At 38.5% G+C, this 72,089-nt stretch overlaps 1 protein-coding gene across 1 annotated transcript; it reads left to right on the forward strand.

Annotated features, from left to right (window-relative positions):
* Positions 1 to 26,719: 26,719 nt before the first annotated feature.
* On the forward strand, positions 26,720 to 56,904 carry LOC311077837 (adhesion G protein-coupled receptor E3-like). Its single transcript, XM_084106478.1, has 13 exons — positions 26,720 to 27,154; positions 27,234 to 27,265; positions 27,363 to 27,440; positions 27,582 to 27,801; positions 30,025 to 30,138; positions 30,284 to 30,465; positions 36,304 to 36,465; positions 36,536 to 36,742; positions 36,818 to 37,050; positions 51,799 to 51,865; positions 54,073 to 54,164; positions 54,324 to 54,486; positions 56,299 to 56,904. The coding sequence occupies exons 1-13, from the start codon at positions 26,929 to 26,931 to the stop codon at positions 56,353 to 56,355; spliced, it is 1,833 nt and encodes a 610-aa protein (XP_083962604.1). The 5' UTR covers positions 26,720 to 26,928; the 3' UTR covers positions 56,356 to 56,904.
* Positions 56,905 to 72,089: the final 15,185 nt, after the last annotated feature.

Here is a 72,089-nt window from a genome sequence, read left to right on the forward strand (position 1 = left end):
ACTATGGACCTTCCATTCTGAGTCCTGAATAAAGACATTATTATTATTATTATTATTTACTGATGAGATGCGCATAACATCGCCCAGCCCTAGCTGCAAGTAAAAAAAGATAGGGAGAAATAGAGCATCCCTGTCGAATTCCACGTCTGATTTCAAATCTGGGTGAGGACCCATTTTTAAGCTTAATTGAGCCATTTGCATTACTATACAAGGTTTTGATTGCATCACAGAAGAAATCACCAAAGCCAAACTTCTTGAGTGAATGATAAAGAAAATTGTTCGACAGTATCAAAAGCTTTGAAAAAGTCTAAGAAAAATATGAATCTGTCATCTGAAATTAAATATGAATAGTCAATTAAATCTAAGACTAATCTAATATTGTTGGAGATATGCCTCTTAGGCATAAAACCTGATTAATATATCAATAATAGAATCTAATACTTTTTTTATTCTTCTAGCAAAAATCAAGGCCAAAATTTTGTAATCATTATTCACTAGGCTAATTGGACGCCAATTATCAATATAAAGTAAATCTTTGCGTGGTTTAGGGAGTAAAGTAATCAAACCTTGAGTCATACTCCATGGTATGGTTTTGGCTATTATACTTTCATTAAAAACCTGCAGTAAAAAGGGCGCCATCTGCTGGGAAAATAATTTATAAAACTCAGAAGACAGACCATCTGTCCCAGGTGACTTGTTGTCTTTTAACAGCTCTAAACACTGACTGACTTCTGCCAAGGATAAGGGGAGGTCACAAAAATCCCTTTCTGAGTTGTCGAGCTTAGGGGTATTATGTAGAGAATTAAGAAATATCGAAGAATCATTGTCAGCATATTCTGATGTATAAAGCTTTTTATAAAATGAAGAACAAAAATCTGAAATTAAATGTTGATCATCACTTATAGAGTTGCCAATTTGTAGTTCATTAATAGTATTCATCTTTACGCAATACTTTTCCAGTTTGAAGAAGTATGAGGAATTTTGTTCCCCTTCTTCTAACCACTGTATCCGAGACCTTATAAAAGCTCCTTCAGCCTTCCTTTTATATATTTTATCAAGGCTCTCTTGTAAGTTAAGCATTTCTATTTTTTCCTCCTCTGTTAAGACGTCTGGCGAAATTTGAGACATTACCGAAATGCCTGTGATAACTCTCTGTTCCTCCAATTTTCTAAGTTTAGCAAGTTTACTACCAAGCTTCCTAAAGTATTTTGCTGATTCATATTTAAATAACTCCCAATTAAGACTAAAATAATTTTCCACCACAGCTTTGTTAAAAAAAAATGTTTAATCAACTGTGGGATTCTCCTCCTCCACTTTAAGAAGAGAATTATTAAGTTTCCAGTAATTGTCTTTGTAAACATTATCTGAAAATAACTTAATGGAAATGAATACTGCTTTATGATCGCTTAACGGACAGGAAAGAATATTAACTGAGATATCCTGCTCTTTAATACTTTTTGAAACTAACCAGGGCCCAGTTTTTCAAAAGTAATCCAGTGGGATTTCGGATCACGGATCGGATAAAATCTTGGAAATGGGTTTTTCAAAAGCAAAAGAGGGATTCTGAACTAAGATCAGATCAAGTAATCCGATCTTAAATTTGATCTGGATCAAACCTGCCCTTTGGGTTTTTCAGAACTTTGAACTCGGTTTGGGATCTATTTGATCCAAAAAAACAGGATTATCCTGATCCCATCAGAAGGTTGGATTCAGTTGTGATTTTTCGAACCAAATAAAACCAGAGAGGTTTTTTTTTTAAGTGAATGATCACAAAATCAATGTTTACTGATGATATACATTTCTTCATATTTGAAGCATATATGAAGCATGTCACATCTAATGAGATATGGTAAAACAACAAAATCTACAATTTAACATTATAACAAAATAAGGAAAGTAAAATGTTTCTGTTTATTACAGTGTTTCTGTTTCTTAAAATTAAAATAAACAATGGTTATTTGTGGCCACCGGTATTTTGCCAACTGTTGTTCTTTGCTAAGCCAGTAGGCTACACTGTTGGTTCCATTTAAGGCTCTAGTAAACAGGATTTGGTAATCTTGAAATTTGGTATTTGGATCACAGTGATCCAATCCAAGGTTCCTTTAAAAAACTGGCATAAAAGTAAAATGGATCAGGTGATCCTGGATAGCAAAACATGGGATTTCCAAATCCGGATCAATTTGATCCAGATTACATTTTTTGAAAAACTGGGCCCTGAAGTCTATTCGAGAAAGCCTAGTGTTGTCTTTATTACTCCAAGTAAATTAAACTACATCTGGGAATTTAACTCTCCATATGTCATTTAAATCATACCTGTCCATGAAAAGCTTAAAATATTCATTTCTATTATTATCACGTGTAGGTGGCCATCTGTCAATCTCAGAATTTAGAGTTATATTAAAGTCTCCTGCAAGTAAAATGAGAGAATTTGGAAATTTTGTTAGCCAATACTTGAGTCTATTTTCTATATTAGCAAATAATTGGATGTTTTCTAACTTGGAATTGTACCCATAAATGTTGAAAATGATTAAAATAATCTTGTTGTACACTGTTAGACCTTACCGGGTTTTTTTACAGTAAAATACTGGCAACACTGTTGCCAGTAAAATACTGTTAATTGTACAGTTCTTTACTGTAATCTAGTTTGTTTCTGCAAAAATGCACTAAATTATAGTTAACTAATTACACTTGCAGAAACCGACTGCCTTAAATTGACCAACTGTCATTTAAATGTATTAACTAAAATGTATAATGCATTAATAATGTGAGTAAAGTATTACTGTGAACTTCTTTCATTTGAGGCCACTAAAAAACTATTGTACATAAAAAGATTTCCACTGGATCAGCAACTACACAATCACCGCCTGTTAAATAAAGCAACATGCAGCATATCATCAATGTTTGTAGATCTTCTCCTGGACTGAAGCACAGGCTCTACTCTTCTGCACAATGGTGACCCAAAAAATAAATTTTACAGTAAACTACTGGCAACAGTGTTGCCAGTATAAACCTGTTTTATAACTTACAGTTTATTACTGTTAAAATACATTTTGTGGGTGTGTCTTTTTTATCTTACACAGTTAACCCTTTCAACCCCACAGGGAAATCCACACTACGAGTAAAAAGTAACGATGCAGTGAGATAATTAAGGGAATATGTAAGTGATTGTTGAGCATTAGTGATGAACACCTGCTGTTAATAAGCAGAAACACTGAAGAAAAGAGAAACACAAGAACAGAAAATAGAGAAACACAATAACTACGACTGACTTCCAGCCATTGCACATTATTACACTTATTATTAACCAGTATGACTTTATTTCTGTCATACAGAAGATGTTATTGAGAGGTTTAATTGAAAATGTTTGGTTTGAAGTTACCATTATAGAGATCAGTGCTTGCTTTAGTTGGGATGCTGATGCTAAAACATTAGTTTTTCTTTTGCTGCTTGAGCTGTGTTGTTGCAAGTCACACTTGTGCACACACAGTTTATGAATGACTGCAGTTATAATGATTATGATGACAAAATCATCATATTGCCTGTTCATTAACTAAGGAATTCATTCTCACTTATTCAGAGTTTAATCCTCAATCAAAAGTGTTACATTACCACCACTGTGAAAACGCAGCAGTAAGATACAATGACTTTTTTTTTAACACATGATGCATAACCAGAGAAACAGAGCTACACTGTGTTTTAGAAAGAGATCCGAGATATCACAATTTAGCACATGAATCTCAACAATGGTGGCAATATTTCTTTTTTATTATTATTTTTATTCATGCAGCAGTGCATGCTGGGAGTTTTATATTATCCTGGAACCCAGCATGCATTGCAACATGAAACTTTTCACCATTGTTGAGATTCATATGCTGATTGTTGATGTCTGTGTGTGTCTGAGCCAAGCAGGGGTAAAATAAAATTGAATGCACTATATGATTGTTATTTTTCAGAAGACCTGATTACAGAAATATTGATTTCATTTTGTAGATTCACAGATATATGCTAAATATGAGATAACTATAATTTCAATGACAATATACAGGAAAAATCTGAAAATCAGGCATGTCCAGGATGATTGTGACATCATCACAAAAAAATAAAAACACCTGATCATCTTCCTCTTGACTTTTTCTTGCCATAACAAATGTGTTTTATAAACTCACCGCTACAGCAGCCAGAGAGAGATGAAAGGTAAGAAGTCCAGGGACAAGAGACCAACTAAAGCAAATACTGATCTCCATCATGGTGACAACAAATTTTATTATTAACTAAATCTCTGTTAATTCTCAACAAGAACTTTTGTACATGTATGAAAGAAATAATCGTAAACTGGTTTGTAAACTGGTTTCACACTCAGTGTTACTGGAAGTCAGTTGTAGTTTTTGTGTTTCTCTTTTTTCTGTTCTTGTTTGTCTCTCTCCTTCAGTGATTCTGCTTATCAGGTGTTCATCAGTGTCTCAATTCACTCACTTCTTTTCATTCAAGTGGACTTTATTGGTGAACTAATGTAGAGAATAGTGAATGAGGGTATAGGGTGTGATTTGGAAAACAGCCTCTGAGTGTCGACTTTGAGCACTGTTAATTCACAGTATATTCCTGTAGGCGACTTTTATTTTATACGGTATATTACTGTTTTAATGGAAAATGGTATAATATTGTCAGAATTTTACAGCAAGGGTTAACAGTGTAACCAACCACTTGGCAGATAAAATGCCCTTTTGGGTCTGTATCTGTGTGCAAAATGTCACCATTATATTTGTGCTTTAATGTTAAGACTCCAGCTGATCTTTCTGAACAGTGAGAAAACCATAACTCGTTCCCCCACTGAGATCTCCAAAAATTCTCGTCATTTGAGTTTGAGTGAGATTCCTGACAAAATGAAAAATCTGTGTTCAGCTGTTTAACAAATAAAAATAAAGCTTTACGTTTAGTTATATCTCTTAACCCCCTGGCATTTAAAGAAGCTATAGACAATGAAATATTCAAGAATAGAAAAGGCTTATGTTACTACGGCTTAAGTACTTCAGAACAATCAACAAACAATGTTATACTGAGCACCAATTGCACCTTAAAATAAAAAAAGTATTATATGGTGGAAACTTAAGACCATATTTATTGTGTCCCAGAAAAAATAAAGACCACCAACGTATTAATCAAAAAAGAATAACAGTCTTTTAAATTGCTGGTCAGTAATTTGGCCTTTCAGGGAATATATTAGCTACATCCCACATAAACGATCTTCAATAATCAAAACTAAGGATCAGGCTTCAGAACAAAATAGTAAAAAAAAAGCCAAGAGCCTGGAAAAACACTTGGGTTATGTGTCAAAAAATAAAGAAACATTTTACCCAAAAATGTGGGCATCTAGAGGGTCGTCTCATGTACATTATTCTGGAGAATATGGACCATTGTCAGTTCAGCTCTTCACGTGATTTCCTTCCCATCGACAAAAGCCTGTGCTCCAACCAAGTAAGCGGATTTACCTTCACTACGTGCCTTACTCACCAAAGGCCACATCTTCAGCCTGGCCTCCTTGACAGGTTGAGGGAGGTCTTCAACGAAGCGGAGCTTGTTATCGCGTATGACAGGGTGATTTTTTGCCGCTTTCCATAAAGCATCTCTGTAGGATCTCTGGGAGAATCTGATGATGATGGCTCCCGGCCGAGAGCTGGCTGGTGTTAGTTTCCCAATGCGATGGGCGACGTCGATCGCTGGTGTCAATTTGTCATCTGGCAGAATACTCCGGCAAAGCTCTGTAACCTTTTCCTTCACATTTTCTGCAGAGATTTCGGCTACTCCATAGACCTTCAAATTCCACCTTCTTGAGTTCACACACGCGAGTTAGGAGCGCTGCCACTTTTTTTTCTTCCTCTTTAAAGGGATACTTCACCTCTGGGAAGATGAATGTGTATTTAAAATAGGTCATTTAAGTAGAAGAAATGTGAAGAAATTTTTGAATTTGGAGCTTTCTAGACTGAGAAAAGCCAGAAAATGTATTTTTGGCTTATGTGGATGAAAGACAACAACTCCCAGAATGCACTTGCTTCGCTGCCTTAGGAGGCCACGCCTACCGGTAAGAGTGCGCAGTTGAAAACAACAAGGCTAGCCTACGTGATGAGTTTGCCAGGGATTTAGAGATCGCCCAAAATGTCCGGGATTCGGCTTTTGCGTTCTACAGTCGCCATTCATTCATCATGTTTACTGTGGCGAGCAGGACGAGGCTGACGGCCGCGGGAGAACGGCGCGAGGCCGGTGGCGTCATTACTGAGATGCGCCGGGTCTCGCATCTCTCACGGAGGAGCAGGAATTTTCTTAGCAATGGTAAAACGCACATCAACCGATCACTTGTTTAGTGTTCATGTAAACACTACATTCAGATTCACCAATCGGAATGAATTCAGTTAGATTGAAAAAAAAGGTGTGCATGTAAACAATGAATGGCGACCGCAGAACGCAAAAGCTGAATCCCGTACATTTTGAACGATCTCGCCCGCCGGACAAGTCCGGGAAAAGGAGGATGGTAACCCCTACTTACTCAGCTTTCTCCTACTATTCAGCTTTCTCTACAGAACAAGAGCCTGCTAGCTTAGCTTCCAAAGAAAGACGGCTGACACTGTGTCCAGTACATTCTGTGAGTGAGATCCCACCCTCTATGGGTGGGTTGAAAACATGCGGAACAACGCCATCTACTGGCTGTAGTCTTTAGCCTCTGGCCAGAAAATCCTCCGATGACGCAAAATGACGATTTTTGCGTCATCGGAGGATTTTTTCCAGACAAAAAATACATAAATCTCTTGTCTCAGGGGGATATGAGGGTGGAAACCATGGTAATTCGAAAATACTACAGGTTTTCTACTAATACAAAGCTTAATGCTAAATCCTGAAGTATCCCTTTAAGGTGACAATCAACATTCTTGACTCTCAGTTGTGCTTCTTTTACTTCACTGCACACAAAGTCCACGGTTTTCTTTAACCCTTCAATTTTCAACGCATTTCCATCAATTTTCTTGGAGTTTTCACTCACCAGAATTTTTATGGAGTCAGCCTGCTCCTTAATAAGCTGGGAAAGGGTAGTAATGACGATGTTGTCTTGGGATGTGGGTTCATGTTTTGCATTATAGAGAGCCTTTTTTGCTGCTGGGGAATCACATGGAGTCACATGTAGCTGGGGAAAGTTTGGAGACCTCTTCTGTCGACATAGAGCTAGCATACTCGTGACACGAGGCTATCTGAGCGTTATTTGGCTGTGTATCAGGGATGAGGTTCTTCTTCTGGATTGCTCTTTGATCGCTGATCGATTGCTCCTGTCTGCCTCGCTGCCTGCTGTGAGTGTGTTTGCCTCGGTGCTGTAAGCTCCGTCTTTGCCTCGTATTTCCTTGTTTTGAACCATCATTTACTACAATTTCTAGTTGTTTATACTACTACTAAATACAGCTTACCCAACATCTCAGATTAACCTGACATCGCTAGCTTCCGTTACTACTAGCACAACACGCTAGTATTTCGCTAGCCTGTTAACGCGCCACCCGTGCGCTCAGCTATTTTTATTTATTTATTTTTATCTCGCGCGCCCGCGCCTTTGAGTTCATAAAAAGCTCAGGTGAGTAAGAATCAGTCAACAAACACGGTGAGTAATGTCTTGTCCTGTTATTGTCACCTGCACTTCATGTCACATATTTAGCATAGCCTTCTCTGTTGGTAATATAGGATTTATATGTGATAAATGCAAGGAGACAGTTAGGCTGACAGAGAAGATTTCAGAACTAGAAACACGCATCCAAACTTTAATTGAGGATAGTAAGAGTGCTAGAGCTTTAGATACTATTTTGGATGCGCCTAGCATAGTGACCTCTTTACATGATGCGGTTCCAGCTGAAGAAGTGCCTGTGCAGCCAGGCAAATGGGTGACAGTGAGGGATCGCTCTAGTCGCGGATCAAAAAAACACTCTTCCGTTTCGATTACCATAACAAATCGATTTGCCCCGCTCAGTGAAACACCCACTGAGAATGATTGTGCCCTAGTAATTGGCGATTATATTACACGGAACGTGAAAATAGAGACACCAACCACCATAGTCACATGTTTGCCGGGAGCCAGAGCGCCTGATAGGGCTGGGCGATATATCGCACGATATTGTTATGCGCATCTCGTCAGTAAAGCCGGTTCCTTGATTAGTAGTAAATCGCCATCACCTGCTTTCAGATGGAACGGCATTTACTACAAAGAGCCGTAGTTAACTGACAAGCTGAGCCATATCGCATCAATATCGCGGACGTATCGCCAGCGATATTTAATGAGATATGGCTCAGCTTGTCAGTTAATTACGGCTCTTTGTATACAGCAAAAACTCCTGTGTTAAATTAACACTCAAGAGTGTTGAAGTTAATGAGATAATTAAGTGATTAATTTAATGATGATTGAACATTATTGAAGACACCTGATGTTAACAAGCAGAATCACTGAAGGAGAAAATCACAAATTGTAAGTCACCGTTATGGCGATCATTGTTTGCTTTAGTTGGACTCTTGACCCTTATATGTTTACTTTAGACTTTGTTTGGCTGCTGTATCTGAGTTATAACTGCCAGATGAACAAAGAGAAAAGTGATCTGATGGTGTTGGTAATATTATGGCAATCATCATTTGAACTTGATCACTGAACTCATTAAAATCCTTCTTTCTGACTTTGATTTATGTTGTTGGTTACAGCATATCTGTGAATCTGCATAAATGCCCAGAATTTTTTATATAATATAAAGGATTTCTTAAAAGTTGTTTAAAAAAAAATCATTCTTTGAGGCACACACAGAAGTCAAGATTCAGTCTATGCATCTCAACAATGGTGACGAGCAGAATATACAATTAGGAAAAGTAAATTACATAGACAATTCAGATCATAATTTATTCATACCGCAATGCATGATGGGAGCCATTATTGAGTTGTGATTGGTGGCAGCCACTGCAACATGCTTTATTATTGTCACCATTGTTGAGATTCACAGGCTGATTATTGATGTCTGTGTTTTAAATGAATTTATCCGAATCTCTTTTGATCAGAACAATGTTTATTAAATTTTTTGAATTATACGTAAAGTAATGATAATCATAGGCTGAAAAATCACAAAACTGCTGCTAACAAGTTAAACCAAACTATCTCAATAAGTTTCCTTTTTCAGATCACAGCATGATTATGTTAAAACATAACCAACACTATAAGACAAAATTTTACTTTGCTCATTTAACTGTTATAAATCAATAACAGCAGACAAACAACAGTAAATATTAAATTAAACATATAATGGTCTAGAGTCCAACTAAAGCAAACACCCATCACCTTAATGGTAACTTACAATTTGTGATTTTCGCCTTCAGTGATTCTGCTTGTTAACATCAGGTGTCTTCAATAATGCTCAATCATCACTAAATTAATCACTTAATTATCTCATCAGCCCTAAATGCCGCTCCATCTGAAAGCAGGTGATGGCGATTTACTACTAATCAAGGAACCGGCTTTACTGACGAGATGCGCATAACAATATCGCGATTTAAATCGCCCAGCCCTACTAAAGGTGTAATAATTCATCGACCCCCAAAGTACAAACATATTGGCCTACAGGCCTAGATCACTATCAGCCCCTCTGTGCCTTTAGGAACTCCAAATGGTCCTTGTGGTAGAAAGAGGGGGTAGAAACAGTAAAGAAAATATCTTTGTTCATTTAAAATATCTTGGATTATTTTCAGTCCTACAATGTTTTAATAACAAACATGTTACATTTTAATCTATTCACAAGATATTATAAATTGCAGCTTTTTTTTAAAGGAATCTCTTCAGAATCACTTCTAATGTTTATTAGATGCTGAAAAATCAGAAAAATGAGTTGCTTTGTTGTGTATTTGTTGCCTTTTTACCCCTGTTGAATCAACTTAGCTGAACAAATAAATGGTTAAATAATAATATTACACACATTTTAACATATGAAAAATTTGGGCTGACTCTTTTAGGATTTGCATATGTGATACAACATGTAAATTAGTGAGATGAAACACTGATTATTTCTCAAGGTTACTGCTTTCAAAACATTATCAAATGGCACATTAAAGTGACACATTTCCAAAATAAAAATGATCATAATTTATTCACCATTTTGTCATTCCAAAGTATGATTTCCAATATTAGCCTTCAAGTGCTTCATGTTAAAAATCAGATCATTGACAACAAGAACTTCATGTTGTACTAGTTTGTTTGGGAAACCTGATTTAAAATGTGTTCAGAATTTGAGAGATTGATTTGTTTATATAAAGAAATGTATGTTTCTGTAGAACTATTTATGCATTTCATATTCACATAAACAGACTCCAATGGACTTATTAATACTATGACAGAATATTTGTTGCAAACAATATTTTGCAATGTAGAAACAATGGATTCCTATAAATTCACAATGGTCATGAATATTAGACATGCTGAAGTTTGTAATGAAGAGCAGTTTGATGAGCTTTCGGTCACTCTTCCTGGGCTTTAAAATTACAGATGAATGTGAAGCTGTGGTCATCTTTGCAATCCCACTTTTGCAAAACATCAAAAATATGCATAATGACAAATATGAAGGCCTGATATAAAGGTCTAAGGATACAGAGAATAAATGATAACAAGGATAGATATCTTTTTAAAATCTGCTTTAAAGCAAATGTACCATGTTTTTAGAAATGTGATCATTGCATGTATTCATTTCATATGTTTTTGTAAATGGTGTGCTTTCCATCTAAATTTGAATGTTAATTTGAATTTAAGCAGGAAGGGTTGACAAAATATGTTTGTTTCCTCTTTAGATGAACAGAAAAGTGTCATAATCTTCTGACACACATATTTCTGTGTAGTCAGTCTAGTTGGGTGAAGAAACTCAGATCAGGTGAGTCTCTCTGTACATGCTTAAATGAGAATTTAATGCTTTAATGAAACTATCAATCTACCAGTTTTCCCAGTTTTGTAATTAATAGCTGGTTGTGATAAAGTAGGCTACATGGTATTTCTGAAAAAAAAAAAAAAAAAAAACATTTGCGAAAACATTTCCTGTTTTGGTGCTTTTAGATTTAAGCTCTTTTGACTTGGTCAACCACAATGTTCTTGGAGAGTTGTGTTGGACTACAGGGCACTATTTTAAAATGGTTATTTTCTTTATTGAACAAACAGATGTGGTGTACCCCAGGGATCAGTTCTTGCTATGATTTTATTTTCATTATAAATGTTGCCCAGTGAGATCGATTTTCTAAGAAACTTTTCGACTTTATGCTGACAACACTCACACAGCAAAATCCATACTACAGAGAGATTCTGCTTGATAACAGCAGGTATTCATCACTAATGGTCAATCATCACTTAATTATCTCAGTTACTGCAACACTGCTTCAGTGTTACTCAAACCCAGGGATGGGCAAACTCGGTCCTGGAGGGCCACAGCTCTGCAGAGTTTAGCTTCTTTAAATGTCATCTAAAAATGGTACGGTAACGGTAAAAGCATTGAATCAATGTTACAATGAGATGTTGGTTCAACATCATGTTTCCACTCTCAGAAAAAGAAACACATCAACTATAACAGCCTGAAATAAACTGGAAATAAAAGAAGACAATACATCTCTCATGATTTCAGCAGAAGTTATTTGTGAGAATTAACAGAGGTTTAGATGTCAATGTTTTATTGAAAATGTTCAGTGTTTGCTTTAGTTGGTAAGTTTGACTCTTGGCTTTTAGGTGAGTTTGGTCTTTGTAACGGTCTTAACTAAAACACAATTTGTTGCAAAGAAAACCAGAAACAAAGATAATCAGGTGAAATAGCTTTCAGCACCATAATTCACTAATCTTAACACTGATCAAAAGTGGCAATTTGTTATTAATAAATTGTATTCACAAACAATACTTTCTTACCAGAGATCAGACATTCTGAATTTAGATTTGTAAAATACATTAAAAGAAAAAAAATGCTTAGATACACATCCAGACATCATGATTCAGCATATGAATCTCAATAATGGTGGAATGCTTCATGCTGCAATGCATGTTGGGAGCCACCATAGTATAAAACCAGCATGCATTGGCATGACGCATGTCACCATTATTGAGATTCATATGCTGATTCTTGATGTCTGTTTGTCTAAAAAAAAAAAAAAAAAAAAAAAAAAAAAAACCCTGTTATGCATTTAAACTCAAAATTCAGAACGTCTGATCTTTTGGAAGAAAGTTTTGACGGTGAATATAATCTGTTGATAACAAATACCCATTTGTGTTCAGTGTTACAATTAGCTAAACTATTCTACTTTTACTTGCTGAAAATAATTTCACCTAATTTCTTTGCAAAAAAATATTTTTTGGTACACACTGTTACAAAGACCAGAAACTTACATTAAAGCTAAGAGTTCAACTGTTTAACTAAAACAAACACTGATCACCATTATGGTAAAAAAAAAAAAAAAAAAATTGTTTGCAGTGGATTTCAGGCTGTGTGGCTTAAAGTCAATTATAGTTGTTGTGTTTCATTTTCTGAGAGTCCAAACATGATGTTGAACCAACATTACATTGTAACATTGACTCAACACCATTACCATTGATTTATGGATGAATAAAAAAAAATAAAAAAAAATCAACATTACTTGCGGAAGCAAAAGTGTGTTGGTTAAATCCAGTTAACATTGTACTCTGGTGACACATTAACATTGTTTTGATGGTTGCTGTCTATCTGGGATCCTAATCAAACACACCTGAACCAGCTAATCAATGTCTTCAGGATTACTAGAAAGCTACAGACAGGAGAGTTTATCAGGGTTGGAGCTAAACTCTGCAGGACAGTGGCCCTCCAGGACAGCATTTGCCCACCCCAGCTCTAACCCCTTATTTACACTGCACATGGCTTCTACACGGCTGTCTGAGCTGATCGGACTCAGTCAATGCTTGTGTTTACACCAGCTACGGCATGTTTCAGAAGTGTACAACTGCCACTCCCTTTTTCACCTGCATTTACACTAGCACAAAAAATCTGGCCTTTTACTCACATCTGACACAGAACGGAATTTGTTGCACATGTGCCCAGCAAGCAATTTTGCGTTTAAAAGACGTCTAATAGCCGTCCAAACACAGCCCTGACTTCTAGGCTAAAACAAGGCTAATTTTGGGCTGTCAGTGAAAATTTAAAGGTCCCGTATTATGCCCCTTTTCACAAGGTGTAAAATAAGTCTCTGATGTCCCCAGAGTATGTATGTGAAGTTTCAGCTCAAAATACCCAACAGATAATTTTTTACAGCATGTTTAAATTGTCATTTTTTGGTGCTCAGAAAAACGCGCTGATAATCTGATGATCTGCAAATAAGCAGATTATAACGTATTTGTCATCTGCTTGTATGTATCCATTATTTATTAATAGCCTACAAGTCTGCTGTCTGAATGATGATCAAACATATACTGATGAGTTTAATAAAGTTTATTGTACATCACACAAAAGATGAAGCGTCAGTTTTACTTCAGAAAATCACCGTAAGAGCTGAGTAAACACAGTAAGTTATAAGAAGTGCGCAAGTACATAAACGAATTTCGGTAGAGTTGAGGGAGCATTCCTGTGGGCGGAGGTTAGTCAAAAAACGGTTCTAATGACGTCATTAAAGAAGGAAGTAGAGGGATGTAGTCCAAACGGGCCGTTCGATGTAGGCGACTTCTGTTAAATAAAATATCTCGCGTGGCATTGAACTTTGAGCTTTATAATTTTACAGATATTATTTATGCTCTAACAGCAACATTACACACTAACTAAAGTTTGAAACATGGGATCACGAAGAACGGGGCCTTTAATAGACGTCTAAACATATAGCCCAAGAATAGACTAGACGTCAATTAGACCGCTATTGAACGACTACATATATACGTCTAATAGACAGTGAATATTAGTCTAGGCTAAAACAAGGCTAAATTTGGGCTGTTAGTGAAAATTTAATAGGCGTCTAAACGTAGCCCAAGAATAGACTAGTCATCAAATAGAAAGCAAATTAAATACTACATATAATAGACAACAAAATACAACTTAAGGATTCTGTTTAATCAAATATAACACACATACACAAATAAATATCAAACTTTTATTAAGAAAAATATAAAAATGAACAACTTAAGATAATAACAAATGAAAAGAAATATACAATTATGACACTTATTATTTATACAATTACAATTATGAAAATAAATTATTATAAATACAATAATATATATATAAAGATTCCAATAAAAAATATTGGAAATTAACTTAAGATAATGAAAATATAAAGAATGACAAAATAAAATATTTTAAACAACAAGTATAGCTAGGTATAACTTACATAACTGTAAAGTTTGGGTTATTTATTCTCTTAACTCTCAACAGTGAATAAATTATTAATTGGTTTTATTTCTATACCTATATTAAATGGAGACCACTGACTGCCTCGATTTTGCCGGGTGGGCTAAAAGCAGACTACACATAGCCCGTCCAATTCAGAGCTAAATCTACAGATCGACCATGTCATGAAATGACACTTGCACCTTGTAGATATTATTACCAATGCGAACATAATGGGATATCAACCATCTCATGCGCTGCCTGGCCAAAAATACTACAATTAATCAGTTTTGACTATAAGTGGGCTACAAATAGCCGGTCTGACTACGAGCTAAATCGTGGCTATGCACAGCCCACACATAGAACATGTCAAAGAAATGAAACCAAACACCTTGTAATCACAGTTGACTTTGCCTACATGATGGAATATCATACATCTCGCAAGTTATTTAGGAAAACATGACATTTAACCAGATTCAGTGATATTTTAGCTAAAAGTGGGTTACGCATAGTTGGACTATATCGGGTCTATATTTAACCGAGACGGTGAAATGATGGCTATTGCTTGCTGGGCAGGATCTACCATGTGGATAATAAAACGGTCACGGTTTTGGGTGGGAATTAATGTAAACACAGATAGGATACCAGTCCTGTCTAAAGTAAATGTAAACAGGCAAGCCAAAAAATCGGATATGATCAAAAGATTGGAACTGGGCATTAAGACTTGCAGTGTAAATAGCCAAAGAAACATTTATTCTCACTACTTTTCAATTAGTTATAAATTAGTTTATTGTATTATATTGCATTGTACTTTCTTTTCTATTCTGCTTGAGTATGTGTATTGTACAGCACTTTGGGTCAGTATGAGTTGTTTGAAAATATGTTTTAAGTGTCAAATTTGGTTTCGGGTTTTGTTTCATGGTCATGTTTCATGTCTTTTATAGTTTAGTACCTTTTTCCTGTCATGTGTTTCCCTGGCTCCTCATGTGTTCTTGTCATGTGCATACCATGATTATGTCTTGTTCTGATTGGTTGTTCTGGTCGTGTTTCCTGTTTTTTCTCATTGATTCATTGTTTGATTGCTCACAGGTGTTTCTTGTTAGTCAATAGTCTGTTAGTATATACAGCCCTGATATTTCCATTGTCTTTTGTTTAGCTTTGTTCATGAAACTGCTGTTGGTAATTTTGTTTAGTTCATATGCATTTCTTTACCAATTGACTTTTCATGTATATTTCAAGTCAAATTTCAAGTCAGGTATCTGTTTATTTTGTTCATGTTTATGTTAAATAAACTGTACATGGGCTCTTACTGCAACTCGCGAAAGAAAGAGAGAAAAATAAAGAAAGAGAGAAAGAAAGAAATGTAAACATTGAAATACTCAATTAAACTTTTATCTTTAGATTATCTAATCTCTGATAAATTTATCCTGAGGTTGGACAATCAAACTCTTCAAAACAAATATACTTCATCATACTGAGGTGTGCTTTAATTTAAGGGATGTTCAAGGTTGCAAAGACAGTTAAAGTGTTACAGACACATGGAATAACAAGGTAAAATAGGTTCAAATAAAAAATGTCTCTCTGTGTATGAGTATGCATAATTCTGTACTATACAGTAAGACCAGTATGAGCCATGTGATTTAATGAATAAAAAGAAAAATAGAAAAACTGACTGAACTATGAGCCAAGCGGCTCTTTTCAAGTGGTTCATCTGCACTTGCTGAAATTGTAATTGTACATCTAGTCAATTATTTGCATGGCTGTTGTTAGAACAAAGATTAGAACATCCCTGAATCTGGATGTATTTCACTTTCAGCAATTTAATACAAAATGGTAAAAATATGAAGTAGCACCTTTAAAAAAAAGATCTATAAAGGTAGCTCATTTCTGTTTTGGTTAAACTGTACCAAAACAGTTTAACCAATTTAACTGTTATTGTTAAATTGGTTAAACCAGTTAAATTGGTTACATTTAAATTGGTTAAGTTCTAGTTAAGTTCTAGTTAAGTTCTAGTTCTAGTTAAATTGGTTAAGTTCTAGTTAACACTAGAACTCCCAAGGCGGTCATTTTGACCGTTTTTAAATTTTACAGTGTAATAACTTTGTTAAAATAAAATAAATGTGGCTGTAGGACTCTGACTTTTCCTGAATATGTGTATATTTTATTCTGACACTGTTCTTTTATTAAAATCACAAAACACACAACAGTTCTGACTATTTCTACCTAGAATGACCATAACGGTCATTTTGACCGCACGCATTATAAATATCATAAGTCCGCTACATTGCAAGTTTCGCGGAGGGACTTCATCACACGACTGGCGAGCGAACTTCGCTCCGACCACATGGAATCAAAAGCCATACAACTGATGTCACATTATAGACATCAGTTCCCAGAGCGACGGGGACCCCGACCCAACATTGTGTTGGACCCCGAGCCTCGGAAGCCTTCGTAGCCATGGTGACAGGAAGGAAAAGAGAGTTTTGAGTCCCGCCGAGGCCGGACCAACCTCCAAAAAGCCTTTTATACATCTCCCAGTCCCCTCTTTAGTTCAGGCGGCTGGAAATGTCAATATTGCAGTAAACGAGTCTGTTTTGAAACATGCAAACAAACGCTGTTTTTACGGCGACCCAAATAAATCACGAAAAGAACACTTTTCTGTCTGTTTTCCCTCCGGCTCGCACTGGAGGTGCAATAAATGTAGGTTGTATGCCCACTATGAAATATGCACCCCTGCACATAAGCACTGTTCCCACAGTATCAGTTTTCCCTCCGGTTTGTGCTGGAGGTGTAATTAATGTAGGTTGTGTGCCCACTACAAAGTACGCACCCCTGCACATAAGCACTGTTCCCGACGTATCACAAGCACAGAGCAGCTGGGCGACCGGGTCCCTATCACAAAGTGGCCCGTCCCCAGACATCATTCAGCTCCTAGCTATGCGGGTCAATGCCTGGGAGGCCATCCCCGGGATATCAGAATGGGTGTTGAACATAATAAAACAAGGCTACTCGCTACAGTTTACTCGCAGACCTCCGCGCTTTCTAGCCATGGTCGAGACAACATTGAGAAGCGACGTGGCTCACGTCCTTCACACCGAAATGTCGAAACTGTTAGCAAAAGGGGCTGTAGAGCCAGTCCCTTTATCACAAAGCGAGTCAGGCTTTTACAGTCGCTACTTCCTTGTTTCAAAGAAGGATGGCAGCCTCAAGCCCATCCTAGATCGCAGACACCTGAACAAAGCGCTTATGATGCGACCATTCAGGATGCTGACAACCAAACAAATCCTCGGGCAGATTCGCCCAGGGAATTGTTTTTTCTCAGTGGATCTGAAAGATGCTCATCAGTACACAGTCCTACCGTTCGGCTTATCTCTAGCACCCTGTACATCAGGGGTGTCAAACTCAGTTCCTGGAGGGCCACAACCCTGCAGAGTTTAGCTTCAACCCTAATTAAACACACCTGATCCAGCTAATCAAGGTCTTCAGGATTACTAGAAACTTCCAGGCAGGTGTTTTTGGAGCTGGTTGGAGAAAAACTCTGCAGGACAGTGGCCCTCCAGGACTGGAGTTTGACACATGTGCTGTACATTTAGGAAGTGCATGGATGCAGCTCTCACCCCCCTGAGTCAACTGGGAGTGCAAATGTTGAACTACCTCGACGATTGGCTGGTTATAGCCTAATCAGAGGCGCAGTCAATAACTCACAGATCCTGGCTCCTCAGCCATCTAGGATACCTAAGTTTCAGGATTAATGCTTCCAAAAGCGCACTGTCTCCCAGCCAGAGTATTTCCTTCCTGGGAACAGGCATAAACTCTATACAAATGAGAGCACGGTTTACGTCAGAGCGCGTGCTCACCATTCAACGCCTAGTGGCATCGTTCAGAGCAGGCACCTCTCAAGAGATTTCAGAGGATGTTAGGTCTCATGGCCTCAGCATTATCAGTACTCCAGCTGGGTCTACTGTACATGTATCCTCTTCAGCACTGGTTAAAGCCCCGTGTACCGGCTCACGCATGGCGATCTGGCCACTTACACATCAAAGTTACACATCAAGGTTTCTCCCATACCTAAAAGGTAGAGCAACCTGCACACCATGGCTAAAAACCTCATTACATGGGCCGCGCCACAGGTTCATGCAGTTGCCGTACCACAGCCAATGGCCGCGCTGGAGGCTCAGCTATGTGTCTGCTGTGGAGCTGTACTGCGTTTTAAAAATTTGGCTTAAATATTCTCAAGAAAAGGAGTTTTCCCACAGCGTAATCTACTTACGCAATACTCATTCCCTTCTCTCAGGGATAACGTTTTGTTACTACATTCCTCACTCTCCTCATCACAGCTAATTTTTGTTTTGTCTCTAAATTTATTTCAGAAGATCAACTCCTGAACTGGATTGATGTGTAAAATAATAAACAGTGGACACCATCAGAATCCATTATGGTGCTCATTGTTTTTAAAAGTAGGTATTTTCTTTTCCTGTTTTGATTTGGAACTAATGTATGGCACATTTTAAATACTAACTGAGAATTAAATATATGGAAATATTTTTGCTAAAAAACATTAAATGGAGACATGAAAATACACAGCAAAATCACTTCATCTAATTAACTTTTTAACACTCTGTAGTGTGGAAACTGTACACTGAGGGGTGTTCATTTAACACTGGGCATTTTGCTGTGTACATTACGGAAAATACAATAAGGAGCCGTCCGCTCTCTAATCGCTCTTTGATCACACTAATCGTTCTGTGCAGGCTTTTAACACTTCAGAACTGTATGTAATTACAACATGGCGTGAATGAAGGGAAGAGTGGAGAAAACTGATAACGGCATGTTTCTGTAATTAAAATCGGACTAGTCTACACAGAAGCAGCCTTTTAAAGTTTAAAAAATACAACTTTATGTTCATGAGTATGTCAGTGAATTTTTATTTTTATTTTTTTCACGTTTCAGTACGTGCTTTCCGCTGGTTGTGAGTATGTGCAGATTTTTGTCATTTTTGACAGGAATGAAAACGAGGCTGTGATAGATAGAATACAGTGCATTATCTTTTACTGATGTTTAACAACATACCGATAGTTCAGCTGACTAAATGTCTTTAAAAAAAAAAAAAAAAACTTTCAGTAGAGTGTTGTGAAAATTACCTGATCTAGGATACAGTGAGTGCCATTGTAAAGACTGTTTGTCTATCCCTCAGCCTTGTTTTCATCTGTGTTGAATTCAATATGGCGTCTAACCTGACTAAGGTCTAGTAGAGTAAAGCTGCATGATTCTAGATAAATTGAGATTCACAATTTTGATCATAAATATATGGAAATATATTTCATTCCATAAGGGATCCGGTTGTTTAAGAAATGAGAAACTACATATTGCTTCCGTGTTAAAACTGTTACCAACTGAATGTCAAGCACTGCAAAATGATCCAATTATGGGCTCTTAAGTATTTGCTTATTTAAATCAGAACTGTGACAGACAGTTTATATGAATACATGGTGTGAATGTTCGAACTCTGTTAGGTTTTGAAAAATAATGTGTTTGATTTTAGCGTGTCTGACAGTTCAGGCAGGCAGAAAATGTTTGAATTGAATTCATTCCATAATCAGCAAAAAAATACACTTTGTTTTATAAGAAAACAACTCTCATGGCATTGTGTTGATGTTTAAGCCATTACTATAACAGCAGATGTTTACAAAACTGTCTGAACAGATGTTGATCGTTTGAAACAGTATCTAACAGTCAGTCCTCAATATCTGATTTGAAAAAATAAATAAATAAATAAATAAATATATATATATATATATATATATATATATATATATATATATATATATATATATATATATATATGAACAAAGTCATAAGTTTAACTGGGGAAAAACATTAAACATTGTAATATGTCCTCTTTTTTCATGCCAGGTGTGCGGTCTTTCATCACTTTCATCCTATGTGAGTGTAATCCAGTAGTGTTTGCTTCAAACTCTGTCTGTTGATCCTGTGAACTGTATTACTTTTTGTACAATTGATTACATTAATTTCCCTTTTAAGTCATTATCAAAACTCTACACAGTTGTCTATGTACCAAACTTAACAGACCAGTTAATCTCACTCTCAAATGCATAAAGTACATGCTCTCACAGTGTTTTGGGCTGGTGGGAGAATTTTTCGGGAATGGATTTGGCTTTAGAATGGGGTTGTGACTCTCATATTTTGCCAAAGAATAAATACACTTTTGTAAAATGTAAAAACATTAGAAATTTTGAAAATGTTGTATCCATTTTAAGGGATGAATACAATGTATAAAAAAAAAATTAACAGTGTAGTCTACAGCCTGCAGTTTTGCTAACTGTTGAAAAAAGAAAAGAAAAGAAAAGAAAAGAAAAGAAAAGAAAAGAAAAGAAAAGAAAAGAAAAGAAAAGAAAAGAAAAGAAAAGAAAAGAAAATGTATTTGGTATTGATAAATACACACTGAAAAAAATGATACTTTGGATTAACTTAAAAAAATTGATATAATTTGTTACAGCTAATTTTTTTTAGATTTTCTCAAATTGTATTTATGATTTAGTTAAAACCATGAATTTTGATTTAATGTCAAACCAAAATTTTTATTTTTTCCAACTCAACTCAACTCAACTCAACTCAAGAGTGTTAAAGTTAATGAGATATTTAAGTGATTAATTGAGTGATGATTGACTATTATTGAAGACACCTGATGTTAACAAGCAGAATCACTGAAGGAGAAAATCACAAATTGTAAGTTACCATTATGGTGATCAGTGTTTGATTTAGTTGGGATCTTGACCCTTATATGTTTACTTTAGATTTTGCTTGTCTGCTGTTATTGATTTATAACAGTCAGATGCACAAAGAGACAATGTGATCTGATGGTGTTGGTTATGTTTTGACATAATCATGTTGTGATCCAAAAAACGAAACTTATTGAGATAGTTTGGTTTAACTTGTTAATTACAGCAGCTCTGTGATTCTACAGCATATGATTTTCAGTATTTTTCATATAATCCAAAATATTTAATAAACCTTGTTCTGATCAAAAGACTTTCAAATGAATTTATTTAGAAACACAGACATCAATAATCAGCCTGTGAATCTCAACAATGGTGACAATAATAAAGCATGTTGCAGCGGCTGTCACCAATCACAGCTCATTAATGGCTCCCATCATTCATTGCTGTATGAATAAATTATTATCTGAATTGTCTATGTAATTTACTTTTCCTAATTTAATATTCTGCTCGTCACCATTGTTGAGATGCATAGACTGAATCTTGACGTCTGTGTGTGCCTAAAAAAAAGTTTTTTTTTGTTTTTTTTTAAAACAACTTTTAAGAAATCCTTTGTATTATATCTAAAATTCTGGATATTTTTGCAGAATCACAGTTATTCTGTAACCAACAACATAAATCTACGTCAGAAATAAGGGTCTTAATGAGTTCAGTGATCAAGTTCAAAGGATGATTGTCATAATATAACCAACACCATCAGATCACTTTTTTTCTTTGTTCATCTGTCAGTTATAACTCAGATACAACAGCCAAACAAAATCTAAAGTAAACATATAAGGGTCAAGAGCCCAACTAAAGCAAACACCCATCACCATAATGGTAACTTACAATTTGTGATTTTCTCCTTCAGTGATTCTGCTTGTTAACATCAGGTGTCTTCAATAATGGTCAATCATCACTCAATTAATCACTTAATTATCTCATTAACTTTAACACTCTTGAGTGTTAATTTATCACTGGAGTTTTTGCTGTGTACTTTGGGTTAAGGTAAAACGTTGAGTTGGAAAAAATTAAAATTTTGGTTTGACATTAAATCAAAATGTATGGTTTTAACTAAATCATAAATACAATGTGAAAAAATCTAAAAAAAATTAGCTGTAACAAAATTACATCAATTGTTAATCCAAAGTATAATTTTTTTTCAGTGATAGAGGGCGTAACACTTACTTTGAGGCAAAGTGAAAACAGAAGGTATAAACTGAAAATCACAATTTTCCATTGGACCAATGTAAATATACATTTTGAATGAATTGCACTGATGTTTCACTTTTTTCAGTGCAGGCCAACGGTGTAAACTTGTATGTTTCAATGCCATTTGTGTATTCTGACTTTGATCACATCTTTCTGGTCCTCAGGTTTAATATCCACCACTTCCACTGAATCAAGAGCAGAAGTTAGTCCGGTTTTGAACTGTAATCTTGATAATGACACGTACATCTGCACTGGTGCTCAGTATCACATGTACTGCAACACAACAATGCATGACTTTTACTACCGGAGATATCAGTATCAAAACCAAAACCAATACCAATGTGTGAATAATAACTGTAACTGCATTGGCAATAAGGAGACCTGTATATGCTCTAGTAGCACTTTGTCCTCCTGCTTTTGTGAGACTTACAACAGTAACTTCACTATCCCCACATCAGTTAGTCCATTGGGAGTCTCTCAATGTGTGCTTTCTAATGATGCATATATATGCACTGGTGCTCAGTACCGCATGCACTGCAACACAACAATGCATGATTTCTACTATTGGAGATATCAGAACCAAAACCAATACCAATACCAGTGTGTGAGTAATAACTGTAACTGTATTGGTAATAAGGACACCTGTACATGCTCTAGTAACACATTCTCCTCCTGCTTCTGTGAGACTTACGGTAATATCATTGCTCTCACTACCACAGCTACTCCAGTCTATGACTGTGTGCTTTATAATGACACAACATACATCTGCACTGGTGCTCAGTATTACATGTACTGCAACACAAGTGTACATGATTTATATTACAATACAAACGAGCACCGCTGTACAAGCAATATCTGTGACTGCCGTGGAAATAGAGACACTTGTACATGCTACTATAGTTCTTCATCCTCCTGTTTCTGTACAAATTACGGCTATAGCATCCCTGCAGCAGTTACTCCAGTCTATGACTGTGGGCTTTATAATGACACGTACATCTGCACTGGTGCTCAGCACCGCATGTACTGCAACACAACAATGCACAGTTTCAACTACCAGAGATATAGATACCAAAACCAATACCAATACCAGTGTGTGAATAATAACTGTAACTGCATTGGAAATAAGGACACATGCACATGCTACAGTAGCGCTTTCTCCTCCTGCTTCTGTGAGACTTACGGTAATATCATTGCTCTCACTACAGACGTTACTCCAACTTATGGCTGTGTGCTTTACAACGAAACATCATACATCTGCACTGGTGCTCAGTATCACATGTACTGCAACACAACAATGCACGACTTTTACTACAGGAGATATCAGTATCAAAACCAAAACCAATACCAATGTGTGAATAATAACTGTAACTGCATTGGTAATAAGGAGACCTGTATATGCTCTAGTAGCACTTTCTCCTCCTGCTTCTGTGAGACTTACAACAATAACTTCACTATCCCTACATCAGTTAGTCCATTGGGAGTCTCTCAATGTGTGCTTTCTAATGATACATATATATGCACTGGTGCTCAGTACCGCATGTACTGCAACACAAGAATGCATGATTTCTTCTACCAGAGATATAGATATCAGAACCAAAACCAATACCAGTGTGTGAATAATAACTGTAACTGTATTGGTAATAAGGACACCTGTACATGCTCTAGTAGAGCTTTGTCCTCTTGCTTCTGTGAGACTTACGGTAATATCATTGCTCTCACTACAGAAGTTACTCCAGCTTATGACTGTGTGCTTTATAATGACACATCATACATCTGCACTGGTGCTCAGTATCACATGTACTGCAACACAACTATGCATGACTTTTACTACCGGAGATATCAGTATCAAAACCAAAACCAATACCAATACCAATGTGTTAATAATAACTGTAACTGCATTGGTAATAAGGACACCTGTACATGCTATAGTAGCACTTTCTCCTCCTGCTTTTGTGAGACTTACAACAGTAACTTCACTATCCCCACATCAGTTAGTCCATTGAGAGTCTCTCAATGTGTGCTTTCTAACGATGCATATATATGCACTGGTGCTCAGTACCGCATGCACTGCAACACAACAATGCATGATTTCTACTATTGGAGATATCAGAACCAAAACCAATACCAATACCAGTGTGTGAGTAATAATTGTAACTGTATTGGTAATAAGGACACCTGTACATGCTCTAGTAACACTTTCTCCTCCTGCTTCTGTGAGACTTACGGTAATATCATTGCTCTCACTACCACAGCTACTCCAGTCTATGACTGTGTGCTTTATAATGACACATCATACATCTGCACTGGTGCTCAGTATTACATGTACTGCAACACAAGTGTACATGATTTATATTACAATACAAACGAGCACCGCTGTACAAGCAATATCTGTGACTGCCGTGGAAATAGAGACACTTGTACATGCTACTATAGTTCTTCATCCTCCTGTTTCTGTACAAATTACGGCTATAGCATCCCTGCAGCAGTTACTCCAGTCTATGACTGTGGGCTTTATAATGACACGTACATCTGCACTGGTGCTCAGCACCGCATGTACTGCAACACAACAATGCACAGTTTCAACTACCAGAGATATAGATACCAAAACCAATACCAATACCAGTGTGTGAATAATAACTGTAACTGCATTGGAAATAAGGACACATGCACATGCTACAGTAGCGCTTTCTCCTCCTGCTTCTGTGAGACTTACGGTAATATCATTGCTCTCACTACAGATGTTACTCCAACTTATGGCTGTGTGCTTTACAACGGAACATCATACATCTGCACTGGTGCTCAGTATCACATGTACTGCAACACAACAATGCACAACTTTTACTACAGGAGATATCAGTATCAAAACCAAGACCAATACCAATGTGTGAATAATAACTGTAACTGCATTGGTAATAAGGAGACCTGTATATGCTCTAGTAGCACTTTCTCCTCCTGCTTCTGTGAGACTTACAACAATAACTTCACTATCCCTACATCAGTTAGTCCATTGGGAGTCTCTCAATGTGTGCTTTCTAATGATACATATATATGCACTGGTGCTCAGTACCGCATGCACTGCAACACAAGAATGCATGATTTCTACTACCAGAGATATCAGAAGCAAAACCAATACCAGTGTGTGAATAATAACTGTAACTGTATTGGTAATAAGGACACCTGTACATGCTATAGTAGAGCTTTGTCCTCTTGCTTCTGTGAGACTTATGGTAATATCATTGCTCTCACTACAGAAGTTACTCCAGCTTATGACTGTGTGCTTTATAATGACACGTACATCTGCACTGGTGCTCAGTATCACATGTACTGCAACACAACAATGCATGACTTTTATTACCGGAGATATCAGCATCAAAACCAAAACCAATACCAATGTGTGAATAATAACTGTAACTGCATTGGTGATAAGGACACCTGTACATGCTATAGTAGCACTTTCTCCTCCTGCTTTTGTGAGACTTACAACAGTAACTTCACTATCCCTACATCAGTTAGTCCATTGAGAGTCTCTCAATGTGTGCTTTCTAATGATGCATATATATGCACTGGTGCTCAGTACCGCATGCACTGCAACACAACAATGCATGATTTCTACTATTGGAGATATCAGAACCAAAACCAATACCAATACCAGTGTGTGAGTAATAACTGTAACTGGTAATAAGGACACCTGTACATGCTCTAGTAACACATTCTCCTCCTGCTTCTGTGAGATTTATGGCAATATCATTGCTCTCACTACAGCAGTTTCTCCAGTCTATGACTGTGTGCTTTATAATGACACATCATACATCTGCACTGGTGCTCAGTATTACATGTACTGCAACACAAGTGTACATTATTTCTATTACAGTAGAAACGAGCACCGCTGTGCAAGCAATATCTGTGACTGCCGTGGAAATAGAGACACTTGTACATGCTACTATAGTTCTTCATCCTCCTGTTTCTGTACAAATTACGGCTATAGCATCCCTGCAGCAGTTACTCCAGTCTATGACTGTGGGCTTTATAATGACACGTACATCTGCACTGGTGCTCAGCACCGCATGTACTGCAACACAACAATGCACAGTTTCAACTACCAGAGATATAGATACCAAAACCAATACCAATACCAGTGTGTGAATAATAACTGTAACTGCATTGGAAATAAGGACACATGCACATGCTACAGTAGCGCTTTCTCCTCCTGCTTCTGTGAGACTTACGGTAATATCATTGCTCTCACTACAGATGTTACTCCAACTTATGGCTGTGTGCTTTACAACGAAACATCATACATCTGCACTGGTGCTCAGTATCACATGTATTGCAACACAACAATGCACGACTTTTACTACAGGAGATATCAGTATCAAAACCAAAACCAATACCAATGTGTGAATAATAACTGTAACTGCATTGGTAATAAGGAGACCTGTATATGCTCTAGTAGCACTTTCTCCTCCTGCTTCTGTGAGACTTACAACAATAACTTCACTATCCCTACATCAGTTAGTCCATTGGGAGTCTCTCAATGTGTGCTTTCTAATGATACATATATATGCACTGGTGCTCAGTACCGCATGCACTGCAACACAAGAATGCATGATTTCTACTATTGGAGATATAGATATCAAAACCAAAACCAATACCAGTGTGTGAATAATAACTGTAACTGTATTGGTAATAAGGACACCTGTACATGCTATAGTAGCGCTTTGTCCTCCTGCTTCTGTGAGAATAACATCTCCACCCTGACCACACTCAGTCCAACTACTACCCTGACCACACTCAGTCCAACTACTACAGGTGAGCATGTCTCTAAACTGGAATGTGGTGTTTGATTTTTACTATATTCAAGTTGTAATAATGAATTGCCACATTTCAGGTCTGAATATCACACTGCCGGATCAATGCAAAGTAAGCTGATTTTTTTCAGAATTTCAGAATTTACACAGTTTTGTTGAATTTATCGAGTGTTTCACTTGTTATTCATAAAGATCATTTGTGATTTCAGAGTCAGACCTCTGCAGGATGTTTTCAAAATCTTCTTGACAACATAGAGAACATTACAGCTCAAGTGCTCCCTTTGGATGTAAGTCTTAAAGAGAAAAATCGTACAATAATCAAATCTGTGTCAGTTATACACTGTCGATGATTGACATCACAATTTGTCTCATTGGCTCCCTTGACAAATATATGTACAGTAACTCTATTTATCTGATCAATAAATTAGACTGTGACCAACATTTTGAGTATGGCCTTCAACACTTCAGAGAATATTTTAGAGTCATCATCTTCATCATCATCATCATCATCATCATCATCATCAGTCAGTCCAGCTGAACTAGCCTCCTATGGAAACCGTATCTTAAAAACCAGTGAGAAACTCATCTCTACATTGGTAAAGCCGACAGACACAAGTGACAGTGTCAGATTTACTCTTGCTGTTGTAGGTGAGTGGAGAAACTGTTATTATTGATGATGAAACTGAGATTATATATGATGTCAGGGAGTTTATAATGGATCCAGCGGTGGATCACAGGTGGCAACAATGATAAATGCAGCTACAGTAACTATGTAATTATGTATCTTTTGTTGTTGAAAGTCAGTATTTTGGCTCAATTTCATTCGTCATTGGGTAGACATGTCCTAAAAAAATCACGAAAAAAAGAAAATGCAGCATTAAACACAGGTTCACGTACATTGAAGTTCATGGTTTGTGGTGACCACTGTCACGCTGAGTTGTTGCAAGGAACACTTACACTGTAAAAATGAATACGCTATATCTAACCAATAAAATTGTGGCAACAGATTACAAGCAATATTATTAATTAAATTTAACAAGTTAGAATTAAGTAATAATTAATCAAATGAATTCCTTAAAAGTTAACCATTTAAAATTAGTAAAATAATAAAATAAAAAATTTAAGCAATTTTTTTTTTTTTATTGCCAACATTGAAGACACCTGATGTCAACAAGCAGAATCACTGAAGGAGAAAACCGTGATTTTAACCGTGATTCAGTGTGTGTTTTAGTTGGGCTCTTGACCCTTAAATCATTGACTTTAGATTTTGTTTGGCTGCTGTACCTGAGTTATAACAGCCAGATGAACAAAGAGAAAAGGTGATCTGATGGTGTTGGTTGTGTTTTAACATAATCATTATTTCACAATCATTTGACCTGAATCTCTGAACTCATATAGAGCCCAAATTCTGAGTAAGGTTTACTTTATTAATTATAGCAGCTCTGTCCTTGTACAGCATAATATTTTTAGCCTTTTCAATGAAATCCATATGATCAAATCAATTTAAAAAAAAAGTTTTTATGTAGGCACACACAGACATCAAGAATTTGCGTATGAATCTCAGCAATGGTGATACACAGATCACCTCTGACCATAAGCTCATTATTTATTCATGCAGCAATGTATGATGGGAGCCATGAATGAGTTTTGATTGGTGGCACCCAGAATGCACTGCAACGTGCTTTATAATTGTCACCATTGTTGAGATTCACAGGCTGATTATTGATGTCTGTGTGTCTAAAAACTAAATCCAAAAAAAATATATATATATATATTTTTTGTATATGAGGCACGTTTAAAAAAATCTTTGGATTACATTGTAAAAGTTTAAAATATTATGCTGTGCAAGAACAGTGCTGTTATAATTAATAAAGTAAACCTAAATTGGTAAATTAGGTTCCCAAGTAAATTGGGATCTATATGAGTTCAGAGATTCAGGTCAAATGATTGTGAAATAATGATTATGTTAAAACACAACCAACACCATCAGATCACCTTTTCTCTTTGTTCATCTGGCTGTTATAATAACTCAGGTACAGCAGCCAAGCAAAATCTAAAGTCAATGATTTAAGGGTCAAGAGCCCAACTAAAACAAACACTGATCACCATAATGGTGACTTAAAATTACGGTTTTCTCCTTCAGTGATTCTGCTTGCTAACATCAGGTGTCTTCAATGTTGGCAATAAAAAAAAAAAAAAAATTGCTGTAAATTTTACTCATTTTAAATGGTTAAATTTTAAGGAATTAATTAGATTAATTATTACTCAATTCTAATTTGTTAAATTTAATTAATAATATTGCTAGTAATCTGTTGCCACAATTTTATTGATTAGATATAGCGTATTCATTTTTACAGTGTATGACAACGGAGATTTAAACAGAGAGTAGACTTTAATGATAAATCCACAAACACACAGCTTGAACATATATGTAAACGAGATCAGACAAGGAACTGAACAAAACAGGGAGTATACATACACTGGGATAATGAGGGAACTAAACAGGAACAGCTGAACAGAATGATTAATTAAATGAGTTTCCAAGGAAACAAACTACGAACTCAGGCAGAACGTACCGTAACAACCTGAAAGTGTTTTTGGAATATTTGTTGCTTTAAGCATAAAGCAATCCAGCATTCAAAAGACATATATCAAACACTCAAACGATTGCAGTTTATAGTATACTAATAATTACAGTGTTTGATCTTAAGGACATTTTGAGTCAAACTACATTTGAGATGAAAATCCAACATTAGTGAATAGTCATTTTATTTGTTTGTATTTTTTGCAAATTGAATTATTTAATTGGACTTTTAAAAAAAGCAATTAAATGAATATATATCACATAACTGTTTGTTTGCTTTTAATCAGAGGTTGAAGTCTTCATGGTTGGACCACAGGTCACCTTAGATAAAATCCCTCGACTTGACACAACAAATTCTTCTGTGGACATCGATCTCATTGGGATCGCCAACAACAGTAAAGGTATGTGAAATGTTTTAGTTTGATTAAATTAACAAAAAACATAGAAAGAGTAGTCATACAGTACAAAACTGAACTTACTTTCTTTTTTGATTTTTGTTATTGTTTTAGTAGTGTAAACATGTAAGCTTCTGTTTGTGTCACACAGGATCAGCTGCTGTGGCTTTCATGAGTTATAACACAATGGAGAATCTATTGAAGCCCGACTTCTTCAACACATCAAATGACACGATTAAAACCATGATGTCCACTGTGATCTCAGCTAGTCTTCCCAAAACCACCAACACTAAACTCACCAAACCAGTCAACTTCACCCTCAAACACATCAGAGTGAGAGACTGAAATGTGTTTTTGTCCAACCTGAGAACTGATCTGAAAACGTACTCGGTTACTAACGTAACCTCGGTTCTCTCTAGAAGAGGGAACGAGTACTGCGTAATAGCTTACGCTATGGGGAAACACTCTTTCCCCAAAATTATCCTTAATTTTTGTATTAATGTAAAACGCGTTGCGGCAGCACGCAGACATGGGCGAGACAGCTCGCGCGCCCATTGGCTGCTCTGCGGCAACTGCAGCAGCCTATCGAGAGAGGCCCCTCGTGACGACTGATCCAATGAGGGCGCTTCGCGCCCACTACGTCATGTCCTGCCGAAACGGGTGGGGCCTTGGGTTATAAATATAGCATTCGGGAGGCTGGTTAGCTGGTTTTTCATCGCCGAGGCGAACCAGAGTCTGATGCATGCACGGCAGGATACGCAGTACTCGTTCCCTCTTCTAGAGAGAACCGAGGTTACGTTAGTAACCGAGTACGTTCTCTTACGAGAGGTTCTCTCGTACTGCGTAATAGCTTACGCTATGGGGAACACAATGCAAAACGCCGTGCGTGCTGAGATCCCACACTAAAGTCCCACGGGTAGGTGCCCGGGGCTCATACAGTGCATAATCATCAGGGACTCACAGAGAGTCCGGAAAGAGAGGCTGATTAGCATCATTCCATAGAATATAGTGCTCTATAAAGAGCAGGTTATATCGAGTGTTCCATACAGCCAGGGTGAACTCAGCATGGGCTGATATAATATCAGGGGGACTTACACACTGCCCACAGAAAATATAGTCGCTCAGTGAACGACGCTGTAACAGTTTCAGTATTCTGAGCCGGTAGTGACGGGCAGATAATACTGGCTTATTAGACCGAGAGCAGCTTGGCCTGCAAAGCGGGAACTTCTAGGTTGTAGAACCTTATAAATGTAGACGGGGAGGCCCAGCCTGCCACCATACAGATATCTTGTAAAGCAATCCCACTAGACCAAGCCCATGACGAGGCCATGCCTCTCGTGGAGTGCGCTTTGACACCTAACGGGCATTGTAAGCCCTTTGATGTATAAGCCAGCGCTATAGCATCAACTATCCACCTGGATAGGCTCTGTTTCGACGCGGCCAGACCCTTAGAACGTCCGCTGAACAAAACAAAGAGCTGCTCCGTCTGTCTAAAGACAGCTGAGCGAGACACATAAGCTCTTAATGCCCTGACTGGGCAAAGGAAGCTTGCGTCCCCCTCCTCGTCAGAGACCGGTAGGGCTGACAGGGAAATGATCTGCGCCCTAAACGGGGTGTTGAGGGATTTAGGAACGTACCCGTGCCTCGGTTTGAGTATGACTCTAGAGTTGTTAGGCCCAAACTCCATACACGTCGCGCTCACTGAGAGCGCCTGCAAGTCCCCTATGCGCTTCACTGAAGCGAGAGCCAGAAGAAACACTGTTTTGAAAGACAAATGTTTCAGGTCTATCGACTGAATAGGCTCGAATGGGGCGCCTTTCATGGCCTCTAGGACCGTGGAAAGGTCCCAAATGGGGACTGAGGGGGGTCTGGGAGGATTCATTCTCTTAGCTCCTCGAAGGAAGCGAATGATCAAATCGTTTCTTCCCAGTGACTGACCCAGCGTTGGCTCAGCAAACGCTGCTATGGCCACCACATAAACCTTGAGCGTGGATGGGGCTCTGCCCTTATCCAGTAGCTCTTGTAGGAAGGAAAGAACCTCCGACACTCCACAGTGTGAGGGTGATATGTCACTAGCTGCACACCAGTTAGAGAACACTGACCATTTCGAGGCATAGAGTCGCCTTGTAGATGGGGCTCTGGCCTGTGTGATTGTGTTTAACACTCCCTCTGGGAGTTTAACGGGTACCCGTTGATGGTCCACGCATGCAGGGACCAAAGCTCCGGGTAGGGATGCCAGATCGTGCCGTTGGCCTGCGAGAGGAGATCTCTCCTCACTGGTATCGGCCATGGGGCAGTGTTCGTCAACCGCATCAGAACCAGGAACCATGCTTGGTTCGTCCAGAATGGGGCCACGAGTAGTACTGAGCATCCACTCTCCCTGATTCGCTCTAATACCTGTGGTAAGAGCATGACGGGGGGAAACGCAGAGCGGGCAGCGGGGCCAGTCGTGGGCCAGTGCATCCCTGCTCTTGGAAAAAAACTCCGGACAATGAGCGTTTTCTTGAGACGCAAATAGGTCTACTTTCGCTTTGCCGAATGTTTTCCACAGCAGTTGGACTGTCTGCGGATGTAGAGACCATTCCCCTGCCGGAACATTGTTCCTGGACAGTCTGTCTGGTCCTATGTTCAAAAGACCCGGCACGTGCGCGGCTTTCAGCGAGCGCAAATTGTGCTGAGCCCAATTCAGCCTGTGAAGGGCTCTGGATCTGACGCCTCCTTGGCGATTTATATAAGCCACCACTGACATGTTGTCCGAACGGACCAGACCATGGTGATCTTTTATCTGGGGATAAAAACGCCTGAGCACGTTGATGACTGCCAGCATTTCCAGGCAGTTTATGTGCAGAAGCTTTTCACGTTCTGACCACTGGCCAAAGACCGGTCTGCCCTCGAGCAGCGCTCCCCATCCCGAGGTTGAGGCGTCCGTGGACACTACCTTCACGCTCGAGGAAATCCCCAGGTTTACACCTGACCGGTACCAATCGGTTACCTTCCAAGGTTTCAGCGCTAAGACGCATTCGTGATCGACCTTGAGGCGAAAGAGACCGCGGCTGCAGCGGGCTGGGGTTGCGGCTGAGAGCTGCGAGCAGACGGCTTTGCGCGGTACACGCGCTTTCAGCCAGAACTGCAGCGGGCGCATGCGAAGCAGACCCAGCTGAAGCACTGATGATGCTGAGGCCATGAAACCCAGCATTTTCTGAAACTTTTTGAGCGGGACCAGAGCACCGCAGTGAAAAGCTTTTGTCATGCGCTGAATGTCCAGTCTGCGCTGTAATGACATATAGTCTGACTGGGAGACAGCGAGCTCTTTGTCCAATTGACTCTGAGACCTAAATTCTCGAGGTGATCGAGTAATATGGTCCTGTGTTCTATGAGCTCTGAGTGTGATCAAGCTAGAACCAGCCAATCGTCCAGATAATTCAACACTCGCATGCCCCGCATTTTCAGGGGTGTAAGCGCTGCGTCCATGCACATCGTGAATACACGGGGTGCCAGGGACAGGCCAAACGGCAGGACTGAGTACTGATATGCCTGGCCCTCGAAGGTGAATCTCAAAAATCGCCTGTGACGTGACGCTATTTGTATTTGGAAATAAGCGTCCTTTAGATCTATTGACATGAACCAGTCCCCTTGGCGAATTTGCGAGAGGATTTTCCTGGTTGTGAGCATTCTGAAACGTCGTTTCATGAGCACTCTGTTCAATTGTCTTAGATCCAGAATGGGTCTGAGACCCCTGTATTTTTTGGGTACCAGAAAATATCTGCTGTACATGCCCCCTTCGCTCTGAGCTTGTGATAACGGCTCTATAGCCCCCTTGCTCAATAGTTTCGCTATTTCGGTTCGAAGTAGGTGTGCTACCTCGTCTTTCACCGTGGTTTCGGTTCGCACAGCGTAACGACGCGGGCGTCGAACGAACTGTAGCGAATAGCCTCTTTTTATAATGTTCAGCACCCACTCTGACACCCCGGGAAGCTTTGCCCATGCATTCACGTGAGTAGCTAGGGGTAAGATGATATTTGGGCTCTGGTCGCGATCTGGTGGCGAGCACAGAGCGCCGTTGTGCTGTAACATGAACGCCGTGCTTGCGGCGTGTGAGACCGGGGGCGCGCTGATGACAGCAGGCAGCCTGCCCGCGCTCTGTTCTCCTATAGCGGTGAGCTGAGAGGCTGGCTAGGAAGACTTTGAGGCCTCGGGCTTCATCGCAACCTTTGGCCGGGCCCGCGTTGAGGGGGGCGGCGGCTGGTAGAGCGAGAGCGAGGACCCTGGCCCTGGGTCTGACGGCGCTGTGGAGCGGCTGCAGCGGGCTGGGGTTGCGGCTGAGAGCTACGAGCAGACGGCTTTTTAGGGCGACCTGCTACGGAGCTGGAGCGATTGGGCAGAAAATGCTTCATGGCCTGCGATGTTTTCTGCACTTCTGCGAATCTGTCTGCGAAGTTTTTGAGAGAGACGGGGGCGTCGAGGAACGCGTAATGCTCCGAGTCCGACATCTCAGAGAGCATGAGCCAGAGGTGTCTCTCAGCCATGGTGAGAGAGACCATGCTCCGCCCTATGGCCTGTGCAGCGGATTTGGTGGCGCGAAGGGCAAGGTCCGTTGCGCTCCTCAAATCTGGTAGGCTAACAGCTTCCGGGCCCTCCTCGTCCATTTTGCGGTGAAGGTTGGCCTGGAATATCTGCAAGATGGCCATGGAGTGAAGTGCAGAGACCGCCTGTCCGGCGGCGGTGTAAGCGCGACCGTGCAGGGATGACGTCGTGTGGCAAGCTTTAGAGGGTAGCGCCATCTTAGCGTGCCGCCCAGCGGAGGGCGGGCAAAGATGGGCGGCTACAGCTTTCTCCACGGGGGGCAGAGAGTGGTACCCCTTGTCCACGGAGAATGCTGCGGACAGGGGGGCACGCACTCTGGCTGAAAAGGGGGCGCCCCAGGACTTAGCGACTTCCTCGTGAAGCTCAGGCAGGAAAGGCGCTGGTCTAGAGGTCGAAGAAACACGGTCCCCTTGGAGAAAACAGCCGTCGAGACGTCAGGCTGCAGGGGCGTCGTCCACTCAAGGCCGAGGCTCTGAACGGCCTGCTCGAGCAGACGCATGAGCTCTGCCTCAATGTTGACCCTTTTCCCCCGATGGCCGGTGAGAGGAGGGTGCGAGATCCGCAGAGCTCGACCAGTCCTCGCTGCCCGACCAGTCCTCGCTGCCCGACGCTAGGAGAGAGCAGCTGTCATCCTCCACAGACACGGCTTCCTCGAAGTCTCCCGTGGCGGAAGCGGTGGCAGACGGCGGCCGCTGTCCGGCGGTGAGAGACTCGACAGAAGCAGGCGAAGCTGGCGGCCGCACCGGCGAGCATTCGCGGGTTGGAGGAGGTTCCGGGACCCGTTGGGCACGGCGCTTTTTACGGCGTGGCACCGCAGCGGGCGAAGGTGCAGTCTCGTTGAAGAATGCCATGCGAGTCCGCAGAGTCACCATGGGCATTAGCTCGCAGTGAGGGCAGCCGCCTTCAGCGAGCGCGAGAGCTGCGTGATCCTCACCCAGGCAGGAAACACAGATGACATGGTGGTCTCCGTCGCTGAGTGGAGCTCGGCATGAGCCACAGGATGTACGAGGCATCTTGAAAAAGACGCTCGGCTCTTTTAGGACACACACAGCAGTAAAAGGATATATACGCCGGATAGCGTGAGCAGGAACGGCGACTGAAGGCGGCGAGATGTCGACCAGCAGCTTCAGGTGAGGGCTCATCCCGCAGAAGGCTTTCTCAAACGGCGCGGCTTCTTCCTCTCGGGATCCAGCGATGCGTGAGCTTCGCTGAAGAGATGAAAAATCAGCTAACCAGCCTCCCGAATGCTATATTTATAGCCCAAGGCCCCACCCGATTCGGCGGGACGTGACGTAGTTGGAGCCCTCATTGGATCAGTCGTCACGAGGGGCCTCTCTCGATAGGCTGCTGCAGTTGCCGCAGAGCAGCCAATGGGCGTGCGAGCTGTCTCGCCCATGTCTGCGTGCTGCCGCAACGCGTTTTACATTAATACAAAAATTAAGGATAATTTTTTGGCTTCAGTATCTCGAGGAAAAAAGTGTTTCCCCATAGCGTAAGCTATTACGCAGTACGAGAGAACCTCTCGTAAGAGAACATCTAATTGTCAGTTTTGTATTGTTTTTTTCATGTTATTTCTTCTTTCTGCAGGAGTTTGACCCCAACGGTTCTCTGTCCTGTGTGTACTGGAATATCAGCGAGTGGATTGTAGATGGTTGTTCTGTTTTAGAGACCAACAGCAGCTACACTGTGTGTTCCTGTGTTCATCTGTCGACATTCGCTCTCATCATGCAAACCAGCCGCCCATCAGAGGTACAAGAACATTTATAGTGAGCATTGAAGAACAGCACAGATTTGGCACTCATGTACTCTGTTTTCTCAGAGCGACTCACTGCTGGACCTGTTGAATTTGGTGTGTGTGATCGTGGGGCTGGTGTTCTTCAGTTTGGCCCTGTTGACCTTTGCCCTTTGTCAGTGGAGTCCTGGAGTGAATAATGTGGCTCGAATCAACATCTGTGTGAGTCTGCTGTTGGCTCACCTTCTGTTCCTGCTCACACAACAGTTCCTGAGCCTCATACGCCCTCATCAGGTGAGAATGATGAAGGAGCCCTACAGCTCAGCAGTCTCACGGAGAATCATCATAACCGTCTCTCATGATCTCCAGGTGTTGTGTGCCGTGATATCAGGTGTGCTGCACTTCCTCTTTCTCTCCGGCTTTGTGTGGATGTTCATTGAAGCTGTGCTGCTCTTCATCTGTGTGAAGAACCTATCACAGATCAGCTCCAAAAAGAGGGAGGTGCTTAGCAGTGGATTCCTGTGTGTGATTGGATATACAGTTGCTCTGGTTGTGGTGGCCGTGTCTGTCGGGCTGCTTCCTGAAGGATACGGCAGCGAACAGTGAGTTTTTTTTTTTTTTGTGTGTTTTTTTTGTGTTTTTTTTGTAAGTTAATTAGATTATAAGGAAATAAAGCAGCTTTTGGAAACAACTAACTTGAAATCCAGCCACAGATAAAAAGGACAGTACAGCCATATCACCCTGTACCCCATAAGAATGGTTGCCCACTGAAGCTAAACAGGGTTAAGCCTGGTTAGTACCTGGATGGGAGACTCCTGGGAAAACCAGGTCACTGCTGGAAGAGGTGTTAGTTAGGCCAGCAGGGTGGTACTCATCCTGTGGTCTGTGTGGGTAGTGACTAACGCCTAGTGATGTCCTTTGGATGAGATGTTAAACCAAGGTCCTGACTCTCTGTGGTCATTAAATATTCCATGGCATTTCTAGTAAAAGAGTAGGGGTGTAATCCTGGTGGCCTGGCCAAATTCCCTCCATTGGCCTTCATCAATCATGGCCTCTTAATAATAATCCCCATGCTTTCAATTAGTTTTATCACTCTCTCTCCTCTCTACCTATAGCTGGTGTGTGATGAGAGCACTTTCGCCATTGTACTGAAGCTACCATCACATCATCCAAGTGGATCTGCACACTGTTGGTGGTTGAGGACTTTGGGTGTACAGTAGTACATAGTAAAGCACTATATAAATGCCTCATTTAATTTCATTACCAGCTTTACTTATTACTAACCAGTGTTTACATAGAGGTGGAGACACTCTGAACAAAGCATGTTAATTAATTACATGAGAAATTTCCCCAACGCTGATCTCATCAGCATAAGTGTCATTCAAATGCATAGATGATAATCCAAACAGCCTGACTATTCAACGACTGGGACAGGGGCTCCACGAGCCATTAAAAACAAAGGGTGAGAGTCTCAGTAATCAGACTCATTTAACTTACAATAGAGAGAACAGGACGGGCAGGAATCTCTTTGCTAGGAACTCTGTTTAACAGCTGATATCATCTATACCTCAAAATGTAAAATTCAATCTACTCTACTTTCTCAGTTTATGTACGATTGTATTGGAACCTTTAACATTTTATAAATTTGTAATACAACAGTTCCCCCTTTGAGAGTTCTAATAACTCTCACAAAATACAAATTTTGACACTTAAAATTTAATTCTTGTAACCTGTGATCGTTACAGGCACATAGCACATGCTCTGTGTTGATTTTCTGTAAATGCATGTTGACACGGAAACAAACATGCAATTAGGGTCCGTGAAGTTCTTACGGGTAATAGTCTTTTCTGGTTGAAACTATAATTTTCTTGTGAGTCGTGTTGAATGAAATAATAACTGTGTTGAGTGTTGAATGAAACACTTGATACTGTGGGATTAATGCTCCAAGAGTTTTTGACCGCCATGTTTGTGCACAAATGAGTCCTAGAATGCAGCCATCGTCTTTGTTTGTGGTAGAAGCTGTGAATTTTGTAGATGTGGAGAGCTTGGGGTGGAGTGTGTATTTTCTCTGATAGCTGGTAGAACATAAACCAGGGTGCATCTGCCGTTGAATTGGCTGGGTCGGATGTTGTAGACAGAAGTTCCACATAAACAAAAAGTGCCAGTCGGTGGAGGAATCATACACCACTGATTTATTGCAAAGTGTTTCGGGAGGGATGGTGTCCTGTGGAGACACCCTTCTGTTTTGATGTTGTGACATGTATTCTTGTTGAAGTGGGGGTGTGCCACCCATGGGATTCCTGCTCTTACTGAAGGCGGGTGTGGCATGCAAACATTCTTTTCAGCAAACAAGGCGTTTTTTGACATATTCATCAGCTCTAAGAATATGTTGTTTCTGTGTGAGTCTACACTTTGTGCGATGTCCATGATGGTTAGTAGTACGACAATCTTGATCATGTTGATGGATGACTGAAGGTTCCATATGTGAGTCTCTGCGTTGTGTATCTATTTATTTATTTTTTCTTTTGTGATAGTTGGCTCGGCAGTGGGTCTAGTTGTTAGAGGTTGTGGCTTCGTACGCAGGTGAGGAGGTTGGTGCATATGGATCTCAGGACAGCCATCAAGTGGTATCTGCACAGAGTAAGAAAGAAAACAAAAGACAGATAGAGCAGTATTTGTTCAAACACTAGGGTTGTATCCTTTTCCGAGTCTGCTATTGTTGTTCCTTCTTTCTCTATTTCTTAATTCCTGCGACACCTAAAGAACAGTGAGGTAAGGATGGACTAGTGGATGGGGAAAGCCTATGAGGGAGTCTTCACCGCAGGGTTGGCCCCCGAAGCCTGTTGCATTCGGTTCTTCCCTGGGCTCCTAACTGGTCCGCGTCCTGTCCTATCCTGTAGGTGGGGGAACAACTTTACAGTGTGACACATGAGTCCAGGTTTTTCCTTCCCTAACACAATACTGCAGCTGCTGTAATCAACATTACTTGATGTGGTCCGTGCCACATAGGCTCTAATGGTTTGTTTCTGAATGACTTTATCATGACCCACTGACCTGGGATGATTGTGTGTCCAACCTTCTGGTGGAGTCTGCCAACACAACTCAACTCTCTCTTTGGCACTCTGTACTGCCTTTGTGAGGTTTTCACAGTACGCGATCAGGGCATCTGAGGCAATGTGTACATCAGCATTTCTAAGATCAATCACACCTGGCATCTGCATTGGGCATCCAGTAATTATGTACTGATCTGTTAGGTGACGCTCTCATACTACACAGTACTGCTGGCAGCGCTTCGACCCATGGTACTCCTTCCTGATGCATTTTGCTTAGCCTGGTTTTGATTGTTCTGTTTGCACGTTCAACCTGTCTTGATGCTTGTGGCCTGTATGGGCAGTGAAGATTCCACTCAATCTTCAACATTCTAGACACTTCCTTGACTACATGTCCTGTCCTTGATCTGAATGAATGCAATCTGGTAATCCCCATCTGGGGATGAAATCAGTGACAAGACATTTAGCAGTATGTGCAGCTGTAGCACGCCCTGTTGGATAAGCTTCTATCCATCTTGAGAACTTGTCTGTTACTACCAAAACATCAGTTTTTTTTCCCTTACAAGGAGGCAACGATATGTAGTCAACTTGCAGGTGACGAAAAGGTCCTGGTGGAGCTGGGGTATGTGTTGCTGCTGGCACATCATTATTTTTCTGGCATGTAACGCATCTCTTGATTGTTTCGGTGGCTACTTTTCTGAATTTTGGATTCCACCATTGATTTGAGAACCTGTGATTCATCGTTGCTGGACCACTGTGACCCAAATTGTGTATTTGTTGAGCCAAATATGGCAGCAGTGATTCAGGAGCGACATACTTTCCCCCTTTGGTCCAGCAGCTGGATGAATCCACAATGGCTCCTTTGTCTAACCATGTCCATGCTTCTGTGGTAGATTTTTCCCTAAACCTAACTAACTGGGGCGTCTCCAAATCGACACCCAATTGATCTTATTACCTGAGGCATCTCCAAATCGACACCAATACCTTTATCTGGAGTGTCTACTAATCGACACCCAATACCTTTATACTCTAGCTCTTGCGTCTTCAGTCGACAACTGGCTGAGTCTTACTCTAACTAACTTGCTTCCCTAAACTAGCTTCCTTCCTAAACTAGCTTCCTGCGCAGGAATAATCGACAAACAGACTCAAGCAAATGTCCTTTAAATGCTTTAATCACGGCCAGGAGATCTTCCAGAGCAGTTCTCAGGGAATCTCTCCCAAGAAGCAAGGCCGGAGGATCTCAGACAAATTCCATTGAGAATCCCACCAGAAAATACGGATACAACAGTTTTTATAGAATCGAGACAACAAATAAGACTAACATGTCACCTTCCTCTGTCACTGGCACAAGCAAACTCTGTTTTTTTGTGATTACTTATCACAAGGTTTGAGAACTAGTCATCTGTCTACTTTCACTTCCCTTAATTTTTATTTATACACACACACACAATCAAAGTCACAAGTTTTTTCCCCAAAGAGATTGGAATCATTTAAAAGCATTGTTCCTGCAAGAAAAACAAATGTTAGTTGATTAATTAAAATCCATCACACTTCATACAGAGGAACGTCTTTGTACAGATCAATTATTGATTCGGGAGGCAGAAATGTCTTCTGTGCTGTACAACCCCAAATCAGAAAAAGTTGGGACAGTATGGAAAACACAAATAAAAAAAGAAAGTAGTGATTTCTAAATGTACTTTGACTTGCATTTCATTGCAGACAATGTGAACACAAAATATTTCATGTTTTGTCTGGTCAACTTAATTTCATTTGTAAATATACATCCTTTCCTGTCATTCAGACCTGCAACACATTCCAAAAAAGGTTGGGACAGGAGCAATTTAGGGCTAGTAATTAGGTAAATTGGTTAAATAATGATGTGATTTGAAACAGGTGATGTCAACAGGTGATTGTAATTATGATTTGGTACAAAAGCAGCATCCAAGAAAGGTCTAGTCCTTTAGAAGCAAAGATGGGCCGAGGATCGCCAGTTTGCCAACAAATACGTGAGAAAATTATTGAAATGTTTAAAAACAATGTTCCTCAAAGAAAGATAGGAAGACATTTGCTTATTTCACCTTCAATAGTGTCAACAGTGCATACAGTGCAACATAATTAAAAGATTCAAGGAATGTGGAGGAATTTCAGTGCGTAAAGGACAAGGGCGCAAGCCTAAGCTGAACAACCGTGATCTCCTATCCCTCAGGCGGCACTGCATCAAGAATCATCATTCATCTATAAGCGATATCACCACATGGGCTCAGGACTACTTTGGCAAACCTTTGTCAAGTACCACAATACGTAGTTACATCCACAAATGCCAGTTAAAACTGTACTGTGCCAAAAGGAAGCCCTATGTTAACAGTGTCCAGAAGCGGCGTTGACTTCTCTGGGCTCGGAGGCATCTGGGATGGACCATCACACAGTGGAAACGTGTACTGTGGTCAGATGAATCAGCATTTCAGGTATTTTTTTGGGAGAAATGGACGCCGTGTGCTCCGGACCAAAGAAGAAAAGGATCATCCAGACTGTTACCAGCAACAACTCCAAAAGCCAGGGTCTGTCATGTTATGGGGTTGTATCAGTGCCCTTGGCAAAGGTAACTTGCACTTCTGTGATGGCACCATTAATGCTAAAAAGTACATAGAGATTTTGGAGCACAATATGCTGCCTTCAAGAAGACATCTTTTCCAGGGACGTCCATGCATATTTCAACAAGATAATTCAAAACCACATTCTGCACACATTACAAAGTCCTGGCTGCGGAGGAAGAGGATACAGGTACTTGACTGGCCTGCCTGCAGTCCCGACCTGTCTCCAATAGAGAATGTGTGGCGCATTTTGAAGCGCAAAATGCGACAACGAAGACCCTGTACTGTTGCCCACCTTAAGACTTAAGGTTTGCAGCAAGAATGGGACAAAATTACACCTGAAACACTTCATCACTTGGTGTCTTCAGTCCCTAAACGTCTTTTAAGTGTTGTGAAAAGGAATGGCAACATTACAAATAGGGCTGGGCGATTTAAATCGCGATATTGTTATGCGCATCTCGTCAGTAAAGCCGGTTCCTTGATTAGTAGTAAATCACCATCACCTGCTTTCAGATGGAGCGGCATTTAGGGCTGATGAGATAATTAAGTGATTAATTTAGTGATGATTGAGCATTATTGAAGACACCTGATGTTAACAAGCAGAATCACTGAAGGAGAAAATCACAAATTGTAAGTTACCATTAAGGTGATGGGTGTTTGCTTTAGTTGGGCTCTAGACCATTATATGTTTAATTTAATATTTACTGTTGTTTGTCTGCTGTTATTGATTTATAACAGTTAAATGAACAAAGTAAAATGTTATCTTATAGTGTTGGTTATGTTTTAACATAATCATGCTGTGATCTGAAAAAGGAAACTTATTGAGATAGTTTGGTTTAACTTGTTAGCAGCAGGTTTGTGATTCTTCAGCCTATACTTATCAGTACTTTACTTATAATTCAAAATATTTAATAAACATTGTTCTGATCAAAAGACATTCAGATAAATTCATTTAGAAACACAGATATCAATAATCAGCCTGTGAATCTCAACAATGGTGACAATAATAAAGCATGTTGCAGTGGCTGCCACCAATCACAACTCATTAATGGCTCCCATCATGCATTGCGGTATGAATAAATTATGATCTGAAATGTCTATGTAATTTACTTTTCCTAATTGAATATTCTGCTCGTCACCATTGTTGAGATGCATAGACTGAATCTTGACATCTGTGTGTGCCTAAAAGAATGATTTTTTTTTAAACAACTTTTAAGAAATCCTTTATATTATATAAAAAATTCTGGGCATTTATGCAGATTCACAGTTATGCTGTAACCAACAACATAAATCAAAGTCAGAAAGAAGGATTTTAATGAGTTCAATGATCAAGCTCAAATGATGATTGTCATAATATAACCAACACCATCAGACCACTTTTTTTTCTTTGTTCAACTGGCAGTTATAAGCCAGATACAACAGCCAAACAAAATCTAAAGTTAATAATATGGGGCAAGAGTCCAACTAAAGCAACCATTGATCGTCATAACGGTGGCTTACAATTTGAGATTTTCTCCTTCAGTGATTCTGCTTGTTAACATCAGGTGTCTTCAATAATGTTCAATCATCACTCAATTAATCACTTAATTATCTCATTAACTTAAACACTCTTGAGTGTGGACTCATACACTCCCAGGAGTGTTAATTTAACACTGGAGTTTTTGCTGTGTACAAAGAGCCGTAGTTAACTGACAAGCTGAGCCATATCGCATTAAATATCGCTGGCGATACGTCTGCAATATTAATGCGATATGGCTCAGCTTGTCAGTTAACTATGGCTCTTTGTAGTAAATGCCGCTCTATCTGAAAGCAGGTGATGGCGATTTACTACTAATCAAGGAACCGGCTTTACTGACGAGATGCACATAACAATATCGCGATTTAAATCGCCCAGCCCTAATTACAAAGTGGTAAATGCTTTACTGTTCCAACTTTTTTTGAAATGTGTTGCAAGAACCAAAATAGGAATTTTGTTTTTATGAAAAAAACAATAAAAATCATGAGGAACACATTAAATTATGTGCTGTTGTATTGTCTGCAATGAAATACAAGTCAAAATACATTTAGAAATGCATTCACTACTTTCTTTTTTTATTTGTGACCTGATCCAGCAAAATGAGTCACAGTGACCCAAATTTCAAAATTGAGATTTTGGTATTAATGGAAAGAGGAGACCATAAGCTTTCAGATGATATCCTAGTCAAAGTCATACCTTGAATGGTTGTAAAGATATACACATTTGAATTATGGTCGTCTGTCCTCTTTTTCCAATTGAAAACCTGAGAAAATCGCTTTTAAAGTTTTTTGCCCTTTTTTTGTTGATATCTTTCAAAATCCATTGCATTTAAAGGGATAAACTATTTATTGTACAGCTTAATTTGACCAAAGACATTAATATATGCTATTAAACCAGGCTGAAGCTCAAATTATTTTAAAGTTTTTATTTTAATTAATAATTTAAAAGGCACTTTTACAAACATTTACTAATCAGAAAGATTGAACAGAGGTGCTACAGTTTTCCTTGAGAGAGGGTGTGTGTGTGTCTCTGTGTGTGTCTCTGTGTGTGTGTGTGTGTGTGTCTGTGTGTGTGTGTGGACATGTTTTTCTACACCGGTGGGGACTTAAACCTGAATGCACACAGACTCATGGGGACTCGTGTCACCGTGGGGACCTAAATTGAGGTCCCCATGGGTACAAAAGCTTATAAATCATACAGAATTAGTTTTTTTGAAAATGTAAAAATGCAGAATGTCTCCTGTGATGGGTGGGTTTAGGGATAGGGGCAGTGTAAGGGGATAGAATATACAGTTTGTACAGTATAAAAACCATTACGTCTATGGAGAGTCCTCACAAAGATAGTGCACCAGACTGTGTGTGTGTGAGAGAGAGAGAGAGAGAGAGAGAGAGAGAGAGAGAGAGAGAGAGAAAGTGAGAGAGAAAGTGAGAGAGAAAGTGAGAGAGGCAGAGAGACAAGGAAACAGAACAAAATAATGTTAGCCTATGCAATCATATCTTTGTGTAGGCTAGTTGACAATAACAGTGTAACACATTCATAACGGAGATACCAACAGTTAAATATTGGGTTAAAATAAATCAAACACATTGTAATGGATTCTCCTTGCAGATAAATACACTCACAGAATAATTGCACTCACTCACATCCTTACACGATAAATACCACAGGACTTTCGCTGTCGCTGTCATCAGAGGATGACACGTCTCCAGATCCAAAACAATCACTGACTAGCCTTAGCCACTCTTGATGACCAGCAGCAGAGCTTAGGTTAGAAGCCTCTAATGAGTTCAACGCTTTTGGCGACTTTGCTCTCTTTTGACAGCGACATTTCTCAAATTAATAATATTTAGTCTTTCTGAGGAGATCTGCTAGCTTGTTTACACATAGCGCTACGAGTCTGACAGGAGGATGGCTGGACCAATCGCGTGCCGGTCAGTCGAAACGGGGCTTCCCATTGACAAATGATCAGCGTTTGTGTACATTTCTAAGCTTTTTGATTGGTTCTATACAACGTGAAACACCATATTTGGAGAGCAGAGACGTTTGAGGGGATTCCCGTGAAATGCTCAGAGGTGACGAGAGCAGTTGAGAAAAGCAATATTCATTTTCAGCGAATGTAGTAAAACTCTGTAAACTTTAATAGTCATTTAAATACCTTTACTCAATTATCTGGACTACGAAACTTTAGGAGATTATTTTTGAATGTCTGTTATTTGAAATTTAGCAAAAAAAAATTTTTTTTTTTAAATCTATTATTTCATTGTTTTTCCACATAATCGGCCCATATCTTAAAATGGAACGTTGCGACTTCCGACTCATTTCGCCAGATCGGGTCACATTTGTGTTTTCCATACTGTCCCAACTTTTTCTGATTTGTACACTTGTACAGTTGCATAGGAACAAGCCTGTTTAGCCGCTACATCAGCAAGAGCATAACCTTTAGCTTCCGTAGAATTAGTTGTGAGATGTGCTTTCACTTTGATCACTATTAATTTTTTTGGGAAGTTTCATGGCAAACATGAGATCTTTCACTAATCCAGTATGCTTAATGGGGGATCCAGCAGAAGTTAAAAACGGTCTGCTTTGCCAAATGACACCAAAATCATGAATTACCCCAAAAGCATACCTGGAATCTGTGTAGATATTTGCAACCGATCCTGAAGCTAGCGTGCATGCTCTAGTTAAGGCTACTAGGCAAGGCAAGGCAAGGCAAGGCAAGGCAAGGCAAGGCAAGGCAAGGCAAGGCAAGGCAAGGCAAGTTTATTTATATAGCACTTTTCATACACAGTGGCAATTCAAAGTGCTTTACATAGAAGAAATTAAAATAATAAAAAGAAATAAGAATAATTAAAACAGTTTAGAAAAATAAAAAAAATAAAATACAGTACAGTACAAACAGTCGGACGAACATTGGCACAGTGCTCATTCATTAAATGCATAGCTAAACAGATGTGTTTTGAGTCTGGATTTGAAAGTGACTACTGTAGGAGCACGTCTGATCTCCTCTGGAAGCTGGTTCCAGCTGCGGCTGGCATAATAGCTAAAAGCAGACTCGCCATGCTTAGAGTGAACCCTTGGTATTTCTAGCTGATATGATCCTAGTGATCTGAGTGATCTGTTGGGTTTATATTCAGTGAGCATATCTGCAATATATTGAGGTCCTAGGCCATTAAATGATTTATATACCAGTAATAATACTTTAAAATCAATCCTAAATTTCACTGGGAGCCAGTGTAAAGACCTGAGGACTGGTGTGATATGTTCATATTTTCTGGTTCTGCTCAGAATCCTGGCAGCAGCGTTCTGTATGAGCTGCAACTGTCTTATGGTCTTTTTGGGAAGGCCAGTGAGGAGTCCATTACAATAATCCACCCTGCTGGTGATGAAAGCATGAACAAGTTTCTCTAAGTCTTGTCTGGAAACAAAGTATCTAATTCTTGCAATATTTTTCAGATGATAGTATGCTGATTTAGTTATTGCTTTGACATGACTACTGAAACTAAGGTCTGACTCTAGTGTCACACCAAGATTCCTGACTTGATGTTTAGTTGTTTGACCCCTAGAGTGTATGTATGCGTTCACCTTGAGAACTTCATCTTTGTTTCCAAATGCAATGACTTCAGTTTTGTCTTTGTTTAACTGAAGAAAGTTTTGACACATCCAACTGTTGACTTCATCAATGCATTGGCACAGGGAGTCAATGGGGCTGTAATCGTTAGGCGATAGGGCTAAGTAGAGCTGTGTGTCGTCTGCATAGCTGTGGTAAGCAATTTGGTTCTTTCTCATTATTTGGCTCATTGGGAGCATATACAGGTTGAACAGGAGTGGCGCAAGAATTGAGCCTTGAGGGACTCCGCATGTCATGGATGTCCACTCAGACTTATAATCTCCTATACTCACATAATAACCTCTCCCATCTAAGTATGACCTGAACCATTTTAGGACTTTCCCAGAAAGCCCCACCCAGTTTTCCAGCCTGTCAAGAAGTATGTTATGATCGACAGTGTCAAATGCAGCACTGAGGTCGAGTAGCACCAGCACTGATAATTTGCCTGAATCAGTATTTAAGCGAATATCGTTTATTATCTTTATGAGCGCTGTCTCTGTGCTGTGGTGCGGTCGGAAACCAGATTGAAAATTGTCAAAGTATCCATTCGAGCATAAGAATTTGTTCAGCTGATTGAAGACAACTTTTTCAATGATCTTGCCTATGAAAGGAAGATTTGAGATCGGCCTATAGTTGCTTAATATGGTCTTATCCATATTGTTCTTTTTCAGGAGGGGCTTGACAACTGCAGTTTTCAGGGAGTTTGGAAAACTCCCAGAGAGAAGTGAGGCATTTACCACTTCTAGAAGATCTGCTTCTAAACTATTTAACACACTTTTGAAAAATGATGTGGGAAGTGTGTCAAGAGCACAGGTTGATGTTTTAAGGTGCTGTACGGTTTCTTCCAAAATTTTGCCATCAATTTCTTTGAAGTCAGACATAGTAACTACTTTCTCAGGTGGTTTGATGGTCTGTCTAACCCCAGGGCAACTCAAGGATGTGCTGATCACCTTTCTGATATTATTGATTTTCTCAGAGAAGAAAGAAGCAAACTCACTGCACTTGTTGTCCGAGAGCATTTCACTGGGAATCTGGCTTGGGGGGTTTGTCAGTCTCTCTACAGTAGCAAAAAGAGTGCGTGTGTTGTTTAAATTACTGTTTATAATATTTGAGAAGAAAGTCTGTCTAGCTTTGCCTAGTTCCATATTAAAAGCATGGATGCTGTCTTTGTAGATGTTATAATGGACTACAAGTTTTGTCTTCCGCCACATGCGCTCTACTTTTCTGCATTGTCTTTTCATATTTTGCACTGCTGTTGAGTTTCTCCAAGGTGCTTTTTGTCTGCCACTCTTCTTCCTGACTTTCACAGGAGCAATATCATCAATTACACTTTTAACTTTTGAGTTAAAGGAATCAAGGAGAAAATCAACAGAGTCTGCAGATATGCTTGGTGTTAAGGATATAGCCTTCATAAATAGTACACTAGTGTTCTCATTTAAGCATCTCTTCTTGACAGACACAGATCTAGCTTCAGTGGCAGGAGAGATCAATATATCAAAGAAAATACAGAAATGATCAGACAGTGCTACATCCTTAATAACAATCGATGAAATGTTTAGACCCTTACTGATAAGTAAATCTAGAGTGTGTCCACGATTGTGTGTGGGTCCATGAACATGCTGAGTCAGATCAAAAGTTTTTAAAACAGTATTGATTTCTTTTGCCATATTGGTTTCTGCATTATCTATGTGGATGTTTAAATCTCCAGCAATGGCAAAACAGTCAAACTCTGATGTAATTGTTGATAACATTTCTGTAAAGTCCTCAGCAAAGGCTGGAGAGTATTTTGGAGGCCTGTAAATAATGATAAGTAAAATGCGTGGAGCACCTTTTAACACAATACCCAGATATTCGAAAGACAAGTAATTCCCAAATGATTTTTGCTTACACTGATAGATATCTTTAAAAAGAGCAGCTAGACCCCCACCTCTCTTAACAGCTCTGCAGACACTCATAAAAGTAAAGTTAGGAGGGGCTGCTTCATTGAGGATTGTTGCACTGCAGCTGTCTTCTAGCCAGGTCTCATTTAGAAGCATAAAATCCAGATTGTTTGTGGTTATTAAGTCGTTGACTAGAAGTGATTTATTTTTAAGTGAGCGAATGTTAAGGATTGCTAACTTAACAGACTTACTTTTCCCCACAGCAATATTAGTTTGACGTGTAAGAGGCACCAGATTAGTTAGGTTTGCTGCACGGCTATTGAAGGCCTTAGATTTTCTATCTTGTAATAGAACAGCAATAGAGGAAGATACAGGCACACTGGGTTCCCGTTTGTTCTGTAAACATTTGAGAAAGTTACTGTTATCAAAACGGGGACCCGACACATATCACTGAGAGCTGGTATCAGTTGTTTTCGGTTCACCTCGAGCAGATGGAGGAGGGTGTGGGCCCTGGCGTTGTGGCAGAGGCCGAAGAGCTCTCACAGGAGGAGGGGGAGGGCGAGCTGGGCCCGCAGGCTTTGGTGGTAATGGTGCCTGTCTTTTTTTGGTTGGTATTTGGGGGCTTGCAGCAAAAGAGTGGGATAGTCTGGTTCCAGCATACACCAGTTCTTCCATTTTCTGTGAGAAGCACAGGAGTGGAGTTGCTGGGGAGAGGGAGAAAGTGTCTGGTGAGAGGGGCTGTTGCTCTGGTGTTATCGGAGGTTGTAATATGCTGTCCTGGATTCCCTGGCTGTTTTCCAGGAAGTCGTCCTTGGGTGGTGAATCTTGGAGCAGTTCTGATATGTCTGTCTGTGGTGAGCTGTGTGGACAGGGCTCAGCTGATATTGTGTCCGTGAGCAGAGGTTGTTGTGGCGGAGTGGTGTTATCATGTCCATTTTGCTGTTGAAGTGAAGTCCCGTCGTCATTCATACTGTGTCCAGATGTGTGTGTGCCGTTCAGATTGAGTGGATTGGCACACACTGCAGAAGGATGATTGAGGGAGAAGTAGATATTGTCCTTTAACACTCTTGAACCAAGTTTGTTTGGGTGATGGCCATCCCGATGAAAAAGTTGTCTCTGACTCCAGAAAAGATTGAAATTGTCAATGAAGTTTACTCCTTTTATATTGCAGGTTTTTTGCAGCCACGTATTAAGCCCAAGCAACCGTGAAAACCGGTTTGTTCCTCTTGCTGGGAGTGGTCCACTGATGAATGTTTGCACTTTCAGTCTTTTAAGTGTTTCAAAAAGTTCATTGAAATCCTTCTTAAGGAGTTCTGACTGCTCTTTATGAATATCATTCTTCCCCACATGAATGATGAGTCGATTTGCAGTCTTATGTTTCATCAGAATGTTCTGAAGTTCCCTGTTTATATCAGAAGTTGTTGCTTGTGGAAGGCAGCACGTAGTTGAGTCCCTGCTGCTAATGTTTCTGATTATGGAGTCCCCCACTATCAGAGTCCTGGGCTCGGCAGCGCTCTGAGCTGAGTGCCGCTGTCTGCTCGACCTTGAGCGCCAGTTAGCATCAGTGTTAGCCACTGTCCCATTCAGTCTGTGTTCGATCACATTCATCACATTTGGGGATTCTACTAGTTCTGCAGCTTGAGCTGAAAAATGATCTGGAAGACGACCTGAAGCAACCACTTCAGTGGTGGAAGTTACTGCATAACCTGCTCGTCTGTTACCTTCAATGGCTTGAGCTGAACCATCAACAAACAACTCAAATTCTGAATTCTCTATGGGAGTTTCTGTTACTTCACTCGTAGGTGTGTATGTAAGCGTAACACAATCATGAATCATTTCTTCTTCATCCTCTAACACAACTTCAGTCATTGCAGACATGAGGATGGGTTTGTGACTGGCGCACCCTGTAAAACAATGTTCGGGGCTGTGAGGGTAGTTAACCAATTTCCCCAACGGGAGGAGGTGAAAGAAGTAACTTTTGCTTGATTCATTACTGCGGACACTGCATGAGGGCATTTTACGTTTACAGTCTGACGTATTACTGATGAAGCCTTTGACCACTAGATGAACTGCCTGCACTGCTCTAAGACATGGGCCCATACCTTGAACGACTATGTCAAGTTTACCAGAATAGTAATGAATTGGGTGTAAACTGCCCCCATGATCTTGCATTAGACATGCAGTCATAAAGCCCAAGTGTTCATGGACATCAAACACAAAGGGTCTATCAGATTGTGCAATTCCTAATGATGGTGCTTGAGTAGTGCACTCTTCAAATCAATGAAAGCTTTGTAATTAAATTCTTCCACACAAACAGTATCAGAATATTTAACATGGCCTTTCAACAAGTCATAGAGCGGCTGCGCAATCGAGGCATAGTCTTGTGTGTGTGTGATTTTGTCAATGTGTTTATTGGGTACTCTGTAGTCTATGGTGAGTCTCCATGTCCCATTGGATTTCTTGATGGGCCATATGGGTGAGTTACAGGGACTGTTGGTTCTTAACTAGCACTCCTTGCTTCAGCAACTTTTCTACATTAGGTTTGATTCTGTATAGCTTCCTTACTGATCGGATATTGTTTGGTTACCGGAGGTGGAGTTCCTGTCAATTTGACTGTTTCTACGCCTGTCAAAAACCCAGAAATAGTTTTTTTTTTTTTTGACAAATTAATTCACTTATCAATCATATTATGTTTCCTCTAAACAGTTGCTGGATTAAAAGAGATAAAGGTTTTATCTGGAGTTTTCTGGGTCCTGTTTGTGTCATACTAGCAGTAAGCAAATTTCTTATTTGTGACCCTGGACCACAAAACCAGTCTTATGGGTAATTTTTTTTAAAATTGAGATTCATACATAATCTGAAAGCTGAATACATAATCTTTCCATTGATGTAAGGTTTGTTAGGATAGGACAATATTTGGCCGAGATACAACTATTTGAAAATCTGGAATCTGAGGGTACAGAAAAATCGAAATATTGAGAAAATCGCCTTTAAAGTTGTCCATTTCTATTGGCGATAGTGCTGCATCCATTCACAAACATAAATGTTTTATATATTTGAGGTGGAAAATTTACAAAATATCTTCATGGAACATGATCTTTACTTAATATCCTACACAGCAAAATCCCCAGTGTTAAATTAACACTCCTCAGTGTACATATGTGTCCACACTACAGAGTGTTAAAATTAACACTGACGTGGTGTTGAAGTTAATGAGATAATTAAGTGATTAATTAAGTGATGATTGGCCATTAGTGGTGACACCTGATGATAACAAGTAGACTCACTGAAGGAAAGAGAAACACAAGAACTACTGACTTTAAACCATTATTGCACTTATTATTTTACCAGTTTGACTTTATTTCTGTCATACATCTACACACAGCCTTATTTAGATTTAACAGAAGTTTAGATGGTAATGTTTTATGGAATGTTTCTTTTCATGTCATCGTTATGGTGATCAGTGTTTGCTTTAGTTGGGCTCTTGACCCTTTCCTTTTAAACATTAGCTTTTCTCTGTTTGCTCCAATTCTGTGTTTATAAAGCACATTGGTTGCAAGAGACACTATGACTTGGGCTGTGTTTCCTGAAAGCATTGCAATCCTAATTTGATCGTACAGACCATTTGTTGCAGTTGGTTCTGAGATCAAGTTAGGCTTAAGATGCTTTTGGGAAACACAGCCCTGGTTGTGTTTCCATGATGAAATTACTAGTGACCTGATTCACTGATCTCACCCAGCATTAGAAAGTGATTATACAAATGCTTTATTAATTTTTCACTACAGTAGCTACTTCCAGCAATGTTTTAATGATCTGAAGGTTCTAAAATCACACACAGACATCAAGAATCTACATATGAATCTCAACAATGGTGACAATCACACAAATGCTTCATGTTGCAGTGCATGATGGAAGCCACCAATCAGAACGGATCAATGGCTCACATCATGCATTGCAGCATGAATAAATTATGCAGCTGAATTGTCCTGTAATTTTCATTGTTTTTTTCTGTTTGCTTTTATTTTGCTATTGTTTTGTTATGACTTTAATAGCTTGTTTTGTGATGTTCAGAGTTGACCTGTTTGTCACTAGTTTGTTTATTGTCACCATTGTTGAGATTCATATGCTGATTCTTGATGTCTGTGTGTTTAAACACAATAACTTCTGTACACAAAGTATTTTCAAAATTGTTCATATTGCTGTTGGATCTCAAACTGTAGAATCTCAGGACTACAATCACCAATACTAAATGAGACATCAAGCATATAGTCAAAGATTTAGACTCTGAATGACGTCAGTGAATCAGATCACTACATGATGATAATGTTATCATCACAACATGTTGTGAGTAGGTTTTCTCTTGCAGTAACAAATGTGCTTTATAAACACAATGTTGGAATAAACACTGATCACCATAATGGTAACTTGAAATGAAAAATTCCATAAAACATTACCGTCTAAACTTCTGTTGTTGAATCTCAAGAACTTTTGTAGATGTATGACAGAAATAAAGTCAAACTGGTTATAATAAGTGCAATAATGTGTAATGACTCGAAGTCAGTTGTAGTTCTTGTGTTTCTCTTTTTTCTGTTATTGTTTTTTCTCTTTCCATCAATGATTCTGCTTATTAACATCAGGTGTCACCACTAATGGCCAATCATCACTTAATTAATCACTTAATTATCTCATTAACTTCAACACTGCTTCAGTGTTAATTTTAACACCCTGTAGTGTGGACACATACTATGTACACTGAGGAGTGTTAATTTAACACTGGGGATTTTGCTGTGTAATGATTTTTGGCATAAAAGAAAAAATCTATAATTTTGACCCATACAATGTTTTGTTGGCCATTGCCACAAATATACCTGTGCAACATAAGACTGGTTTTGTGATCCAGGGTCACGTTTCTCATGATTTCAATTTTTATTAAAGCGAAAACAAGGTGTGAATAACAAATTATTATTTGCTACTTTTCAGGTAAATCTGATTCTCTTCATCAACATCATCATCAATCTGAACTCAACTCTCAAAAACCTGAATGCTGAAGTTTCACAGATGAAACAAACCAAGTAACAAACATTATGATTTTGAATACTCCATAGAAAAATGTGTATATGTGTATATATATATATATATATATATATATATATATATATATATATATATATATATATATATATATATATACCATCATTAAATACACATTAACTCTCTCTGTTTTTCTGCAGGATTATGGTATTTAAAACACTGGCTCAGTTTGTGGTTCTTGGTTGCTCCTGGATTCTGGGTTTCTTCACTAATGACAGGAAGGAGCTAGAGATCCTCTTCCTGATCTTGAACTCCCAGCAGGGAACCTTCATCTTCCTGGTCTACTGTGTCCTCAATAATGAGGTCTGATATCACTCAATTTACCACCATATTCCATGTCAAAACATATAAAAGACTATTACAGTTGTGTTCATACCAGTCCTGTTCTTTGTCTTGGCAATCCATGACTTTTATAGAGAAATGTCAGAGTCAGTTGTTTAATCTGTTACTATTCTTCCATTTCCTTCCTGTGACGGAATGAGTCAAATAAGCCAAAATTATTCAAACTTCAACTGTCAGAATATAAAAAGAATGTCTTTGATATGTCTGTCTGTCTTCGTGCATACCCACATAGCAACATTGTGTCGGCCCAGATCCGGCCCACATCTGGCACACGTGGAAAGATGATCTGGCCCACATGCAGCGTGGAATTACGGCACTTGGGTGGGCCACTCCTGTTTGCCAGATCTGGGCCACAAGCAGGCCATAGCAATGCCACATGTCAGCCAAGAGCAAAGAAATAAACCAGAACTGGACCTTATCTGAGCCACAAAACCTGTGTATATTATAATGAAGTCATCTCAGCCTGTTAACAAAAAGAATCACTGAAAGAAAGAAGAGAACAGAAAAAGAGACGAGCAGAAACACAAGAACTACAACTGACTTCAGCCACAGTCTTAGATGAAATCAACTGAAGAGAAAAGAAGACATTAAATCTGTGAAGATCTCAGCAGAGGAGGATTAAACAACTCCACAAACAGCATTACCAGCTTTCCTTATTACTAACCAGACTGACTTTATTTCTGGCAGACTTCTACAGAAGTTTTTATTGAGAATTAACAGAGGTTTAACTTGAACTTAGTTCATTTGAAGTCACCATAATAGTGAATAGTGTTTCCATTAGGTGGGCTCTTAACTCTTATTATATCTTTTGTCTTCTTTGGCCGCTGTGGACAGTGTGTTTGTCAAACACATATGCAGCAGCAAAGAAAGCTAAAGTGAAATGAGATCAGGTGATGATGGTTTCCTGTTGATGGTTTTATAATCATCATGAAATAGACTGATTCACTGAGTTAATTTGAATCTAACAACTGTGTTGTTCCACTAATATATTCTCATCACAAACCCTGTGTTACTGCAGCGTGAGGTCCAGCAATATTATAACAATCAGTTAGAAGATTTTAACGAACATGAAAATCTTGACCATGACCTCAGTGAAACAGTCTATTTCATGATGATTATAAAACCATCACCACCTGATCTCGTTTCACTTTAGCTTTCTTTGCTGCTGCAAATGTGTTTGACAAACACACTGTCACAGCGGCCAAAAAAAAAAAAGATATAATACGAGTTAAGAGCCCAACTAATGGAAACACTATTCACTGTTATGGTGACTTCAAATGAAACACAGAGTTAAACCTCTGTTAATTCTCAATAAAAACTTTTGTAGACGTCTGACAGAAATAAAGTCAGTCTGGTTAGTAATAAGTGAAGCTGGTAAGTGCCGTATTTCCACGCTGCATGTGGGCCAGATCATCTTTCCACGTGTGCCAGATGTGGGTCGGATCTGGGCCGACACAATGTTGCTATGTGGGTAGCATTACTCCTCTCAAACTCCAAGTTTTTAAACTACTTCAAACTTCAGTGTTTAAAATCATTTTTGTCCTCCATAATTAGTTCAGCCATTTTATCATCACACTCCATAGGAAAACTGTTTCACTCTCTTCAGAGACAGTATATGAAAGTAAAGCATCTACATTTACTTTTGAAATTGCAAATCTAGTCTCTTTAAACATGTTTTCTTACGTGTTTATTATAAGGAAATTCCACTGTGGTTCATGAGTTTCAGAGGTTAAATGGATGTCATGAAGTCACTCTCGTCTCATTCTTGTCCAGGTCAGACAGCAGTTCAGGAAGTTCTTCAGATGTCTTTGCTGTGTCAAACAACACTGAGGACTACAGCATCACAATCAGGAAATAAAAAGTGCCATTATTATATGGGTATTTTATATAACAGAGTGAATGTTTTGGCAATTTTTAAATTCATAATTCAACTTGAATGATAGGAAAACATGTTATACGAGTGTCTTATTTTATAGCTGTTAATGTTATTGATGTAAAGCTCTTAAATTTTATTTAGTCTTTTGTAAACAGGATTTTTTGGTGGATATTTTTACAGATTCCTTAAAATAATTAAGCTGAAATATTTGTTTCATGTGTGCATGGTGAAGGGAAATAAATGAATTTACATTCAGAGTTGTAAAGTTATAAATCTGTTAATCTTGCAAAATTATATTTTTGTTTGTGAAGGTCAGAAAGTTTGTGAAGTTTCTTTTTGTAAAGACCAATTTTACAGTACACAACTTTAATTGTCTCGTACAAAATATGTCAGAAATGTATTTTCAAGAGGGAGGGCCAGAGGATTTATCAGTATAGTGATATAATATTAAAAACTAAGCTATAAAAAATAATTAAATGTGCAACTAATGTCTCATTCAAAGTAAATCTGTGTCTTGATTTCTTTGTATTAAAACACATGAAAGATTTTTGCTTTTGTTCAGGTCACATTCACGCTATGCATTATTGTTACAAAATATCTTAACAAAATGATTGTCAAAATCACCAGCTCAGTCACCCTCAGCACTACACTTCCCAGAATCATTCCTGTTCACCACCTGCACGCACTCCTCCATTACCTGCACACACTCCTCCATCACCTGCACCTGCAAGCCGTCACCCTCAGTGAATCAGTCTATTTCATGATGATTATCAAACCATCAACAGGTAACCATCATCACCTGGGGCCCGTTCTTCGTACGTCGCTAACTCACTTAGCTGGATTTGATTGTTGGCGATTTGGCATGATCTTGGATTGTTTGGTTCTTCGACACTCATCCTGGACTTGCTGTCATAGCAACAGGTGCGCAATCTTAAAGGGTTAGTTCACCCAAAAATGAAAATTCTGTCAGTAATTACTCACCCTCATGTTGTTCCAACCGCGTAAGACCTTCGTTCATCTTCGGAACACAAATTAAGATATTTTTGATGAAATCTGAGTGCTGGATCACTGCTCCATAGGCTGCTAGGTGACCGAAACTTGCTGGCCCAGAAAAGTTATTAAAGAGATCGTTAATATAGTCCAAGTGACTACAGTGGCTTAATCTTAAGTATATCAAGCGACGAAAATACTTTTTGTGCGCAAAAACAAACAAAAATAACGACTTTATTCCACTATTCATTTCCATCTCTCTGGGCCTCGTAGTGTTTTTGCGCTGTGCGTCTGTGTTACACGTCATCACGCATCACACACATGACCAGCGTCGGCCAATAGTGAGCCTACGTGGTGACGTGTAACACAGACGCGCTGCGCAAAAACACTACGTGAACCAACTAGAGGCCCAGAGAGAAGGAAATGAATAGTAGTCAACTTATATTGCAGCCATAAAGCATACAAGTATAAATTAAGTAAAGTTATTTATGCACTTGCAGGTAGGCTAGTTCATCCATACGACAGTTATCTGAGAGGGTTTATTCACTGTCCAGTGCAATGGAAACAAATGGACATTACAAAGTCTTATACTTTCTTTCCTTTGGAAAGTTAGAAAATGTCCACTTACTGCACATATTTCAGCCACCACTTTCTTGGAAACAGATACAAGTGTTGGTGTATTATGTAAAAGTGCACAAAAGAGGAAAACACAATGTCATTACAATGAACTACACTCGGGAAAAATGTGATCAATAACTCATGGCAAAATATTTTTACATTAACATAAGTTTATCAGTTTTCACTTTCACAAGTCAAAGCAATTCATCATTACTCAAGATTTAACAGTTGAAATGACTATATGGCCTTAATTTAATGCAGCAAAAATTATTTTACAGTGTAGGCTACTAAGATCTTTTTTTTTTCTCAGCCTTTTTCTTGGTTGCTTTTATAAACAGACAACCATTTATTTAACAGTGTCTTTTATAAAAGAGACTATAATATAACTAAAAATTACCATTATGTAGAATATTTTTGTACTTCACTTTTATTTGTTCCCATGTTCTAGTGTGGTGACTCTGACATTACAATGAACAAAGTAATTATGCAATTATTAAAATACAAAAATATAGGCTAATAAGTGATAAAAACATCTAACATGGCCACTTCTAACGGATTTAAATTGTCTGCTACTTTTTGCCAGCCCTCTCTCCTGGCTTTTGCAGACTTTGAGGTGTTCCCTGGCGTTTTGATTAAACATTAAAATTCCGAATAAACTTCAACTATTAGTTATTGCTCTGCTGAGGAGAAAAACTGAGCGCGCTCTTTGGCCACGCTGAGCAGCCAATAGCAGCGTTGCTGATCAATGTTTCTACTATCGATACATATCCCCTTTTAAACCAGCGCATGAACGCGCAATTATCTCAGATAACTCAATCCAGTGATACTAATCATATCCGGCAGGTGTGTTCAAAGAACCTAATTAGCCAGATCATGATTCGCAGGATGATATCATTTTGGATGTGTAATTTGATCTCGGATGTTTTAAGCAACGTACGAAGAACGGGCCCCTGATCTCATTTCACTTTAGCTTTCTTTGCTGCTGCAAATGTGTTCGACAAACACACTGTCACAGCAGCTAAAAAAACACAATAGATATATTAAGAGCCCAACTAATGGAAACACTAATCACTGATAAATAAAAATAATACTGTTAATCACAAAGTTAAATACATTTTTAAATATTTATGTATTTTTTATTTATGTTCCTTTTACATTTAATTATAGAAATTTGGCATACAGTCACACAGAAACTCCCAGTGTTAAATGAACAGTAGCACTGTTTGCTAGTTACAGACAGGAATGACGCTGGTTATAATTAAGGCTGGGCGATATATCGCATGATATTGTTAGGCGCATCTCGTCAGTAAAGCCGGTTCCTTGATTAGCAGTAAATCACCATCACCTGCTTTCAGATGGAGTTAAAAATTGGCCTATGCGGACACACACAGATATCAACAATCAGCGTATGAATCTCAACAATGGTGACAATAACAAATATTTAGATAAACAGATCCACAGTCAAGGGAGTTTTGTACTATGCTGGTACCCAGCATGCATTGCAGCGAGGTACTTTTGATTGTCACCATTGTTGAGATTCATACGCTGATTGTTGATTGTTGATGTCTGTGTGTGTCATTGTAAACTGACTTTTTCGTGCTCATGTTTGTCTTTAAAGTCTTAAAGTCTGCAGTAACACAGGGTTTGTGATGTGAATATATTAATGAATCAACATAATTGTTAGATTATTAAAAACCTCAGTGCATCAGTCTATTTCATGATGATTATAAAACCATCAACAGGTAACCATCATCACCTGATCTCATTTCAATTTAGCTTTATTTGCTGCTGCAAATGTGTACACTGTCACAGCAGCTAAAAAGTTAAACCAAACTATTTCAATAAGTTTCATATTTCTGATCACAGCATTATTATGTCAAAACATAACCAACACTGTCAGATCACACTTTACTTTGTTCATTTAACTGTTATAAATCAATAACAGCAGACAAAACAACAGTAAAATTTAAAGTAAACATATAATGGTCAAGAGCCCAACTAAAGCAAACACCCATCACCATAATGGTAACTTACAATTTGAGATTTTCTCCTTCAGTGATTCTGCTTGTTAACATCAGGTGTCTTCAATAATGCTCAATCATCACTTAATTAATCACTTAATTATCTCATTAACTTTAACACTCTTGAGTGTTAATTTAACACTCATATTTTAACACTTTACACTCTTGAGTGTGGACTCATATACACTCCCAGCCCCAGGAGTGTTAATTTAACACCGCTCCATCTGAAAGCAGGTGATGGCGATTTACTACTAATCAAGGGAACCGGCTTTACTGACGAGATGCGCATAACAATATCGTGCGATATATCGCCCAGCCCTACACTCAATTATCACTTTATTATCTCATAAACTTTAACACTGCTTCTTGAGTGTGGAATCAAAGGCTACGTTCAGACTCTCAGTCCAAATTTGATTATTTGTGTATCCAATTGGATTAACAATCAGTTGAACATAGCCAAATAAATGCTGAGCTAATTTAACACTGTTTTTGTTTGTTTGTTTGTTTGTTTGTTTGTTTGTTTGCTGTGTAGTGTGCCTGAATGTCTTGATTAGCTGGTCCAGATATGTTTATGTATTTTTTTTTGTATTTTTTTATTTAGCCAAACTCTACAGGACAGTGGCCCTCCAGAAACAGCATCTTAGAGTGATTTCTGAAGGATCATGTGACACTGAAGACTGGAATAATGATCCTGAAATTTCAGCTTTGCATCACAGAAATAAATTATATTTTAAAGTATATTCAAACAGAAAACCATTATTTTAAATTGTAATAATATTTCACAATATTACAGGGTTCTGGTACAGGTTTTTCTGTATATTTGATCAAATAAACACAGGCTTGATGAGCATAAGAGACTTCTTTCATGGCATTTTTTTTTTCGCTTCCATGTAGTTGTAAGAACTAAATAAAGTACTATGTCATTTGTGATATGAAATTTAAAAAACTAGGTATGTGATATTAGGGATTATTTTTTGCCCCAGGGTTACACCCCTTATAGTCTGGGGTTTATTTTAACCCTTTATTCAGTACAGTTTATGGCTACTGTACTGGGGCGTTGGCGAAATGTGCTGTAAGGACTATTTTACACCAGGGTTTCCCTTTATACAGTACAGCTTATGGCAACTGTACTGGGGCGTTAGGACCCACTCAGGCCTCAGGTTGATCAGACCTGTGCTCTCTCTAACACCTCTTCCAGCAGCAACCCAGTCTCCCAGAGATCTCCCATCCAGATGAAGACTGGGCTCAACCCTCCTGAGCTTCAGTGGGAGTGCAGGCGAAAGCTTCAGATTGATCGCTGCTGGCTGGAGCTTCAGATCTCCTCACCACAGCTCTCTCCAGCCACTGATGGTTGCAACAATGGTGACAATAAAAACAAAGAAGCTTGGGAATCAAGGATGAGTTTGTATTATATATGAAGCCACCCATCATGCATTGCAGCATGAAGGTTTTTTTTTTTTTTTTTTTGACTGTCACCATTGTTGTGATTCATATGTAAAATCTTGATGTCTGAGTGTGACTGCGTGATCAATTTGATGAAAATATTGTATCCCCATATTTGTTATTTATTTTTCGTATTATTGGTCATTGAATTAAATGAATGATTTTCTGTGACCAAATTATAATCCAGTCTATATTTACTTCATGCTAACAATTTTATTGAGAATTAACGGAAGTTTATGTTTTATTCAAAAAAGATTTGTTGATTATCACCATTGTTGAGATTAATATGTTGGTTCTTGATGTCACTATACTCCTAAAAAAAAAACAACAACAAAAAAAAACAGTGTAAAACATTTTCAGTATAATCTATACATATATATTAAATTTCAGATTATCAGATTGTCATAATACTAATGCCATAATAACATAAGGGTCATGTAAAAATTTGTTACATAAATGTAACTTATTTTATAATTACATACAGCACATAGAAATTTAAATTATATCTATATATGTTACAAAAACTCAAATAATATATTCAGAGATTTGACTATAAGTCACATGAGAAAATCAAGCCGTCATATGTTGATTATAACTTCACCAATAAGTGACCATCATCATTTGATGAAATTTTGTCTTGCATTTATTATCATAATTAATGTGTATCAAACACACGGTTAAAGAAGCCGTGTAAACACAACTCAAGGCTCATGAGCCCAACTAAAGCAAACACTGATCTCCATCATGGTGACATCAAATTTCAGTTAACGTTTTTTGCACTATTTATATTAGCATATTTTACTTACATTTTATGGTTTTTGTTTGGCAGCCGTAGCTGACAGTCATTTGACCATTTTTTTTTACGATTTGTTTTTACAATGAAGGTATATGATTGTGATTATTCAGGAAATACCTTTAAAATAACAGTGTTTTTCAGTTTATTAAATTCAGGACGTTTTATTTTAATGTTATTTTATTTATTATTATTTTTTTGGGGGGGGGCTGCCAGTCATTCGACCGTTTTATTATCAAACTGATTTTTTACAGTTTAATTACAGATTATATTTGTAATTTCACATTCATTATTATATAATTTGAGAAAACAGAAAAAATACTGTATGAAAAATACTGTACAGTTTCTGTATAAAACAAATTGAATTACTGTGATTTATCATTAATGTCACAATACCTAAAATCACAGCTGAATTTTTAATTGTTTGCAAAAAAATTAAAAAGGAAAAAAGAAAACCATTATTTTAAATTGTAATAATATTTCACCAAATTACAGTTTTTCTGTATATTTGATCAAATAAATGCAGGCTTGATGAGCATAAGAGACTTCTTTCATGGCATTTTTTTTCCTTTTTTTTTTCGTTTCCATGCAGTTGTAAGAACTGAATAAAGTACTGTATCATTTGTGATGTGATATCTGGGATTATTTTTTGCCCCAGGGTTACACCCCTTATAGTCTGGGGTTTATTTTAACCCTTTATTCAGCACAGTTTATGGCTACTGTACTGGGGCGTTGGCGATATGTGCTGTAAGGACTATTTTACACCAGGGTTTCCCTTTATACAGTACAGCTTATTGCAACTGTACTGGGGCGTTAGGACCCACTCAGGCCTCAGGTTGATCAGACCTGTGCTCTCTCTAACACCTCTTCCAACAGCGACCCAGTCTCCCAGAGATCTCCCATCCAGATGAAGACTGGGCTCAACCCTCCTGAGCTTCGGTGGGAGTGCAGGCGAAAGCTTCAGGTTGATCGCTGCTGGCTGGAGCTTCAGATCTCCTCATCACAGCTCTCTCCAGCCACTGATGGTTGCAACAATGGTGACAATAAAAACAAAAAAGTTTGGGAATCAAGGATGAGTTTGTATTATATATGAAGCCACCCATCATGCATTGGAGCATGAATGATAACAGATTGTCATCATTGTTGTGATTCATATACAAATTACTGATGTCTAAGTGTGACTGCATAATCAACTTGATCAAAATATGTTATGCTCATGATTTTTTTTTTCACTTTCAGGATTACTGATCATTAAAGTGCATGCAATATTTTCTGTGACTAGATGGATGGATGGATGGATAGATCGATCAGCAATTACACACTCACTGCCTTTAAATAAAGCAACACACAGCATGTCATCAGTGTTTCTCTGCTCATCCTGAACTGAAGCACAGACTCTACTCTTCAACACAATGGTGACACACACAAAAAAGGCTCTTGACCCTTCAGTGTTAAACATTAGTTTTTCTCTGGCTGCTTTAACTGTGCGTCTCTGATACATATTTGTTATGATAGAAATCCAAGAGAAACTCAGATCAGATACTGTTGGTCTCTTTTTAGTGATGATAGTCATCATGTAGCAGTCTGAGTTATTCCAACACTGTGCTGTGATATTATGAAAGATTTTAAAAAGTTATTATACAGAAAAGTTTTTGCCAAGGTTTTTATAGACTCACACAGACATCAAAAATCAGCGTATGAATTGCAACAATGATGGAAAAAAAATCAGATCAACTCTGAACTCCTCACAAAACCAGCTAAGTCACAAAAAAGCTTTGTTGATTGTCACCATTGTTGAGATTCATATGTTGATTCAAGATGTCACTATACTCCTACAAAGCAGAGGTGGAAAGTCCAGGGGTCAGAAAGTAAAAGTCCTGCCATGTGTTTATTCCACCCATGAACTCACACAGCAAAAACTCCAGTGTTAAATGAATTCTTCTGGGAGTTTATTTGGCTCCAGACTCAAGAGTGTTAAAGTTAATGAGATAATTTAGTGATTGATTGAGTGATGATTGAGCATTATTGAAGACACCTGATGTTAACAAGCAGAATCACTGAAGGAGAAAATCACAAATTGTAAGCCACCATTATGGCGATCAATGTTTGCTTTAGTTGGACTCTTGACCCTTATACATTCACTTTAAATTTTGTTTGTCTGCTGTTATTGATTTATAACAGTCAAATGAACAAAGAAAAGTGTGATCTGATAGTGTTGGTTATGTTTTGACATAATCATGCTGTGATCTGAAAAATAAAACTTATTGAGATAGTTTGGTTTATGTTGTTAGCAGCAGCTTAGTGATTCTACAGCATATGATTTTCAGTATTTTTCTTATAATCCAAAATATTAAATAATCATTGTTTTGATCAAAACACTTTCAAATGAATTTATTTAGAAACACAGACATCAATAATCAGCCTGTGAATCTCAACAATGGTGACAATAATAAAGCATGTTGCAGTGGCTGCCACCAATCACAGCTCATTAATGGCTCCCATCATGCATTGCGGAATGAATAAATTATGATCTGAATTGTCTATGTAATTTACTTTTCCTAATTGAATATTCTGCTCGTCACCATTGTTGAGATGCACTGACTGAATCTTGACGTCTGTGTGTGCCTAAAATAAAGTTTTTTTTTAAAAACAACTTTTAAGAAATCCTTTATATTATATCTAAAATTCTGAATATTTATGTAGAATCACAGTTATGCTGTAATCAACAACATAAATCAAAAACATAAAGTTCAAATGATGATTGTCATAATATAGCCTAACCAACACCATCAGATCACTTTTTTCTTTATTCAACTGGTGATTATAATTCAGAAACAACAGACAAACAAAATCTAAAGTTAATAATATATGGGTCAAGAGCCCAACTAAAGCAACCATTGATCGTCATAACGGTAACTTACAATTTGTGATTTTCTCCTTTGGTGATTCTGCTTGTTAACATCAGGTGTCTTCAATAATGCTCAATCATCACTCAATTAATCACTTAATTATCTCATTAACTTCAACACTCTTGAGTGTGGACTCATATACACTCCCAGGAGTGTTAATTTAACACTGAAGTTTTTGCTGTGTACAAAGAGCCGTAGTTAACTGACAACCTAAGCCATATCGCATTAATCATCGCTGGCAATACGTCCACGATATTAATGCGATATGGCTCAGCTTGTCAGTTAACTACGGCTCTTTGTAGTAAATGCCGCTCCATCTGAAAGCAGGTGATGGTGATTTACTACTAATCAAGGAACCGGCTTTACTGATGAGTTGAGCATAACAATATTGTGCGATATATCGCTAAGTGTTAAATTAACACTCCTGGGAGGGTACATGAGTCCACACTCAAGAGTGTTGAAGTTAATGAGATAATTAAGTGATTAATTGAATGATGATTGAGCATTATTGAAGACACCTGATGTTAACAAGCAGAATCACTGAAGGAGAAAAATCACAAATTGTAAGCCACCGTTAAGGCGATGATTGTTTGCTTTAGTTGGGCTCTTGAGCCTTATGTGTTTACTTTAGATTTTGTTTGGTTGTTGTATCTGAGTTATAACTGCCAGATGAACAAAGAAAAAAAGTGATCTGGTGGTGTTGGTTATATTATGACATTCATCATTTGAACTTGATCACTAAACTCATTAAGATCCTTCTTTCTGACTTCGATGTATGTTGTTGGTTACAGCATAACTGTGAATCTGCATAAATGCCCAGAATTTTTTATATAATATAAAGGATTCCTTAAAAGTTGTTTAAAAAAAATTGTACACACACAGATGTCAAGATTCAGTCAATGCATCTCAACAATGGTGACAAGCAGATTATTCAATTAGGAAAAGTAAATTACATAGACAATTCAGATCATAATTTATTCATACCGCAATGCATGATGGGAGCCATTAATGAGTTGTGATTGGTGGCAGCCACTGCAACATGCTTTATTATTGTCACCATTGTTGAGATTCACAGGCTGAATATTGATGTCTGTGTTTTAAATGAATTTATTTGAAAGTCTTTTGATCAGAACAATGTTTATTAAATATTTTGAATAAGTAAAGTACTAATAATCGTAGGCTAAAGAATCACAAAACTGCTGCTAACAAGTTAAACCAAACTATTTCAATAAGTTTCATATTTCAGATCACAGCATTATTATGTCAAAACATAACCAACACTGTCAGATCACACTTTACTTTGTTCATTTAACTGCTATAAATCAATAACAGCAGACAAAACAACAGTAAAATTTTAAGTAAACATATAATGGTCAAGAGCCCAACTAAAGCAAACACCCATCACCACAATGGTAACTTACAATTTGTGATTTTCTCCTTCAGTGATTCTGCTTGTTAACATCAGGTGTCTTCAATAATGCTCAATCATCACTAAATTAATCACTTAATTATCTCATTAACTTTAACACTCTTGAGTGTTAATTTAACACTCATATTTTAACACTTTACACTCTTGAGTGTGGACTCATATACACTCCCAGCCCCAGGAGTGTTAATTTAACACCGCTCCATCTGAAAGCAGGTGATGGCGATTTACTACTAATCAAGGGAACCGGCTTTACTGACGAGATGCGCATAACAATATCGTGCGATATATCGCCCAGCCCTACACTCAATTATCACTTTATTATCTCATAAACTTTAACACTGCTTCTTGAGTGTGGAATCAAAGGCTACGTTCAGACTCTCAGTCCAAATTTGATTATTTGTGTATCCAATTGGATTAACAATCAGTTGAACATAGCCAAATAAATGCTGAGCTAATTTAACACTGTTTTTGTTTGTTTGTTTGTTTGTTTGTTTGTTTGCTGTGTAGTGTGCCTGAATGTCTTGATTAGCTGGTCCAGATATGTTTATTTATGTTTTTTTATTTTTTTTTTATTTAGCCAAACTCTACAGCAGTGGTTCCAAAACCTGTCCTGCCGGCACCCCAACACTGCACGTTTTCTTTGTCTCCTTAATCAAACACACCTGATTCAACTCATCAGCTCATTATCACATGGGTTAATGAGCTGATGAGTTGAATCAGGTGTGTTTGATTAGGGAGACAAAGAAAATGTGCAGTGTTGGGGTGCCGGCAGGACAGGTTTGGGAACCACTGCTCTACAGGACAGTGGCCCTCCAGAAACAGCATCTTAGAGTGATTTCTGAAGGATCATGTGACACTGAAGACTGGAATAATGATCCTGAAATTTCAGCTTTGCATCACAGAAATAAATTATATTTTAAAGTATATTCAAATAGAAAACCATTATTTTAAATTGTAATAATATTTCACAATATTACAGGGTTCTGGTACAGGTTTTTCTGTATATTTGATCAAATAAACACAGGCTTGATGAGCATAAGAGACTTCTTTCATGGCATTTTTTTTTCGCTTCCATGTAGTTGTAAGAACTAAATATAGTACTATGTCATTTGTGATATGAAATTTAAAAAACTAGGTATGTGACATTAGGGATTATTTTTTGCCCCAGGGTTACACCCCTTATAGTCTGGGGTTTATTTTAACCCTTTATTCAGTACAGTTTATGGCTACTGTACTGGGGCGTTGGCGATATGTGCTGTAAGGACTATTTTACACCAGGGTTTCCCTTTATACAGTACAGCTTATTGCAACTGTACTGGGGCGTTAGGACCCACTCAGGCCTCAGGTTGATCAGACCTGTGCTCTCTCTAACACCTCTTCCAACAGCGACCCAGTCTCCCAGAGATCTCCCATCCAGATGAAGACTCCTGAGCTTCGGTGGGAGTGCAGGCGAAAGCTTCAGGTTGATCGCTGCTGGCTGGAGCTTCAGATCTCCTCATCACAGCTCTCTCCAGCCACTGATGGTTGCAACAATGGTGACAATAAAAACAAAAAAGTTTGGGAATCAAGGATGAGTTTGTATTATATATGAAGCCACCCATCATGCATTGCAGCATGAAGGTTTTTTTTTTTTTTTTTTTTTTGACTGTCACCATTGTTGTGATTCATATGCAAAATCTTGATGTCTGAGTGTGACTGCGTGATCAATTTGATGAAAATATTGTATCCCCATATTTGTTATTTATTTTTTGTATTATTGGTCATTGAATTAAATGAATGATTTTCTGTGACCAAATTATAATCCAGTCTTTATTTACTTCATGCTAACAATTTTATTGAGAATTAACGGAAGTTAACGGAAGTAATATATTCAGAGATTTGACTATAAGTCACATGAGAAAATCAAGCCGTCATATGTTGATTATAACTTCACCAATAAGTGACCATCATCATTTGATGAAATTTTGTCTTGCATTTATTATCATAATTAATGTGTATCAAACACACGGTTAAAGAAGCCGTGTAAACACAACTAAAGGCTCATGAACCCAACTAAAGCAAACACTGATCACCATCATGGTGACATCACATTTCGGTTAAAGTTTTTTGCACTTTATTTATATTAGCATATTTTACTTACATTTTATGGTTTTTGTTTGGCAGCCGTAGCTGACAGTCATTTGACCATTTTTTATGATTTGTCTTTACAATGAAGGTATTTGATCGTGATTATTCAGGAAATACCTTTAAAATAACAGTGTTTTTCAGTTTATTAAATTCAGGATGTTTTACTTTAATGTTACAGGTTGGGTTTTTTTTTGGGCTGACAGTCATTCAACCGTTTTATCATTAAACTGTTTTGTTACTGTTTAATTACGGATTATATTTGTAATTTTACATTCATTTTTATGTAATTTGAGAAAACAGAAAAAATGCTGTATGAAAAATACTGTACAGTTTCTGTATAAAAACTTTGAATTACTGTAATTTGTCATTAATGTCACAATACCTAAAATCACAGCTGAATTTTTAATCTAAATATATTATTTGTAATTTTACAGAGTTCTGAGTACAATTTAAAATTAAAGAAAATGAAAAAATCTCAAAAAATCATCAAAAAAAATCACAGTTACATTCTGTAAAATTAGGATTTTATATTTAGAAAGCAGCTGTCTGACTCTGAGATGGCGAACGGGAACATGGTTTGTGTAACATTAGGAACACATTATTAGCTGTTTGATAATCAAGCAAAACGCTAATCATATTAATTAATGTTATGTGTCTGACGTTGTAGAGAGTGATACATAAAATCACATAAAACGCATTATCATTCTGACACATCGACTTGCAGGCGAGCCTGTATAATTCACTCTTTCACTTCCTCTGAATCAGTTTCTGTTTCAAACATTTATGGCTGAATTAAGCCATATCCCCCTGTAGCCCAAGACTGGTCGCCCACTGAATCTGAGCAGGGCTGAGTCTGTCAGTATCTGGATGAGAGACCTGGGAAAACTAGGTTGCTGCTGGAAGAGATGTTAGTGAGGCCAGCAGGGGGCGCTCACCCTGTGGTCTGTGTGTGTCCTAACGTCCCAATAAAGTGATGGGGACACTTTAGTGTAACAAGCACTGTCCTTCAGATGAGACGTTAAACCAAGGTTCTGCCTCTCTGCGGTCATTAAAGATCCCAGGATGTCCTTCGGAAAAAAGGTAGGGATAGGAGTGTGGACTCAAAGGCTACGTACAATGTATTCGATTGGATCATTTGGATATGCACAAAAATCGGATTTGGATTGACAGTCTGTATATTTGATCCAATAAATGCAGGCTTGATGAGCATAAGAGACTTCTTTCACTGCATTTTTTTTTTTTTTTTTTTGCTTCCATGCAATTGTAAGAACTAATTAGAGTACTGTGTCATTTGTGATGTGAAATTAAAAAAAACTAGGTATGTGATATTGGGGATTATTTTTTGCCCCAGGGTTACACCCCTTATAGTCTGGGGTTTATTTTAACCCTTTATTCAGTACAGTTTATGGCTACTGTACTGGGGCGTTGGCGATATGTGCTGTAAGGACTATTTTACACCAGGGTTTCCCTTTATACAGTACAGCTTATTGCAACTGTACTGGGGCGTTAGGACCCACTCAGGCCTCAGGTTGATCAGACCTGTGCTCTCTCTAACACCTCTTCCAACAGCGACCCAGTCTCCCAGAGATCTCCCATCCAGATGAAGACTGGGCTCAACCCTCCTGAGCTTCGGTGGGAGTGCAGGCGAAAGCTTCAGGTTGATCGCTGCTGGCTGGAGCTTCAGATCTCCTCACCACAGCTCTCTCCAGCCACTGATGGTTGCAACAATGGTGACAATAAAAACAAAGAAGCTTGGGAATCAAGGATGAGTTTGTATTAGGGCTGGGCGATTGTTAGGCGCATCTCGTCAGTAAAGCCGGTTCCTTGATTAGTAGTAAATCACCATCACCTGCTTTCAGATGGAGCGGCATTTACTATGCAGCAAAAACTCCAGTGTTAAATTAACACTCCTAGGAGTATATATATGAGTCCACACTCAAGAGTGTAAAGTGTTAAAATATGAGTGTTAAATTAACATTCAAGAGTGTTAAAGTTAATGAGATAATTAAGTGATTAATTTAGTGATGATTGAGCATTATTGAGGACACCTGATGTTAACAAGCAGAATCACTGAAGGAGAAAATCACAAAATGTAAGCCACCATTATGGCGATCAATGTTTGCTTTAGTTGGGCTCTTGACCCTTATACATTCACTTTAAATTTTGTTTGTTTGCTGTTATTGATTTATAACAGTCAGATGAACAAAGAAAAGTGTGATCTGATAGTGTTGGTTATGTTTTGACATAATCATGCTGTGATCTGAAAAATAAAACTTATTTGAAGGAATGAATAAATTATGATCTGAATTGTCTATGTAATTTACTTTTCCTAATTGAATATTCTGCTCGTCACCATTGTTGAGATGCATAGACTGAATCTTGACGTGTGTGTGTGCCTAAAATAAAGTTTTTTTTTAAAAACAACTTTTAAGAAATCCTTTATATTATATCTAAAATTCTGGATATTTATGTAGAATCACAGTTATGCTGTAATCAACAACATAAATCAAAAACATAAAGTTCAAATGATGATTGTCATAATATAGCCTAACCAACACCATCAGATCACTTTTTTCTTCATTCATCTGGCAGTTATAACTCAGATACAGCAGCCAAACAAAATCTAAAGTTAAGAATATAAGGGTCAAGAGCCCAACTAAAGCAAACAATGATCGCCATAATGGTGGCTTACAATTTGAGATTTTCTCCTTCAGTGATTCTGCTTGTTAACATCAGGTGTCTTCAATAATGCTCAATCATCACTCAATTAATCACTTAATTATCTCATTAACTTCAACACTCTTGAGTGTGGACTCATATACACTCCCAGGAGTGTTAATTTAACACTGAAGTTTTTGCTGTGTACAAAGAGCCGTAGTTAACTGACAACCTAAGCCATATCGCATTAATTATCGCTGGCAATACGTCCACGATATTAATGCGATATGGCTCAGCTTGTCAGTTAACTACGGCTCTTTGTAGTAAATGCCGCTCCATCTGAAAGCAGGTGATGGTGATTTACTACTAATCAAGGAACCGGCTTTACTGATGAGTTGAGCATAACAATATCGTGCGATATATCGCTAAGTGTTAAATTAACACTCCTGGGAGGGTACATGAGTCCACACTCAAGAGTGTTGAAGTTAATGAGATAATTAAGTGATTAATTGAATGATGATTGAGCATTATTGAAGACACCTGATGTTAACAAGCAGAATTACTGAAGGAGAAAAATCACAAATTGTAAGCCACCGTTATGGCGATGATTGTTTGCTTTAGTTGGGCTCTTGAGCCTTATGTGTTTACTTTAGATTTTGTTTGGTTGTTGTATCTGAGTTATAACTGCCAGATGAACAAA

Source organism: Abramis brama, assembly GCF_963993115.1.
Source record: "Abramis brama genome assembly, chromosome: 2".
Lineage (NCBI taxonomy): Eukaryota > Metazoa > Chordata > Actinopteri > Cypriniformes > Leuciscidae > Abramis > Abramis brama.

Bases quoted from the DNA above. Each gene is read 5' to 3' on its own strand.
- LOC311077837 (XM_084106478.1), top strand. From the start codon at position 26,929: ATGCACTGCAACACAAGAATGCATGATTTCTACTATTGGAGATATAGA. The intron at 27,155-27,233 runs GTGAGCATGTCT...GCCACATTTCAG, and splicing joins ACTCAGTCCAACTACTACAG to GTCTGAATATCACACTGCCG. The intron at 54,165-54,323 runs GTAACAAACATT...GTTTTTCTGCAG, and splicing joins TCACAGATGAAACAAACCAA to GATTATGGTATTTAAAACAC.